Genomic DNA, 72,089 nt, shown 5'->3' on the forward strand with positions numbered 1-72,089 from the left:
GGCCCTGAGCCGCTTCATCTCGTGCCTCGACGAAAAAGGCTTGCCTCTGTACCGCCTCTTGAGAAAATCTGAACGCTTTTCTTGGACCCCCGAGGCCGAAGAAGCCCTCGATAGGCTCAAAGCACCGCTCACCAATCCACCCGTCCTGGTACCACCGGCCAGGGACGAGGCCCTCTTACTCTACGTCGCCGCAACAACCCAAGTGGTCAGCGCTGCCATAGTGGTAAAGAGGCAGGAGGAAGGGTACGCTCTGCCCATCCAACGACCTGTTTACTTCATCAGCGAAGTGCTCTCCGAGACCAAAACGTGCTACCCCCACATCCAGAAGCTGGTCTACGCCATAGTCCTGGCCCGGCGCAAGCTGCGTCACTACTTCGAGTCCCACCTAGTGACCGTGGTATCGTCTTTCCCCTTGGGAGAGATAGTCCATAACCGGGAGGCCTCGGGCAGGATAGCCAAGTGGGCCGTCGAGCTTATGGGGGAAGCCTTGACTTTTGCGCCTCGGAAGGCGATTAAGTCTTAGGTCTTGGCCGATTTTGTGGCTGAGTGGACCGACACCCAAGGCACGGGTCTGCTCTTCATCTCGCCCCTCGGAGTACACATGCGCTACATGGTGCGGCTCCACTTTGCCGCCTCCAACAACGCGGGCGAGTATGAGGCCCTCATCAATGGCTTGCAAGTCGCCATCGAACTTGGGGTATGGCGTCTCGACGTCCGGGGCGATTCGCAGCTCATCGTCGATCAAGTTATGAAGGAGGCGAACTGCCTCAACCCCAAAATGGAGGCATACTGCAAGTTGGTACGTCGCCTAGAAGACAAGTTCGACGGTCTCGAACTCAACCACATCGCATGGAAGTACAACGAGGCCGCCGACGAACTGGCAAAGATGGCCTCAGCGCGGGCTCCGGTCCCCCCGAACGTCTTTGCCAGGGACCTCCACAAACCTTCCATTGACTACACCTTGGCGGCAGAGGAGGGCCCACTGGTCGAACCCACGACGGGGCTTGATGCCCCCTTTGCCACCGAGACTCCTTCGGCCGAGCCTGAGGTCATGGAAGTCGACGTAGAGCCTTCCTAGACCAACCAGGACACAGACTGGCGAGTCCCGTTCCTTGATTGGCTTGCTCAGGGAAAGCTTCCTAGTGACAGGACCGAAGCCCGATGGCTTGCGCGGTGAGCCAAGGCTTACATCCTCTGCAATGGCAAATTGTACAGGCGAAGTCCCTCCGGTGTCCTCCAACGATGCATCACCACCGAGGCAGGGCGAGCCTTGCTTTGGGACTTGCACGCAGGGGCCTGTGGGCACCATGCGGCGCCTCGGACGCTCGTCGGAAATGCTTTCCGCCAAGGGTTCTACTGGCCGAGGCGGTTGCCGACGCCACCAAGCTAGTACGCTCCTGTGTGGGATGCCAGCACTATGCGCGGCAGACACATTTCCTGGCCTAGGCCCTCCAAACCATTCCCATTACATGGCCATTTGCCGTATGGGGGCTCGACATGGTCGGGCCTCTGCAAAAGGCCCCCGGGGGCTATACCCATCTACTGGTAGCAATCGATAAGTTCTCCAAATGGATCGAGGCTCGTCCAATCAATCGAATCAAATCCGAGCAAGCACTGTTGTTCTTCACTGACATCATCCACAGGTTCGAGGTCCCTAACACCATCATCACCGACAACGGGACACAGTTCACCGGCAAAAAATTCTTGACGTTCTGCGATGACCACCACATCCATGTGGCCTGGTCGGCCATAGGACACCCAAGGACCAACGGCCAAGTAGAACGTGCCAACGGCATGATCCTAAAAGGCCTCAAGCCAAGAATTTACAACCGGTTGAAGAAGTTTGGCAAGAAATGGCTCGCCGAACTCCCATCAGTCATCTGGAGCCTGAGGAACACTCCAAGCCGAGCCACGGGGTTCACGCCTTTCTTCCTAGTCTATGGAGCCGAGGCCATCCTCCCCACTGACTTGGAATATGGTTCCCCGAGGCTACATGCCTACAACGAGCAAAGCAACCGCACTACCCGCGAAGACGCCCTCGACCAACTGGAGGAAGCCCGAGACGTCGCGCTACTGCACTCGGCCAAATACCAGGAAAACCTACGGTGCTTTCAAGCCCAGTGCATTCGAAGCCGAGACTTGAAGGTAGGCGACCTAGTGTTGAGGCTGACACAGAGCAACAAGGGCCGCCACAAGTTGACCCCGCCATGGGAAGGGCCGTACATCGTCGCCCAAGTGCTGAAGCCCGGGACCTACAAGCTAGCCAACGAGAAGGGCGAAATCCTCACCAACGCTTGGAACATAGAACAACTACGTCGCTTTTCCCTTAAATTTCCAAGCATTGTATATATGGTTTCTCGGAATACAATTGAGAAGCGTTCTTTAGTTGTTCTAATTTTTCAAGAACCCCCCCCCCGAGCCCATCGTGGGTCTTAGCAATACGATAACACTGTAAGGGAGACTTAGCTCTGCCTCTGCAGAACCGAGCCTCCCTCGGGGGCTAGATGGGGGATTCCCCCCTAAGTCCCACGCACCACTTTTTAGTCGTTTTTCGAAAAAAATTCCTACGCCAAACCCTCTAGCACGCTCTGACAAATCGATTGCGAAAAACCCAAGGACCAAAAGCCCGTCTTAGGGCCAGAGGGCCGGTAGAGTCACGCGACAGCCTAAGCCTCCGGCTACGGTGCTCGCTCACCACCTTTCGCCCAAGGGACGGCTTAGGCTCCAAGGAAGTTTTTTGCGAAGAAATCTGATCAGAGACAACAAGAGGGCAGAGGCTCAGAAATATAAGACAAACGATTAAGAAACACGAGTACTTTAAAAGAAAGGCCTCGACGGCCACAAGCATTACGATGCAAAGTTAATTCCTATTCTATTTACATGGCCGCTTGGGCCCAGGTCAAGGCTCAAGACCTCCAACATCGGCAAACGGCAGGGGAGGGACCACCTCCTCTTCAAACAACATTGCCAGCGCCGTGCCAGGGCCTTCCACCACCTCTAATAGCTTCGTCACCGCCTCGTCGGTCTCCTCGTCATCATCGGGCAAGACGTAGCCATTGCTGATGGCTTGGAGGTCAACACCGACATAGTGCGAGGCGATGACGGCCAGTGCGTGCTTGACGCCCGTATGCAGCGCTCCTCGGAGCCGCTCACGCACTTGATGGCTCAGTGCAATCAGACGGCTCCCAAGGGAACTACCTGACTGAACCCCCTCGACCTCTAGGGCCTCGCAGGTGGTATGGGCGGCACCCTTCAGCACGTCGTGCTCCCTGATCTCGGTCTCGAGCACCGTCTCCACCGCGACGGAAGCCTCGGCTGCCCGGGTGACCTCCGCCTCCGACTCTGCGCCACAGGAAACGGAATGGGGTTGAGCGTGAGGGAAAAAAGCCAAATAGGGATGGAAGCCTATGGGACTCACCCTTGGCCTTCTACTCCCAGCGTCGGGCCTCGACCCGAGAGGCCTCGGCTTTCTCCTTCCAGCACAGGGCTTCGGCCCGGGAAACGTTGGCCTCCTCCTTCAGGCATTGGGCCTCGACCCGAGAAACCTCGGCCGCCTTGGAAGCTTCACTCCCCAGCTCTGCGTTACACCAGGGAGTTAGGGAGCGAACATAAGAAAAAGCGAATAACACGAGGGGAATAGGACTCACCCTCAGCCTTTCCCCTCCAAACCACAGCCTCGGTTCGTGAGGCCTCGGCCACCGTAAGGGCCTCATCCAAGGCGCCCTTTGTCAGCTGGTGTGCACTCTACTCCGCCCCTAGCTGTCCAGTAAGGACCTTGCCCGAGGCCATGGCCTCTCCAGCCCGGGACCTGAAGGCGTCCCGCTCACCGGCCACGCGGGTCAGCTCCTACTCCAACTCCTTGACCCGCGCCGCCAGAGGGGCGACCTGCTCCCGGGCTGTGACCGCCTCGACCTTCGCATCGGCACAACGAAGGCGGAGGTCCTCCACCTCTGCGTTCCGTGCCGATAGGAGCTCGTTGGCACCAGCAAGAAGGCCCTTTTGTCGCTGAAGCTGGTCCCAGACGTCCCTCTTCTGCCGAAGAAAGACCGACTTCCCAAGGGACCGGGTCTCGAGCTCCTAGAGGAAACAGAACAGGGGTCAATCCCTACAAAGAAAACTCGGAAAAAGACCACCGCATGTGAAAAGAAAGCACGAACCTGGGCGACTCCGGGCAGATCGTCGGCCACCACGGACAGCGCCGTCCGTAGTGACCGCTCCGCCAGCTGGCGATACTGCTTGAACGTGTCCTAGCGCCCGCCCTCGGCCGTGTCCTCGAGGGCGAACAGAGGCTCCACCTCAGGGTCATCCCGGCTCTGCCACAGGACACTCGGGTGATCCCACCCGCGGGGCTCGGGTCGTACCCGCGTGAGGGCCAAGCTTCCCTCGCCCGGGGTCAGAAACGACTGTTCCACGGCACCGGCCATCTCCAGCGCCCGAGAAGCATCGTCGGAGGAGATCGGAAGAACCTCCACCTCCCGGGCGCTCTCCCGCAACGACGGCGGGCCTTGAACCAAGGGGGCACCGAGACCTCCGCCGCCTTCATCTCCACTTCTTGGGCCGATAGCCTCGCCGCAATCACGTCGGCCTCAGTAGTCCCGGGGGCTCCGGCCCCCACCATCATGGCCTCAATGGTCCCGGGGGCTCTGGCCTCCGCTATCGTGGCCTCGGTGGTCGCGGGAGCTCCGGCCACCCCCGCTGCGGCCCTGGCGGTCCTAGGCGCCATGGCCTCCATCGCCCCGGCCTATGAAACCCCGGGGACCTCGATCCTGGTGGCTTCGGCAGCCAAGGGAACCTCGGCCCCATCTGACCCACGGGCCTTGTCATCGCGGGGCGGAGGTGCTCCCACCCCCGCCTATGTCAGGGCCGCCTCGGCAGCCCCTCCTTGGGTAGCTAGCTCCTTCGGGTCGGCCCTTGCCGATGCCGCGCCACGTTGTAGGGCGGCTTGCGCCTCTGCCACCCAGTGGGCGGTAGAGCCAAGGTTAACCTTGAGTGCTTTGAGGGGCGCCAAGGTAGGCACCTCCGCAGGTCGCTTCTAGCTAAGGACAAAACGTTTACAGGGTCGGCATGAGACAAAAGAACAAATGGAAAGCACTATGGCTCCACCAAAAATACACCTACCTCGAGCAGGGCTGCAACCCTTCGGCATGGTGACCCTTGTCTGCAAAGGCGATGGCGGCGGCGGAGGCATGGCCTCCATGTTCATCGGCGCCGGTTGGTCCTCGATGGACCCCGGGCCCCCTCAGTCCTCTGCGGGGGCAGTTGTGTCGCCCCTGCCGCCACCTGCTCCACCGCTGCCGCTGAGCCCACCAGGCAGACGGCATGCTTACCCAACACCCGCTCCTCGGGCGTGTCGGCCTCGGCCCCGAGGCGGGCAACCGCCGACCCCAAGGCGGCTCCTCCTCCTCCTCCTCGTGAGAGCGTCGGGCTACTTGCCGACGCCCTAGGCACCGTCTCCCCTATGTTAGGGAGATGGTCCAGGGGACCCCGCCCCATCTTGCCCTCGTCATCTCCGTCCGAGGCATCCGTCGATAGCGACGGCGATGGGGACTCCTCCAATGGAAGGCTGTCCTTCCTTTGCTACCGGCGGCGCTTATCCAGCTCCTCACGCGCAAGGATCTTCTTCGTGCGCTTCACCACCTTGGTGTCCTTCTGCCTTTTCTGCACCTCGGCGTGCGCCTAGTTAGCCGCCTGCCGCCTTGCGTCCTCAGGAACGGGCGGTGGGGAGGCTCGCACGTCCCTCATCCCCTACGGGTACGACGAACACAGATAAGGGAACAAGAAGCAATGAGAAATGTGGACGCCCCGGGGGTTACAGTGGTACGTGACTTACCAGCGAGAGGAACCCCCGCGACGGGCGCATCGCGAAGGGGGTCAGGTTTACTGCCCCTTAGCTTCACCTCCACCATCTCCCCCACCCAGCGAAGAATTTCCTCATCGGAAAGGGCAGAGGAGGACATCTGGATGCCCTCGTTTGGCTCATCTGGCCTCATCTTGAACAGCCGCCGTCGCCGAGCCATCAGCGGCAGCACCCTCCGGCGGTGGAAGGCGGCCACGACCATGGCCGCAGTAAGGCCACGGCCCCATAGCCTTTCTAGCCCCTCCAGGAGCGGCTACAGCTTGGGCTGATCCTCCCTCGGGACGCCGTACTTCCACCTCTCCGGGCAGCTCCCCATAATCTACCCAGTGTAGGGGGGAAGTCCGCCATCATCGTTGTGGAGATAGAACCAGCTCATGTACCATCAACGATTGGATGACGCGAGTTGGGCTGGGATGTAGAGGTGCTGGTGGTCCTGGCGCACTTGGAGAGTGCACCCGCCGGCCCTCACCGCTTTCCTTGTGGCCGATGTGCCCATCGGCTTTGTGGTATGGCCCGCCTGGAAGAGATGGAGCCACAACTCCCAATGGGGAGAAATCCCCAAATACCCCTCACAGACAGCGACGAAGATGGCTGCCTGCACGATGGAATTGGGGTTGAAGTTGTGGAGCTCCACACCATAGTAGTGTAGGAGCGCCCGCATGAACCGGTCTGCCGGAACGCCGAGACCACGCTCGTGAAAGGATATGAAGCTCATGACATAACCGTCGTGAGGCCTCGGCTCTAGCTCGCCCGACAGAGCGATCCACTCTGGCCTGTTGGGGTCAGTCACCAAACGAAGGAGTCCGCCGTCGACGAGCGACTGAAGCGTCTCCACGGTGACGTCAGATGGATCCCAGGGGTCTGCCTCGATGACAACGATGTCACCGGCCATAAGTGTGGTGGAGGGTTTGAATGCGGTGGTGAGTCTGTCTCTCTATCTCTCTCTCTCTCTGGCTCGCCCTTCTCCCTTCTTCTTCCCAGTACCCCGCTGCTCTAGTGATGGCTCAATGGGGACAGAGCTAACGCGGGCAAGGTAAGGTGGGGAGGGGCGAGGCTCGTTGTGTATTTATGTAGGGTAAAGGCGAAACAGACGGGCGACGAAATCGGGGAAGTTTCCCCCAGATACGGTGCGGTTAACCCCGATCCGATTTTACCGCCCATGTGCCCACCTTTCCCTCATTAATTGCGGGAATAGTTACGTCCCATCCGCTGACACCACGTCGCGCCCGGCCGCAGCAGCAGCAGGCGTCATTCCGTCTCCCTAGAAAATCACCTCAAAAGGCGCGCCAATCATTATCGAGCCGATGGGGGAGACATTGCCCCCACCCTATTCCTTTTGGATGAAGGAACTCGGCGCCGAGCCTGTTATGGTCCAGGGGTTTGGAGGCTGGGCCCCTAAGGGTTTTGACAGCCGCCCTAGGGCAACAGAGTCAGGGACGACCGCGGGCGAGCCCACACGGGGCCAAGGCCCAAGCAAGCGAAACGCTTGGGATGCCCTAAGTTGTGTCCGAGACCGGCAGGGAGGTCTCCAAATGGGATCCCACCGTAGGGAGGCACCGAGCCACCGGGGCCCAGCAAACGGCCTCGGCACCCACTAGAGAAACCCTCTGGTACTCTTGGAGTGCGTCTATGGACCACTAGCCGACCCCTAGCGAATGGGGCACGGGCCTCCACTCAGACACCCGATAACAGCTCACCGGAAATGCCACCGCTCGCGCCCATCGAGGGTAGCTTGGCATATTCCACCCCTCCTTTCGAGCGAAAAGGAAGCGCAAGGATCATACGAAAAGCCAGGGGAACCCCTGACGGCCCTCTTGCTCCATGTAGGGGCTAGGGGGCTCCTCCTGCAATCTTGCCGAGACCCAGCGACCCAGGCTCGCGCCCGAGGGGGCTCGGCAAAACAACCCCTCCTTCTGAACGAAAAGGACGCGCGAGGGTCGATACAAAAAGTCAGGGGATCTCCTGACAGCCCTCTCGCTCCGTGTAGAGGCTAGGGAACTCTTCCTGTAGATATGCCGAGACCCCACAACCCAGGCTCGCACCCAAGGGGGGCTCGGCAAACAAACCCTCACGCGCAAGGGGCATACAAAAAGCCAGGGAAACTCCCGACGGCCCTCTCACTCCGTGCAGAGGCTAGGGGCTCTTCCTGCAACCTTGCCAAGACCAAGTGGCCCAGGTTCGCACCCGAATGGGCTCGGCAAACAACCCCTCCGTCCGAGCGAAAAGGATGTGTGAGGGTCGAACAAAAAAGTCAAGGGGAACCCCGGCCGCCCTCTCGCTCCGTGTGGAGGCTTGGGGGCTCCTCCTGCACCCAAGACAAAGACAAGCGACCTAAGCCCGCACTAGAAGTTTCGTTACGATAAAGGGCATCGAGCCCGTTACGGTCCAGGGGTTCGAAGGTTGGGCCCCCTAGGGTTTCGACAGCCGCCCCAGGGCAACAGAGTCAGGGACGACTATGGGTGAGCCCGCGTATGGCCAAGGCCCGAGCAAACGATCGCTCAGGATGTCCTAAGTCGTGTCCGAGACCGGCAGGGAGGTCTTCGAATGGCATCCCACCGTAGGGAGGCACCGAGCCACCGGGGCCCAGTGAACGGCCTTAGCACCCACTAGAGAAATCCTCTGGTACTCTTGGAGTGCGTCTCTAGACCACTAGCCGACCCCTAGCGAACGGGGCGCGGGCCTCCACTCGGACTTACCCGATAACAGCTCACCGGAGATGTCATCGCTCGCACCCACCGAGGGTAGCCTGGCATATCTCCCCCTCCTTCTGAGCGAAAAGGAAGCATGAGGGTCACACAAAAAGTCAGGGGAACCCCTGATCGCTCTCTTGCTCCATGCAGAGGCTCGGGGGCTCTCCCTGCGACCTTGCCGAAACCCCGCGACCCAAACTCGCACTTGTGGGCTCGGCAAATATGATAAAAACTTCTCACTCAATACAAAAAAGCCTCTGGAGGAGTAAATCCACTCGTCCAGGGCCTCAGGGGCTACACCCAGTGGGTGCGCTCGTGTGCAGCCACCGAAACCTCAAAAAACAAAACACAATCCCTACAGGAGCGGCTGCAAGCCAAGACTCGACAAACCCTCAGGGAGAGTGCTCGCACTCCCCCTAAGGCTCGGGGGCTACTGTCGGGTACCATAAAATAGGGTACCCTGAGCATACACCAAAAGAGTCACTTAAACCCCATCAACAACAAAGCCAGAAGGTGAGTCGTGGGTAAACCACCGGCCCCGTCCGAGCCCATCGGCTCTCTGCCTCGCCTTAGGCCTCGCACGGGAGGTCTCGATGCCCTAACAAATCTTCGCCTCACACAAGACCTCTCGTGGGAGGCCTCGACAAGGAGCCCAATCTCCGTCTCGCCCGAGGCCCCATGCATACAGCCTCGAACGAGATAGCGATTCTCCATATCGCTCGAGGCTGGCTTGGCAACAACCCATCGCTCCCACCTCGAGCAGTCTTCCCAACAGTGCATCAAGTCCCATTAATGCGTCAACCACTCCCGCAATCTCAGCCGGACGACGGCTCGACACCACGGAGTGGCCGACGGGACAGGGAGTCGCATCAACGCCATACTGGCTAGGACAGGGCATGGCGGGGATTACCGACCACTGTGTTCGACATTGTGCCCATGATTAGTGCCTGCACTACACAGTGCCCCATAACCCCCGCCCCAAAGACAACACGGTGTGGGAAGTCTAGTCCGGGTCATCATCGCCTCAGAATCAGCGTACAAGATCAACCGCTCCCTCCGAGCCTCGGCACTCTACGTCAGGGCCTTGGCTATCTCGAGATTCACGTCTGCCGAGACCTCCCACCGCGGCTCGACCTAGGCAGCAACCGAGACTCGACTTCACGTGCGGTCAACCTACAGTGACCCGCGCGCCAACCGCCACGCCCGCTTCGAGGTAGCCCTGAAGCTCCCATGACGCACAGGATCGGATGTGACCAGCACGACGCCCAGTACTTCAAGGACGGACCACTCCATCAGCCACGCCGCCACAGGAACATGCTACAGGACTTGGACACACCGCCTCCGTTCGCACAACGCCGTGTAGTTGGCACACGTATTACCCTTGTCCCCCCTTCAACTATAAAAGGAAAGGACCTGGGCCATTTCTAGAGGACGAACACACGCGCACACAAGCAACACTTTGTAACACACAAGCTCCCCCGCTGCCTGAGAGCAACGTCTCAAGCAGCCCGCATCACTCCACGCCGAGACTTGGGACTAGCTCCCTCTCTCATCAGCTTGTAACTCCCTACTACAAGCACTTCGGTGCAAGGAATACAGGATCGATCTCTCAGACTAGACATAGGGCACCGATTGCCTGAACCAGTATAAGCCTTGTGTCTCTTTGCATCACCATCCAGGATCGGGGACACGCAGTACAAGTTTACTAGTTGGTTGAGGACCCCCCGGTCCGAAACACCGATAGGCGATCGGTGCCCTATGTCTAGTCCAAGAGATCGATCTTGTATTCCTTACACCGAAGTGCTTGTAGTAGGGGGTTACAAGCTAGGTGAGAGAGGGAGCTAGTCCCAGGTCTCGGCGTGGAGCGGTGCGGGCTACTTGAGGCGTTGCTCTCAGGCCGCGGGAGAGTATGAGTGAATTGAGTGAGTGTGTTTTCGTGAGTCTAGGTCTAATCGTCCCTGTGGCAGAACCTCCTAAGTTATAGGGCCCACATGCACCTGTCACTGTCCGACGACCTTTGACATTTTATGCATATGTTTCCATTAACTTAAAAAGACTGTCGGGTGTCCTCGGGGAACCCCGAATCATCCACGATTTCCAAGCAGGATCACGTTACAGAGTCATTGCAGTATTACAACATTTATTCAAGTATCAATACCAGAGTAAAAACAGCGGAAGTCTTACGATAGCATAGTTTACAAACCAGTTGTTTCAAACCTTACAAACTAAGTTCGATAATTATTACAAACCATAGTAGTAGTGGAGCGGCATAATTAATATATACATAACACACAAAATAAACATCCTGCCCAAGGATCACACATTTTACTTCTCATCGTCAGAACGAACGATAGTCATGCAGCACGATCCAAAACAGATCTGCTCATGAGGCTCACCTGCAACAAGGGGTCAACGAACCCTGAGTACAAAAGTACTCAACAAGACTTAACCGAAACAAAATTGAGAAGACTCAGGAATGCAGGCTCAGGGATTCAAGGTATAGCTTTAACAATAATCAAAGTTCTTTTGCGTAAAAGCTCTTTAACAAAATTCTTCATATAGAAAACTTCATAAAAACATATACAAAGCTGACATGATCCATGTTGAGATCATGAAACTTCATATCCAACACCTTCACAAGCCTTATTCGAGTTCCAGTTATTAATACTACGATGATGAACAGAGAAGTGAGTCTCCATAACCGAGGAGCAACGACGATTCGAACCGATTAAAACCCAGCTGGGAATTCCAGACCACACGACATATGCAGGTCCCCGACCTACATATATCAACCTACCCTCGGATCCTCTAAACAAGAACGGGTCCGCGCCACCCGAGAATACAGTACTCCACCAATCCAGCCCAATGCCACGTGGGTACACGCTATTCCCGCCATCTCTCCACTCCCAGTGCGCGAGTAGCCATTCTCGTAATAGAATCGCCAAGTTCAGGCTTACCAGAGTATGTGGTTAGTACTACAAAGTCTCACCGCACACAGTTCAACAACGGACGTGCCTTAATCAACCCAGGCGGAAAGAACCCGCTCACAAGACCTCCATGTCTTGTGGCTCACACACACCGAGTCCACCCGGTCTAGATTTATTACTCCACATGCTCATATTTCATGATAACATAAGTAACCAAAGATCCATTTAAAACCTGCAGGTGACAGGTAATCACCTGGCTAAGCATGACTAAGCATATCTAGTCATTTTCGAATTAAAACTGGTAACAAGGTAGATATGGAAAAACAAGGTTGGTAATGCACCAATTAGGTTTCCACTTAACTCCTAATCACTTAATGCAGTAACGGAAAGCAAAAGCGAATTTAATTTGTAAAACACAAGGTAGGGTTGTATGCATTCGGGGCTTGCCTTCGTTGATGGAAAAGTCCGGCTCCTGCGACGTTACACAAGTATTCGATCCCACCTCAACAGACGGATTAACCTCCTCCACAACTTGATTAACTACCACGTGCTCACCTTCGTTCACTACACGTAGTAACATTGCCATGTTTAACATGATGCGAGATACAAAATATGATGCTCGATGATGGATGCCAATTAACAACTAATTAAACATATTCATAAAACTTATTTCAATTGAACTCAAAATTTTTTTTGTAAAAGTTCATCACATGATAACTAAGTGGCAAAACAATTTTCATAATTTTTGGATAATTAATTAAGCCTAGAAAAATCATGAAAACTCATTTATTAATTAATTGAGCAATTTTTATCACATTAAAAAATGACTGAAAAGTAACATTTAATATTTTTTCCTAAATAATATACATCACAGAGAGGTCACACAAAAATTTTCATAATTTTTGGAGCTCTAAATAAATCTACACAAAAATAACAAATTACAGCACTATTCAATCATTTCTGAAAAAGGAAAAATTCCATTTTGAACTCACCCGTTCACACAAACAACTCGGAAAGAACCAGGAGTCACACAAACAACTCGGAAAAAAAACCTAGAGCTCACACAAACAACTCGGAAAAAGAACCTGGAGCTCACACAAACAACTCGGAAAAGAACCTGGAGCTCACAAAAACTACTCGGAAAAGAACCTGGAGCTCACACAAACAACTCGGAAAAAGAACCTAGAGCTCACACAAATAACTCGGAAAAGAACCTGGAGCTCACAAAAACTACTTGGAAAAGAACCTGGAGCTCACAAAAACTACTCGGAAAAGAACCTGGAGCTCACAAAAACAACTCGGAAAAGAACCTAGAGCTCACAAAAACAACTCGGAAAAGAACTTGGAGCTCACAAAAACTACTCGGAAAAGAACCTGGAGCTCACAAAAACTACTCGGAAAAGAACCTGGAGCTCACAAAAACAACTCGGAAAAGAACCTGGAGCTCACAAAAACTACTCGGAAAAGAACCTGGAGCTCACAAAAACAACTCGGAAAAGAACCTGGAGCTCACCCCGAACGCACTGGAGCATAAAGCTAGATCAAAAGAGCAATGGATGAGTGGTTCGACGTGCACAGGAAGCACCAGTAGCTCACCCTAAACTCGATGGAGCAAAGAACAGGGCTGGAGAAGCAACGGTGAAGCAGGTCGACGATCCGAGCAACCACGGCGGAGCAAAACATCGACGGTGGCGGTGCTCCGGCGACTACGGTGGACAAAACTACCAAGCAACAAGGTATTAAGCACCACGGCATCAAGGCAAAGCTGGAGCTACGCCGAGCAAGGACAAATACGCACCGGAGAGCTCTGGCCACGGCGACACGCTCACGACGGCGGTGCTGCCGGCCGCGAGGAAGAAGAGCAACGAACGGAGGTTCCCAGCGAAATCAAGTAACCAAAACTGGCTGGCTGGGTGCACAAGGATCAGGCGAAGCTAGGACAGGCTTTGTTGGGACAGCAACGGCGCTGAATCGACGGTGAAAGCTCGACAGAGCAGCGGCGATGGCGACGGGAGAAAACAGAGGAGAAGGGAAAACGAAGAACGACGACTGCACAGGCTTTATAGGACGGCCAGGAAGTAAAGAGAAGCCACGCAGGGGCCTTTCCCATGCCAGCGCAAAGCCAAGGATGGCCACAGTCCGCGTCTGGAAGCAGAAGGAAGATCGTAGACGGTGAGTTGGCTTCCGCGGTTACTGTTCATCAGAATTACCAAACTGCCATTCGATTTAAAAATCCAAATTACTCCCAAATTTATGTAACAACTCAAAAATCTCCAAAAATAAAAGTTGTTCCAAATTTAAAGTTCTACAACTTTGCTTTTATAACCATACCCAAATTCGGTCTATATTTTGAAATGCAAATTTGAATTCGAAAAGGGAACATTTAAAGAATCTCGCCTTTTCAAATTACTTCAAATTTTTCTAAACAACTTTGAAAACTCCAAAAACAAACTTTGTATAACTTGACAAGCTCTACACTTTTGCTTTTAGGCTCAACCCCAAAATATGCTTAGATTTTGAAATGAGTTTTTCAGGGTAGGCTTTAAATACTGAAAAATCAAGGTTTTCTTGAAAATTCAAAATCCAAACCAAATTTTTAACTCAATTCAAACCATACAAGGCAACACTCATAACATAAATGTAGACTTGTTTTAGTGAATGCATATCAAAGTTTTCCATATAACCAAATGCTTTGCAATGCATATGATGACATGTCCTGTTTTAGTATTTAAACACCCGAGGTGTTACAATCCTTCCCCCTAAAAGAAATCTCGTCCCGAGATTCAAAGTCATAGGGTAAGTAATGGAAAAGGAAATATGTCAGTCCAAAAATATCCAAAATCTGCTCATAAAACAGCTGAGGTTCCTTTACAAACTTGATTGGTAACAACATAGTACACTAACATTATTCTATATTGCCGCAAGAAACTCTGGAAATTTTTCTAACAAGTAATCTTCGGATTCCCAAGTAGCTTCTTCTTCTGAATGTTGATTCCATTGTATTTTGTAGAACTTGATTGTCCGTCTTCGAGTAACACGATCTTTCTGATCTAACACTCGGATAGGATATTCGGAATAAGTTAAATCTAGTTCTAGTTCCACTCCTTCAACTTCAACATTCTGTTCAGGCACTCGGAGACACTTTTTCAATTGAGAAACATGGAACACATCATGCACAGCTGCGAGATATTCAGGTAATTTCAAGCGATATGCCACTTTTCCATACCTCTCCAAAATTTGATATGGTCCAATGTATCGGGGTGCCAACTTTCCTTTAACACCAAAACGGTTAACTCCCTTCATTGGTGATACTTTCAGATATACAAAATCTCCTTTATTGAATACCAATGGTCTCCGTCTTCTATCAGCATAACTCTTTTGGCGGGACTGAGCTATCTTTAGATTACTCTGTATTTGCTTAACCTTGTCTTCTGTTTCTTTCACAAGGTCAACCCCAAAGAATCTTCTTTCTCCAGGCTCAGACCAACTCAGCGATGTTCTGCATCTACGACCATAGAGTGCTTCAAATGGAGCCATTCTAATGCTTTCCTGATAACTATTGTTGTATGAGAACTCAGCCAAAGGTAAGCACTCATCCCACTTATTGGAATAGTTAAGGACACAACACCTTAACATATCTTCAAGTACTTGATTGACTCTTTCAGTCTGTCCATCAGTCTGTGGATGATAAGCTGTACTATACAGAAGTTTGGTACCCAATAAAGAATGCAATTGTTTCCAAAAGTTGGAGACAAACTGTGTACCCCTATCTGACACAATAGTCTTGGGTACTCCATGGAGACTCACAATTCGCTCTAAATACATCTTGGCATACCGTATAGTGGGATATGTATTCTGGACTGGAAGAAAATGTGCTGATTTGGTTAGTCGATCTACAATAACCCATACTGAATCAAATCCCTTCGATGTCTTGGGTAGACCAACAATAAAATCCATACTTATGTCCTCCCATTTCCAAGATGGAATAGGTAATGGTTGTAATTCACCAGCAGACCTCAAATGTATTGCTTTCACCTTTTGACAAGTATCACACGTCGCTATATATCTAGCAATCTCTATTTTCATTTTAGTCCACCAAAATCTTTGCTTTAAGTCATGGTACATCTTGTTGCTTCCCGGATGGATAGATAACCTAGTAGCATGTGCCTCTTCTAGAATTGACTGCCGCAACTCAAGAACTTTTGGTACCACTAGGCGATCCTTGAACCATAACACATCTTCATCATCTATGCTGAAGCATTCTGCTTTTCCATTCTTGACTCTTTCCTTGATATGGGCTATACCCTTGTTTTCCTTCTGAGCAACAATAACTTGATCTCGAATAGTGGCTTCAACAATTATGTTGGTCAAACTACCTTGTTGAATTACCTCTACATTCAACTTCTCCATTTCTTGACATAGCGTCAAACCCATTGTTCTCACTGTTAGACAATTGCAATAACTTTTGCGACTAAGGGCATCTGCAACCACATTTGCTTTACCCGGGTGATAATGTACTTCCAAATCATAATCCTTAATCAGTTCTAACCATCTTCTTTGTCGCATGTTCAAATCCGATTGAGTAAAGATATACTTTAAACTCTTGTGATCTGTATAAATATGGCACGTATTACCAAGCAGGTAATGCCGCCAAATCTTCAGAGCATGGACAACTGCGGCTAACTCTAGATCATGAGTTGGATAGTGTTCTTCATGTTGCTTAAGTTGCCTAGATGCATAGGCAATGACTCGGCCTTCTTGCATCAACACACATCCAATACCAATACCTGAAGCATCACAATAAACATCAAATGGCTTCTCGATATCAGGTTGGGCTAATACTGGTGCAGTAGTCAACAGCCTCTTTAAAGTCTGGAAAGCCTCCTCACACTCTGATGACCAGACAAACTTGACTTGATTCTTCAACAACTCAGTTATGGGCTTTGATACTTTAGAGAATTCTGGAATAAACCGACGGTAATACCCCGCCAATCCAAGAAAACTCCGAACTTGATGAACTGTGGTTGGCGGTTTCCAATCAAGCACATCCTTCACTTTGCTAGGATCAACTGCAACTCCTTCGGCTGACAAGACATGTCCAAGAAATTGCACTTCCTTAAGCCAAAAATCACACTTGCTGAACTTGGCATATAGTTGATGTTCTCTCAAGCAGGGTCAGAACAATTCTGAGATGTTCCGCATGTTCTTTCTTATTCTTGGAATATACTAAAATATCATCAATAAACACCACTACAAACTTGTCTAGCTCAGGCATGAATACTGAGTTCATGAGATACATGAAATGAGCTGGAGCATTTGTCAAACCAAAAGACATTACCAAGTATTCATACAATCCATATCTTGTGGTAAATGCCGTTTTGGGAATATCCTCAGACTTAATCTTGATTTGGTGATAGCCTGACCTCAAATCTATCTTGGAGAAAACTTTGGCTCCGGCCAGTTGATCAAAAAGCAAATCTATCCGAGGTAAGGGATACTTATTCTTGATAGTCACTTCATTCAACGGGCGATAGTCAACACATAACCTCAGGGTCTCATCTTTCTTTTTCACAAATATTGCCGGACATCCCCAAGGTGAGGAACTAGGTTGGATAAACCCCTTCTCAATCAATTCTTGTAACTGAGTCTTCAACTCGGCCAATTCCTTAGGTGGCATCCTATAAGCCCTCCGAGAAATCGGAGCTGTTCCAGGTTGCAATTCTATGTTAAACTGGACATCCCTATCAGGTGGTAGACCGGGTAGATCTTCTGGAAACACATCCGGAAATTCACACACTACCGGAATATCTCTAATCTCTTTGACAACAGTTGCCCAAACCTTGCCCACTGATCTTCTTAGAGTTGGAAGTTGGATGAGAAGTTGAGAATTACTATCAGGCAAACTTACTCTTAAAGTCCTATTCAAAGCATCTATAACAGCCTTATGCTGATACATCCAATTCATTCCCAAAATTACATCTATATCCTGATCCTTAAGGATAATCATGGTAGTGGGAAAAATATACCCACCCAGGTTTACGGGTACCTGGTATACCATTTCCTTAGTACATAGACGTCCCCCGGGCGACTGTATAAAGAAACTTTCCTTTGTTGCCCCAATTGAAATTTCATGCTTCACGACAAATGTTCTATTGATGAATGAATGCGATGCGCCAGAATCAAAAAGTATAACTGCAGGGTGATTGGCAACAGGAAACATACCCATCATCACTGGCTCCCCTTCTGGAATTTCTCCAGCTTGAATATAGAACACCCGTCCTGTCTTCCTCTCATCTTTGCCCTTCTGAGCATTCTGATTGGGGTTCTTATTTGGTGCCTGACCCTGTTGTTGATTGGCAGGGGCCTTCTGATAATTTTGATTAGCCTGCCTAGGATATGGACATTCCCTGGAGAAATGACCAGTCCTTCCACAATTGTAGCACGGGTAGTTGTGACCCTGGGACGTTGGAGCATTGCCACCAGAAGCATTGGTTGACTGTGAATTCGGATAGGTTATAGCAGGACGGACATTTGACTGTTGCCCAGCTTGGAACTGCGGTGGATCGATAAGGAGGACGATTATGATGTACTGGATGATAAATCACCCTCTGCCTCTTCTGATTTCCCCCAAAAGATCCAGACGGCACACTCTTTTTCTTTTTGAGCTCCTTATGCTGCCGATACTTTGACTCTGAAGCAATTGCAATATTTACTGCCTCATGATAAGTGACATTGGTGCAAGTTGTCATCATTGTTTGCAGCTTGGTATTTAAACCTCTCATAAACCACCTCTTCTTCTTGGCATCAGTATTAACATGTTCGGATGCATATTGTGACAGGTGATTGAATCTTCCCACATACTGCATCACTGTTTGATCTCCTTGTTTCAAAGCAAGGAATTCATCTAGCTTCATTGCCATCACTCCTTCAGGGATATAATGGGCTCTGAAGGCAGTACGGAACTCAGCCCAAGTTATTGGAATGCCAGCTGGTTGCATAGCCACTAAGTTTGCCCACCAAGCACTTGCTGCTCCTCTAAGTTGCTGGGCGGCAAACGTAGGTTTCTGATACTCCGTGCATGGAATAAGGTCAAATTTCTGCTCCATGGTTCGAAGCCAGTCATCAGCCTCCAATGGTTCATCTGCCTTGGTGAACACCGGTGGTCTTGTGTCTGTAAAATCAACATATGTAGCCTCCTGTCTGTTATGGTGACGACCATGGTTTCCTTGCATCTGATTCTGATTACTTAGGGCGATCTCATGAAGCAAACGGGAATTTTCAGCCGTCACATTGACAAGTGCAGTTATAGCATCAGCTAGATTTGTTGGAACTGGTGGCGGATCTGGAATACCATCCTCATCTTGTGAAGTTCCAGGAACATATGAGCCCCGCGTACGACGCATCTGCTCATAACAATCCAAACTTTATTCACAAGCCTTTATTGAATTGCACAAAAGCTTACTCCAGACATATTACATAGGGTTTACTACTATAAACACCAGACCCTATAAGTACCAAAACAAGATACATAGCTTAACCATAATTAACTATTATACAACTCTACTCTTTTCTGTGATTACTTCAAACTTCAGGCTCGGTATCCATTCCGGAATTATTACCGCCTTCATCATCACTTTCATTGATCATTACTAATTCTTCAAGATCTTCTTCTTCTTCCTCTTCCGATTCGTTATCATCGGCAAGGATGACACCGGGGTCCATGGCATCAGCTTGAGGCTCATGATTCGGGTTTAGTAGATTGCTAAGCCTATGAACTTCCTCATGTAGATAGGTATTATGTTCTTCTAAATCTTCTACATAGAATTCTAGCTCATGAGTTCTAGCTCTAGCTACATTTTCCCTCTGCCAAGCTTCATTTCGCCCCTCCACCGTACGAACTAATATGCTTTCGCAGTTCCTGTGTGTGGTGGTGAGACGCCACAATTGATCCTGTAATTCTCCTACCTGTATAGCATCCACAGCCCTATCTCTAGTAGCTTGTGCTAATTCTGCAGAAATTCTCTGTATCTCCGCCTGGGGATCAGGCCTAGAGCTGCTACTACTAGCACCGTCATTCTTAGGGGCAAGTTGGTGACGAGGAACTCCTTTGGGTCCAGTGGACTTACGGGGCGTCATCTTGGTACGAGCCATACAGTAGGAAGCTAATTTAATCCAAGTAAGACCACTTGATCAAAGTCTAAAGAGCAGCTATGATGGATTACATTACTCAAACCAGACTCACTACTCAACTCTAGACTCAGAGGTGAAGGAAGTAACGAGTGAATTAATAATGATGCATGAATCGTTCTTACGAACAAAATCATCAAAGTTTATAATGCACATAAACAACATTTATTTTTATATAGGGCATAGTAATATTACTGCTCCACCACACAAAACCTTTTTAATCAAATACGGAATAGGGAGAAAGAAATAAGATAAGTCAGAAGTAATTTGAACCAAATTATCAAGTTAAATTTAGTCATCCCAAATCAATTTGAAGTTTTTGTAAAACAATACAACAAAAACCTTGTAACGATCGCTCTGATACCATTCTGTGGCAGAACCTCCTAAGTTATAGGGCCCACATGCACCTGTCACTGTCCGACGACCTTTGACATTTTATGCATATGTTTCCATTAACTTAAAAAGACTGTCGGGTGTCCTCGGGGAACCCCGAATCATCCACGATTTCCGAGCAGGATCACGTTACAGAGTCATTGCAGTATTACAACATTTATTCAAGTATCAATACCAGAGTAAAAACAGCGGAAGTCTTACGATAGCATAGTTTACAAACCAGTTGTTTCAAACCTTACAAACTAAGTTCGATAATTATTACAAACCATAGTAGTAGTGGAGCGGCATAATTAATATATACATAACACACAAAATAAACATCCTGCCCAAGGATCACACATTTTACTTCTCATCGTCAGAACGAACGATAGTCATGCAGCACGATCCAAAACAGATCTGCTCATGAGGCTCACCTGCAACAAGGGTTCAACGAACCCTGAGTACAAAAGTACTCAACAAGACTTAACCGAAACAAAATTGAGAAGACTCAGGAATGCAGGCTCAGGGATTCAAGGTATAGCTTTAACAATAATCAAAGTTCTTTTGCGTAAAAGCTCTTTAACAAAATTCTTCATATAGGAAAACTTCATAAAAACATATACAAAGCTGACATGATCCATGTTGAGATCATGAAACTTCATATCCAACACCTTCACAAGCCTTATTCGAGTTCCAGTTATTAATACTACGATGATGAACAGAGAAGTGAGTCTCCATAACCGAGGAGCAACGACGATTCGAACCGATTAAAACCCAGCTGGGAATTCCAGACCACACGACATATGCAGGTCCCCGACCTACATATATCAACCTACCCTCGGATCCTCTAAACAAGAATGGGTCCGCGCCACCCGAGAATACAGTACTCCACCAATCCAGCCCAATGCCACGTGGGTACACGCTATTCCCGCCATCTCTCCACTCCCAGTGCGCGAGTAGCCATTCTCGTAATAGAATCGCCAAGTTCAGGCTTACCAGAGTATGTGGTTAGTACTACAAAGTCTCACCGCACACAGTTCAACAACGGACGTGCCTTAATCAACCCAGGCGGAAAGAACCCGCTCACAAGACCTCCATGTCTTGTGGCTCACACACACCGAGTCCGCCCGGTCTAGATTTATTACTCCACATGCTCATATTTCATGATAACATAAGTAACCAAAGATCCATTTAAAACCTGCAGGTGACAGGTAATCACCTGGCTAAGCATGACTAAGCATATCTAGTCATTTTCGAATTAAAACTGGTAACAAGGTAGATATGGAAAAACAAGGTTGGTAATGCACCAATTAGGTTTCCACTTAACTCCTAATCACTTAATGCAGTAACGGAAAGCAAAAGCGAATTTAATTTGTAAAACACAAGGTAGGGTTGTATGCATCCGGGGCTTGCCTTCGTTGATGGAAAAGTCCGGCTCCTGCGACGTTACACAAGTATTCGATCCCACCTCAATAGACGGATTAACCTCCTCCACAACTTGATTAACTACCATGTGCTCACCTTCGTTCACTACACGTAGTAACATTGCCATGTTTAACATGATGCGAGATACAAAATATGATGCTCGATGATGGATGCTAATTAACAACTAATTAAACATATTCATAAAACTTATTTCAATTGAACTCAAAATTTTTTTTGTAAAAGTTCATCACATGATAACTAAGTGGCAAAACAATTTTCATAATTTTTGGATAATTAATTAAGCCTAGAAAAATCATGAAAACTCATTTATTAATTAATTGAGCAATTTTTATCACATTCAAAAATGACTGAAAAGTAACATTTAATATTTTTCCTAAATAATATACATCACAGAGAGGTCACACAAAAATTTTCATAATTTTTGGAGCTCTAAATAAATCTACACAAAAATAACAAATTATAGCACTATTCAATCATTTCTGAAAAAGGAAAAATTCCATTTTGAACTCACCCGCTCACACAAACAACTCGGAAAGAACCAGGAGTCACACAAACAACTCGGAAAAAAAACCTAGAGCTCACACAAACAACTCGGAAAAAGAACCTGGAGCTCACACAAACAACTCGAAAAGAACCTGGAGCTCACAAAAACTACTCGGAAAAGAACCTGGAGCTCACACAAACAACTCGGAAAAAGAACCTAGAGCTCACACAAACAACTCGGAAAAGAACCTGGAGCTCACAAAAACTACTCGGAAAAGAACCTGGAGCTCACAAAAACTACTCGGAAAAGAACCTGGAGCTCACAAAAACAACTCGGAAAAGAACATGGAGCTCACAAAAACAACTCGGAAAAGAACTTGGAGCTCACAAAAACTACTCGGAAAAGAACCTGGAGCTCACAAAAACAACTCGGAAAAGAACCTGGAGCTCACAAAAACTACTCGGAAAAGAACCTGGAGCTCACAAAAACAACTCGGAAAAGAACCTGGAGCTCACAAAAACTACTCGGAAAAGAACCTGGAGCTCACAAAAACAACTCGGAAAAGAACCTGGAGCTCACCCCGAACGCACTGGAGCATAAAGCTAGATCAAAAGAGCAATGGATGAGTGGTTCGACGTGCACAGGAAGCACCAGTAGCTCACCCTAAACTCGATGGAGCAAAGAACAGGGCTGGAGAAGCAACGGTGAAGCAGGTCGACGTTCCGAGCAACCACGGCGGAGCAAAACATCGACGGTGGCGGTGCTCCGGCGACTGCGGTGGACAAAACTACCAAGCAACAAGGTATTAAGCACCACGGCATCAAGGCAAAGCTGGAGCTACGCCGAGCAAGGACAAATACGCACCGGAGAGCTCTGGCCACGGCGACACGCTCACGACGGCGGTGCTGCCGGCCGCGAGGAAGAAGAGCAACGAACGGAGGTTCCCAGCGAAATCAAGTAACCAAAACTGGCTGGCTGGGTGCACAAGGATCAGGCGAAGCTAGGACAGGCTTTGTTGGGACAGCAACGGCGCTGAATCGACGGTGAAAGCTCGACAGAGCAGCGGCGATGGCGACGGGAGAAAACAGAGGAGAAGGGAAAACGAAGAACGACGACTGCACAGGCTTTATAGGACGGCCAGGAAGTAAAGAGAAGCCACGTAGGGGCCTTTCCCATGCCAGCGCAAAGCCAAGGACGGCCACAGTCGCGTCTGGAAGCAGAAGGAAGATCGTAGACGGTGAGTTGGCTTCCGCGGTTACTGTTCATCAGAATTACCAAACTGCCATTCGATTTAAAAATCCAAATTACTCCCAAATTTATGTAACAACTCAAAAATCTCCAAAAATAAAAGTTGTTCCAAATTTAAAGTTCTACAACTTTGCTTTTATAACCATACCCAAATTCGGTCTACATTTTGAAATGCAAATTTGAATTCGAAAAGGGAACATTTAAAGAATCTCGCCTTTTCAAATTACTTCAAATTTTTCTAAACAACTTTGAAAACTCCAAAAACAAACTTTGTATAACTTGACAAGCTCTACACTTTTGCTTTTAGGCTCAACCCCAAAATATGCTTAGATTTTGAAATGAGTTTTTCAGGGTAGGCTTTAAATACTGAAAAATCAAGGTTTTCTTGAAAATTCAAAATCCAAACCAAATTTTTAACTCAATTCAAACCATACAAGGCAACACTCATAACATAAATGTAGACTTGTTTTAGTGAATGCATATCAAAGTTTTCCATATAACCAAATGCTTTGCAATGCATATGATGACATGTCCTGTTTTAGTATTTAAACACCCGAGGTGTTACAGTCCCCCCTGAAACGATCTAGGTCCCTCCCTTTTATAGTTGATGGGGGGACAAGGGTAATACATTCGCTAGTTACACGGCGTCGTGCGGACGGAGGCGGCGTGTCTGAGCCCTGTAGCCTGTTCCTATGGCGGCGTGGCCGACGGTGTGGTCCGTCCTTGAAGTACTAGGGTGACATGCTGGTCACCTCCGATCCTGTGCGTTGTGGGAGCTCCAGTGTTGCCTTGAAGCGGGCGTGACAATTGGCGCGCTGGTCAATGCGTGTCGACGGTGCGAGAGGTCGAGGCTTAGTTGGTGCTGAGGCTGAGCAATCGTGGGAGGCTCGGCAGACGTGAATCCCGTGTTTGCCGAGACCCTACAGTAGATTGCCGAGGCTTTGGAGAGAGCGTTTAGGCTCGCATGCTGATTCTGGGGCTATAGTGACCCGGACGTGACTCCCCATGCCGCGCTATTCTAGAGGCAAGGATTGGGTGGCACAGTGTAGCTTGGGCATCGATCGTGGGTACAACACTAGTGCCCAGTGGCCGGTAACCCCTACCCCGTCCTACTCTGGACGGTATGGCGCCGATGTGACCTCCTGTCCCGTCGGCCACTCCGCGGTGTCAGCCGCCGTCTGGCTGAGATTGCGGGAGTGGTTGACGCATTAATGGGACGCGACGCGTTGTCGTTAAGGCTGGTCGAGGCGGGAACGACGGGTTATTGCCGAGCCTGCCTCGAGCGATGCAGAGAATCGCTGTCTCATTCGAGGCTGGACACGCGGGGCCTCGGGCGAGATGGAGAAGGGGTTCCTTGTCGAGTCCTCCCGTACGAGGCCTCGCACGAGGCGGAGATTCGTCAGGCCATCGAGACCTCCCGTGCGAGGCCTATGGCGAGGCGGGGAGCCAATGGGCTCGGATGGGGCCGGTGATTAGCCACTGGCTTACCTTCTGGCTTTGTTTTTTATGGGGTTGAAGTGGCTCTTTCGATATATGCTAGGGGTACCCTGTTTTATGGTACCTGACAGTAGCCCCCGAGCCTCAGGGAGAGCGTGAGCGCTCTTCTTGAAGTTTTGGCGAGGCTCGACTTGCGGTAGCTCCTGGCGGAATGATGTTTTTGTACTTCGAGGCCTCGGTGGGTGCGCGTGAGCGCACCCGCCGGGTGTAGCCCCCGAGGCCTTGGGGGAGTGGATTCATTCCCCCAGAGTCTTTTTTCTCACTTTGAGCGAGAGATTTTATTGCATTTGCCGAGCCCACAAGTGCGAGTTCGGGTCGCGGGGTTTAGGTAAGGTCGCAGGAAGAGCCCCTGAGCCTCTGCACGGAGCGAGAGGTCGATCGGGAGCTCCCCTGACTTTTTGTACGACCCTCGCGCTTCCTTTTCGCTCGGAAGGAGGGGTGGAATATGCCAGGCTACCCTCGGTGGGCGCGAGCAGTGACATTTCTGGTGAGCTGTTATCGGGTAGTCCGAGTGGAGGCCCGAGCCCCGGTCGCTAAGGGTCGGCTGGTGGTCCGGAGACGCACTCCAAGAGTACCAAAGGGTTTCTCTAGTGGGTGCCGGGGCTGTTTGCTTTGCCCCGGTGGCTCGGTGCCTCCCTATGGTGGGATCCCATTCGGAGACCTCCCTGCCGGTCTCAGACATGACTTGGGGCGTCTCGAGCAATCATTTGCTTGGGCCTTGGCCATACGTGGGCTCGCCCATAGTCGTCCCTGACTCTGTTGCCCTGGGGCGGCTGTCAAAACCCTAGGGGGCCCAGCCTTCGAACCCTTGGACCGTAACGGGCTCGATGCCCTTTATCGCATTTTTAATGAAACTTCCAGCGTAGGCTTTGGTCGTTTGTCTTTGTCTTGGGTGCAGGAGGAGCCCTTGAGCCTCTGCACGGAGCGAGAGGGCGGTCAGGGGTCCTCCTAACTTTTTTGTTCGACCCTCACACATCCTTTTCGTTAGGACGGAGGGGGTGTTTGCCAAGCCCATTCGGGTGCGAGCCTAGGTCGCTGGGTCTCGGCAAGGTTGCAGGAAGAACCCCCTAGCCTCTGCATGGAGCGAGAGGGCCGTCTAGAGTTCCCCTGGCTTTTTGTACGCCCCTCTCATGTGAGGGTTTGTTTGCTGAGGCCCGCTTGGGTGCGAGCCTGGGTCACGGGGTCTCGGCATATCTACAGGAAGAGCCCCCTAGCCTCTGCACGGAGCGAGAGGGCCATCAGGAGCTCCCCTAACTTTTTGTACGACCCTCGTGCTTCCTTTTCGCTTGGAAGGAGGGTTTGTTTTGCCGAGCCCCTTCGAGTGCGAGCCGGGGTCGCTGGGTCTCGGCAAGATTGCAAGAAGAGCCCCTTAGCCTCTGCACGGAGCAAGAGGGCCGTCAGGGGTTCCCCTGGCTTTTTGTATGACCCTCGCGCTTCCTTTTCGCTCGGAAGGAGGGGTGGAATGTGCCAGGCTACCCTCGGTGGGCGCGAGCGGTGGCACTTCCGGTGAGCTGTTATCGGGTAGTCCGAGTGGAGGCCCATACCCCGTTCGCTAGGGGTCGGCTAGCGGTCTAGAGATGCACTCCAAGAGTACTAGAGGGTTTCTCTAGTGGGTGCCGGGGCCGTTCACTGGGCCCTGGTGGCTCGGTGCCTCCCTACGGTGGGATCCCATTCGGAGACCTCCCTACCGGTCTCGGACACGACTTTGGGCGTCCCAAGCGTTTCGCTTGCTTGGGTCTCAGCCCTATATGGGCTCGCCCACGGTTGTCCCTGACTCTATTGCCCTAGGGCGGCTGTCGAAACCCCTCAGGGGCCCAGCCTTTGAAACCCTGGACCATAATGGGCTTGGTGCCTCGTTCCTTCGTCTGAAAGGAATAGGGTGGGGGGATATCTCCCCCATTGGCTTGACAACGGCTGGCGCGCCTTTTGAGGCAATTTTCTTGGGGAGGTGAAACAACGCCTGCCGCCGCAGCGGTCGGACGTGACATGGCGTCAGTGGATGGAGCGTAACTGTTCTCGCGATTAATGGGGAAAAGGTGGGCACGTGGGTGGCACAGTCGGATCAGGATTAACTATGCCAGATCTGGGGGAAACTTCCCCGATTTCATCGCCCGTCCGTTTCGCCTTCACCCTGCATAAATATGCAATGAGCCTCGCCCCTCCCCTCGTTACCTTGCCTGCATTAGCTCTGCCCTCATTGAGCTGTCGCTAGAGCAGTGAGCACCGGGGAGAAGAAGGGAGAAGGGCGAGGCAAAGAGGGAGAGAGAGAGATAGAGAGACAGACTCACCGCCGCATTCGAACCCTCCACCGCACTCATGGCCGGCGACATCGTTGTTATCAAGGCGGACCCTTGGGATCCATCTAATGTCACCGTGGAGATGCTTCAGTCGCTCATCGACGGCGGACTCCTTCGTCTGGTGACTGACCCCAACAGGCCGGAGTGGATCACCCCGTCGAGCGAGCCGGAGCTAAGGCCTCACGACAGTTATGTTGTGAGCTTCGTGTCCTTTCATGAGTGCGGCCTTAGTGTTCCGGTGGACCAGTTCATGCGAGCGCTCCCGCACTACTATGGCGTGGAGCTCCACAACTTCAACCCCAATTCCATCGCGCAGGCGGCCGTCTTTGTCGCTCTTTGCGAGGGGTATTTGGGGATTGCTCCCCATTGGGAGTTGTGGCTCCATCTCTTCCGGGCGGGGCACACCACCAAGCCGATGGGCACGTCGGGCACGAGGAAGGTAGTGAGGGCCGGCGGCTGCACTCTCCAAGTGCGCCAGGACCGCCAGCACCTCTACATCCCGGCCTAGCTCGCGTCATCCAATCATCGATGGTACACGAGCTAGTTCTATCTCCGCAACGATGACGGCGGACTTCCCCCCTACACTAGGCGAATTGTGGGGAGCTGCCCGGAGTGGTGGAAGTACGGCGTCCTGAGGGAGGATCAGCCCAAGCTGCAGCCACTCCTGGAGGGGCTATAGAGGCCGCGGGACCGCAGCCTTACCGTGGCTGTGGTCGTGGCCGCCTTCCACAGCCGGAGGGTGCTGCCGCTGATGGCTCGGCGGTGGCACCTGTTTGAGATGAGGCCGGATGAGCCAGTCGTGGGCATCCGGGTGTCTGCCTCCGCCCTCTCTGACGAGGAAATTCTTCACTAGGTGAGGGAGACGGTGGATGTGAAGCTAAGGAGCAATGGTTTGACCACCCTCGCGATGCATCTGTCATGGGGGTTCCTCTCGCTGGTAAGTCACACGCCGCTGCAGCCCCCGAGCCCTCTCCATTTCTCATTATTTCTCGTTCCCTCATGCGCGTTTGCTATTCCTACAGGGGATGAGGGACGTGCAGCCTCTCCGCCGCCCGTTCCCGAGGACGCGAGGTGGTGGGTGATCAACCGGGCGCACGCCGAGGCACAGAAAAAGCGAAAGGACACCAAGGCGGCGAAGCGCATGAAGCAGATCCTTGCGCGTGAGAAACTAGATGAGCGTCGCCGGCAGCAAAGGAAGGACGGCCTCCCATTGGAGGAGTCCCCGTCGCCGTCGCTATCGACGGATGCCTTGGACGGAGATGATGAGGGCAAGATGGGGCGGGGTCCCCTGGACCATCTCCCTGACATAGGGGAGACGGTGCCTAGGGCATCGACAAGTAGCCTGGTGCTCCTAGGGGGAGGAGGAGGAGCTATCCTGGGGTCGGCAATTGCCCACCCCAGGGCCAGGGCTAACATGCCCAAGGCGCGGGCACTGGGCAAGCGTGCCGTCAGCCCGGTGGGGGCAAGCGTGGCGGTAGGGGCAACGGAACCGCCCCAGCAGAGGACCGAGGGGGCGCCGTGGTCCATCGAGGGCTGGCCGGCACTAGTGGATACAAAGGTTGTGCCTCTGCCGCCGCCACCGCCTTTACTGACGAGGACTGCCATACCGAAGCAGTTGCAGTCTCGCTTGGGGTAAGCATATTTTTGGCAGGGCCGCAGCGTTTTTCTATTCGTTCTTCGGTCTCGCGCTGACCCTGCAAGTGTTTTTTCCTTAGCCGGAAGCGACCTACGGAGGTGCTTGCCTTGGCGCCTCTCAAGGCGCTCAAGGTGAACCCCGGCTCCACTGCCCACTAGGTGGTGGAGGCGTAGGCCGCCATTCAACATGGCGCGGCGTCGGGGAGGGCCGACCCGAAGGAGCCAGCCACCCAAGGAGGGGCTATCGAGGCGACCCCGACATAGACGGGGGCAGGGGCGCATCCGCCCCGTGAGGGCGAGGCTCGCGAGTCGGATGGGGCTAAGGTGCCATCAATTGCCGAGGCCACCGGGGTTGAGGCCCCTAGGGTCTCTGAGGCCAAGGCGACGGAGGTCGTGGCGCCCAAGACCGCCGAGGCCACAGCGGCCGAGGTCGGGGTCTCGACAGCCACCGAGGCCACGATGGCGGAGGCTGGAGCCCTCATGACCACTGAGGCTGACGTGATGGCGGTGAGGCCGTCGGCCCAAGAAGTGGAAATGAAGGCGGCGGAGGCCTCAGTGGCACCCTTGGTTCAAGGCCTGCCGTCATTGCGGGAGAGCGCCTGGGAGGTGGTCGTCCTTCTGATCTCCTCCGACGATACTTCCCGGGCATAGGAGATGGCTGACGCCGAGGTGGCCGGCGTCGTGGAACAGCCAATTCCGACCCCGGGTGAGGGAAGCTCGGCCCTCACGTGGGTACGACCCGAGCCCCGCGGGTGGGATCACCTGCGTGTCCTATGGTAGAGCCGGGATGACCCTGAGGCAGAGCCTCTATTCGCCCTTGAGGACATGGCTGAGGGTGGGCGTTGGGACACCTTTGAGCAGTACCGCCAGCTGGCGGAGCGGTCGCTACGGACGGTGCTGTCCGTGGTGGCCGACGATCTGCCCGGAGTCGCCCAGGTTCGTGCTTTCTTTTCTCACGCGGTGTTGTCTTTTTTTGAGTTTTCTTGTAGGGATTGACCTCTGTTCTGTTTTCCCTAGGAGCTCGAGACCTGGTCCCTTAGGAAGTCGGTCTTTCTCCGGTAGGAGAGGGACGTCTAGGACCAGCTTCAGTGGCAGAAAGGGCCTTCTTGCCGGCGCCAACGAGCTCCTATCGGCGCGGAGTGCAGAGGTGGAGGACCTCCATCTTCGTTGTGCCGATGCGCATGTCAAGGTAGCCACGGCCCAGGAGCAGGTCGCCCCTCTGGCGGCGCGGGTCAAGGAGTTGGAGGAGGAGCTCACCCGCGTGGCCGGTGATCGGGATGCCTTCAGGTCCCGAGCCGAAGAAGCCACGGCCTCGAGCAAGGCTCTTGCTGGGCAGCTAGGAGCGGAGCAGAGCGCGCACCAGCTGACGAAAGGCGCCTTGGATGAGGCCCTTATGGTGGTTGAGGCCTCTCGGACCGAGGCTGTGGTCTGGAGAGGAAAGGCCGAGGGTGAGCACTATTCTCCTTGTTTTATTCGCTTTTCTTGTATTCGCTCCCTAACTCCCTGGTGTAACGTAGAGCTGGGGAGAGAGACTTCCAGGGTGACCGAGGCTGCCCAGGTCGAGGCTCAGCACCTGAAGGAGGAGGCCGAGGCATCTCGGGTCGAGGGCCAGCGTTGGAAGGAGAAGGCTGAGGCCTCTCAGGTCGAGGCCCGATGCTGGGGCTAGAAGGCCGAGGGTGAGTTCCATAGGCTTCTGCCCTCGTTCTGGCTTGTACTCCTTTGCGCTCAACCTTGTTCTGTTGCCTTTGGTGCAGAGCTAGAGAAGGAGGTCATACGCGTGGCCGAGGCCTCCGACGCAGTGCAGGCGGTGCTTGAAACCGAGATCAGGGAGCACGATACGCTGAAGAGCGCCACCCGCATTGCCTGTGAGGCTCTGGAAGTTGAGGGGGTTCAGTCAACCAGCTCCCTTGGGAGCCATCTGATTGCGTTGAGCGGCCAAATGCACAAGCGGCTCCGACGAGCGCTGCACACGGGTGTCAAGCGTGCGCTGGCCATCATCGCCTCGCACTACATCGGCGTTGACCTCCCGGCCATCAGTGATGGCTATGTCCTACCCGACGATGACGAGGAGGCCGACACGACGGTCACAAAGCTGATGGAGGCGGCGGAAGGCCCCAGCACGGCGCTGGCAACGCTGTTCGAAGAGGAGGTGGTCCCTCCCCCGCCGTCTGTCGATGCTGGAGGCCCTAAGCCTTGACCTGGGCCCAAGAGGCCATGTAAATATAATATGGATTTAACTTTGTATCGTAATGCTTGTGGCCATCGAGGCCTCTCTTTAAAGAACTCATGTTTCTTAGTCGTTTTTCTTGTGTTTTCGAGCCTCTGCCCTCTGTTGTCTCTGATCAGATTTCTTTTGCAAAAAACCTCCTTGGATCCTAAGCCATCCTTTGGGCAAAAAAGTGGTGAGGGAGTGCCGTAGCCCAGGGGCATAGGCCGTCTCACGACTCTACCGACCTTTTGCCTAGGAAACAGACTTTTCGGTCCGTGGGTTTTTTACAACCGATTCGTCAGAGCGTGCTAGAGAGACTTGGAGTAGGAATTTTTTTCGAAAAATGACTGAAGAATGGTGCGTGGGACTTAGGGGGAGTCCCCCATCTAGCCCTCGAGGGAGGCTTGGTTCTGCAGAGGCAGAGCCGAGTCTTCCTTACAGTGCTATCGTATTGCCGAGACCCGTGATGGGTCTGGGGGGTCTCTCGAATAATTAGAACAACTAAAGAACGCTTCTTAATTGTATTTTGAGAAACAATGTATACAATGCTTGGAAATTTAAGGGTAAAAGCGACATAGCTGTTCTATGTTCCAAGCGTTGGTGAAAATTTCGCTCTTCTCGTTGGCTAGCTTGTAGGTCCTGGGCTTCAGCACTTGGGCGATGATGTACGGTCCTTCCCATGGTGGGGTCAGCTTGTGGCGGCCCTTGTTGCTCTATGTCAGCCTCAACACCAGGTTGCCTACCTTCAGTTCTCAGCTTCGAATGTGCCGGGCCTGATAGCGCCGTAGGCCTTGCTGGTACTTGGCCGAATGCAGCAGCGCAACGTCTCGGGCTTCCTCCAGTTGGTCGAGGGCGTCCTCGCTGGTGGTGCGGTTGCTTTGCTCGTTGTAGGCCTGTAGCCTCGAGGAACCATATTCCAAGTCAGTGGGGAGGATGTCCTCGGCACCATAGACCAGGAAGAAAGGTGTGAACCCTATGGCTCGGCTTGGAGTGTTCCTCGGGCTCCAGATGACCGACGGGAGTTCGGCGAGCCATTTCTTGACAAACTTCTTCAACCGGTTGTAAATTCTTGGCTTGAGGCCTTGTAGGATCATGCCGTTGGCACGTTCCACTTGGCCGTTGGTCCTTGGGTGTCCTACGGCCGACCAGGCCACATGGATGTGGTGGTCATCGCAGAACGTCAAGAATCTTTTGCCGATGAACTGTGTCCCATTGTCGGTAATGATGGTGTTAGGGACCCCGAACCTATGGATAATGTCAGTAAAGAATAGCACTGCTTGCTCGGATTTGATTTGATTGATTGGACGAGCCTCGATCCATTTGGAGAACTTATCGATTGCTACCAGTAGATGGGTGTAGCCCCTGGGGGGCTTCTGTAGAGGCCCGACCATGTCAAGCCCCCACATGACAAATGGCCATGTAATGGGGATGGTTTGGAGGGCCAGGGCTGGGAGGTGCATCTGCTGAGCATAGTACTGGCATCCCTCGCAGGAGCGTACTAGCTTGGTGGCGTCGGCAACCGCCGTTGGCCAGTAAAACCCTTGGCGGAAAGCATTTCCGACGAGCGTCCGAGGTGCCGCATGGTGCCCGCAGGCCCCTGTGTGCAAGTCCCAAAGCAGGGCTTGGCCTGCCTCAGTGGTGATGTATCATTGGAGGACGCCGGAGGGACTTTGCCTGAACAATTCGCCATTGCAGAGGACGTAAGTTTTGGCTTGTCGCGCTGAGTCTGACAAGAGCAAGGGGAGGTTGCGGATGATGAGCAGGTCATCGTCTGCGCCGCCTAGCTGACAAGCTAGGAGGTAATCGGCAAGCCAGAGCTCGGGGTTGGTCTCACCGCTATACTTTGTGAGGTTGGCTGGTTGGCGAAACTGAGCCCTGCTAAAGACTTGGGGGCCAGGCAGTTCGGGATAAGGACTGCTGTCCTCCTCACTGTCGTAGCGGCCGCCCCAAAGCGGATGGTAGCCTTGGGCGGGCCCCTCACTATCGTGGCGCTGACATCGGCCGACCACCTCGTGGTCACCCTGCGCCTCGCGTTGGTTGTCTAGGCGGTCATGGACCGAGGGGATCCTATTGATTGTCGGCGCTCGAGCGGGTTCGGGACGAACCGAGGCCTCCCTATTCTGCCGATGCGGTGCTGAGGGGAGGTCCGAGACGGCTCCGCGCCGCCGAGAGGCGGAACTCTCTGCCTGCTGCACCGTGGCGGTCTCGAGGAGATCCCAGAGCTCACCGCGAACCCATCGCCCTTCCGTGGTAGAGGGCTTGGGCATCGCGCACACTAGCATCGCTGTAGCCGCGACATTCTGGCTAGCATGATTGAAGATTGGGGGACGATCGTCCCCTTCGTCATCGTTGATGCGGTGGTGCACGTCGTGAGCCTGCCACCGGGCTCCTCCGCCATCACCGTGGCCCTGCTGCTCCTGCTCAAGAGTGCTTCGGAGCTGTTGCAGAAGGAGTCGATCTTGCTCGACCTTGGCCTGAAGCTCTTGGAGCTGCTCCAGGTCCGGGCATCGAAGTTGTCCGAGGGCAAGGTCCTCGTTCTGTGCTGCCGGTAGGATGATGCGTGAGGGCATGCCACCGCCAGTTCCCTGATGACGCGGAGTACGGTCGCCTACCCCCTCGTCCTCATCGCTCGTGCTTGGCATCCCAAGTCCGACGTGGAAGCACTCACGAGTGGGATCGTAAGTACCTTCGTCATCAGAGTCGGAGTAGCCAAAGTGTCGGTGTTTTGGACTGGGGGATCCTCAACCAACTAGTGAATTTGTGCTGTGTGTTCCCAATCCCGGATGGTGATGCAAAGAGACACAAGGCTTATACTGGTTCAGGCAATTGGTGCCCTATGTCCAGTCTGAGAGATCAATCTTTCATTCCTTGCACCGAAGTGCTTGTAGTAGGGGGTTACAAGCCAGGTGAGAGAGGGAGCTAGTCCCAGGTCTTGGCGGGGAGTGATGTGGGCTGCTTGAGACGTTGCTCTCAGGTAGCAGGGAAGTGTGCGTGTTATAGGGTGTTGTTCTTCATGAGTGCCTGCCTCCCCCCTAGAAATGGCCCAAGTCCTTTCCTTTTATAGTTTGAAGGGAGGACAAGGGTAGTACATGTGCTAACTATACGGCATCGTGCGAATAGAGGTGGCGTGTCCGAGCCCTATAGCCTATTCCTATGGCGGTGTGGTCGTCGGAGTGGTCCGTCCTTGGAGCGCTGGGGCAACGTGCTGGTCACATCCGATCCTGTGCGTCATGGGAGCCCTAGGGCTGCCTCGAAGCGGGCGCGGCGGTCAGCGTGTGATTGCTGTGGGTTGACTGCGTGCGAGACCGAGGCTCGGTCATTGCCGAGGCCGAACCGCGATGGGGGGTCTCGGCAGATGTGAATCCCGAGATAGCCGAGACCCTGGCGTAGAGTGCCGAGGCCCAGAGGGAGCGGTCGATCTGGTACGCTGGTTCAGAGGCGATGATGACCCGGGCCAGATTTCCCATGATGCATTGTCTTTGGGGCAGGAGTTTCGGGGCACAGTGCAGTTCAGGCGTCGATCGTGGGCACAGCGCCAGAACACAGTGGTCGGTAATCCCCGCTGCGCCTTATCCTAGCCGGTATGGCGTTGATGTGACTCCTTGTCTTGTTGGCCGCTCTGCGATGTCGAGCCATCATCTAGCTGAGATTGCGGGAGTGGTTGACGCATTATTGGTACGTGACATGCTATCGGGAAGGCTGGTCGAGGCGAGAGCGACGGGTTATTGTCAGGCTAGCCTCGAGCGATACGGAGAATAGTTGTCTTGCTTGAGGCTGGACGCACGAGGCCTCAGGCGAGACGGAGATTGGGTTCCTTGCCGAGGCCTCTTGCGAGAGGCCTCGCGTGAGGCGGAGATTTTGTTAGGGCGTCGAGACCTCCCATGCGAGGCCTCAGGCGAGGCGGAGAGCCGACAGGCTCGGACGGGGCCAGTGATGAACCCATGGCTTACCTTCTGGCTTCGTTGTTGATGGGATTTAAGTGACTCTTTTGGTGTACGCTTGGGGTACCCCATTCTATGGTACCCGATAGTAGCCCCCGAGCCTCAGGTGGAGTGCGTGCACTCTCCCTGAGGTTTTGTCGAGACTTGGCTTGCAGCCGCTCCTATAGGGATTGTGTTTTGCTTCTTAAGGTTTCGGTGGGTGCACGCGAGCGCACCCGCCGAGTGTAGCCCCCGAGGCCCTGGAGGAGTGGATTTACTCCTCCAGGGGCTTTTTCCATGTTTGAGTGAGGAGCTTTTATCGTATTTGCCGAGCCCACAAGTGCAAGTTCGGGTCGCGGGGTTTCGGCAAGGTTGTAGGGAGAGCCCCCGAGCCTCTGCATGAAGCAAGAGGGCGATTAGGGGTGCCCCTGACTTTTTTGTGCGACCCTCACGCTTCCTTTTCGTTTGGAAGGAGGGGTGGAATGTGCCAGGATACCCTCGGTGGGCACGAGCGGTGGCACTTCTGGTGAGCTGTTATCGGGTAAGTCCGAGTGGAGGCCCGCGCCCTGTTCGCTAGGGGACAGCTAGTGGTCCGGAGACGCACTCCAAGGGTACCAAAGGGTTTCTCTAGTGGGTGCCGAGGCCATTCGCTGGGCCTCGGTGCCTCCCTACGGTGGGATCCCATTCGGAGACCTCCCTGCCGGTCTCGGACATGACTTAGGATGCCCCGAGCGATTGTTTGCTCGGGCCTCGGCCATTCGTGGGCTCGCCCATAGTCGTTCCTGATTCTGTTGCCCTGGGGCAGCTGTCGAAACCTCAGGGGGGCCAGCCTTCGAACCCCTGGACCATAACAGGCTCGGTGCCCTTTATCGTATTTGTAACGAAACTTCTAGCGCGGGCTTAGGTCGTTTGTCTTTGTCTTGGGTGCAGGAGGAGCCCCCGAGCCTCTGCCCAGAGCGAGAGGGTGGTCAGGGGTCCCCTAGCTTTTTTGTTTGACCCTCACATATCCTTTTCGTTTAGACGGAGGGGTTATTTGCTGAGCCCATTCGGGTGCGAGCCGGAGCCGCTGGGTCTCGGCAAGGTTGCAGGAAGAGCCCCCTAGCCTCTGCACGGAGCGAGAGGGCCGTCGGGAGTTCCCCTGGCTTTTTGTACGCCCCTCACGCGTGAGGGTTTGTCTGCCGAGGCCCCTTTGGGTGCGAGCCTAGGTCGCAGGGTCTCGGCATATCTGCAGGAAGGGCTCCCTAGCCTCTGCACGGAGCGAGAGGGCCGTTAGGACCTCCCTTGGCTTTTTGTACGACCCTCGCGCTTCCTTTTCGCTCGGAAGGAGGGGTTGTTTTGCCAAGCCCCCTCGAGTGCGAGCCGGGGTCGCTAGGTCTCGGCAAGGTTGCAGGAAGAGCCCCCTAGCCTCTGCATGGAGCAAGAGGTCCGTCAGGGGTTCTCCTGGCTTTTTGTACGACCCTCATGCTTCCTTTTTGCTCGGAAGGAGGAGTGGAATGTGCCAGGCTACCCTCAGTGGGCACGAGCGTTGGCACTTCCGATGAGCTATTATCGGGTAAGTCCGAGTGGAGGCCCATGCCTTGTTCGCTAGGGGATGGCTAGCGGTCTAGAGACACACTCCAAGAGTACCGGAGGGTTCCTCTAGTGGGTGCCGAGGCTGTTCACTGGGCCTCAGTGGCTCAGCGCCTCCATACGGTGGGATCCCATTCGGAGACCTCCCTGCCGGTCTCGGACATGACTTAGGGCGTCCCAAGCATTTCACTTGCTTGGGCCTCGGCCCTGTGTGGGCTCGCCCGCGGTCGTCCCTGACTCTATTGTCCTAGGGCGGCTGTCGAAACCCCTAGGGGCCCAGCCTTCGAACCCCTGGACCGTAATAGGCTCAGAGCCTGGTTCCTTCATCTGAAAGGAATGGGGCAGGGGGGGGTATCTTCCCCATTGGCTCAGCAACGGCTGGCGCACCTTTTGAGGCAGTTTTCTAGGGAGACGGAACGACTCCTGCTGCCACAGCGGTCGAGCGCGACGTGGTGTCAGCGGATGGGATGCAACTGTTCCCGCAATTAATGAGAAAAAGGTGGGCGCGTGGGCGGTAAAATTGGATCGGGGTTAACCGCGCCGGATCCAGGGGAAACTTCCCCGATTTCATCGCCCATCCGTTTCGCCTTCACCATGCATAAATACGCGAAGAGCCTCGCCCCTCCTCACCTTACCTTGCCTGCGCTAGCTCCGCCCCCATCGAGCCATCGCTAGAGCAGCGGGCGCTGGGAAAAAGAAGGGAGAAGTGCAAGCCAGGGAGAGGGTGAGAGAGACTCACCGCCGCATTCGATCCCTCCATCGCACCCATGGCCGGCGACATCGTTGTCATCGAGGCGGACCCTTGGGATCCATCTGACGTCACCGTGGAGATGCTTCAGTCGCTCATCGACGGCGGACTCCTTCGTCCGGTGACGGACCCCAATAGGCCAGAGTGGATCGCTCCGTCGGGCGAGCCGGAGCCGAGGCCTCGCGATGGTTACGTCGTGAGCTTCGTCTCCTTTCACGAGCGCGGCCTCGGCGTCCTGGCGGATCGGTTCATGCGAGCGCTCCCACACTACTATGGCGTGGAGCTCCACAACTTCAACCTAACTCCATCGCATAGGCGGCCATCTTCATCGCTGTCTGCGAGGGGTACTTGGGGATTGCTCCCCATTGGGAGTTGTGGCTCCATCTCTTCCGGGCAGGGCATACCACTAAGCCAACAGGCACGTCGGGCACGAGGAAAGCGACGAGGGCCAGCGGCTGCACTCTCCAAGTGCGCTAGGACCGCCAGCACCTCTACATCCCAGCCCAGCTCGCGTCATCCAATCATCGATGGTACACGAGCTGGTTCTATCTTCGCAATGACGATGGAGGACTTCCCCCCTACACTAGGTGGATTGTGGGGAGCTGCCCGGAGAGGTGGAAGTATGGCGTCCCGAGGGAGGACCAGCTCAAGCTGTAGCCGCTTCTGGAGGGGCTAGAGAGGCTACAGGGCCGTGGCCTTACCGTAGCTGTGGTCGTGGCTACCTTCCACCGTCAGAGGGTGCTGCCGCAGATGGCTCGACAGCGGCGCCTGTTCGAGATGAGGCTGGGTGAGCCCAATGAGGGCATCCGGATGTCCTCCTCTGCCCTTTCCGACGAGGAAATTCTTCGTCGGGTGGGGGAGATGGTGTAGGCGAAGCTGAGGGGCGGCAACCTGACCCCCATCGCTATGCTCCTGTCGCGGGGGTTCCTCTCGCTGGTAAGTCGTGCACCGCTGTAGCCCCCGAGCCTCCTATGTTTCTCCTTACTTCTCATTCCCTTATGCGCGTTCACCGTTCCTACAGGGGATGAGGGACGTGCACGCCTCTCCGCCGCCCATTCCCGAGGACGCGAGGCAGTGGGCGATCAACTGGGCGCACGCTGAGGCACAGAAAAAGCGGAAGGATGCCAAGGCGGCAAAGTGCACGAAGAAGATCCTCGCGCGCGAGGCACTGGATAAGCGTCGTCGGTAGCAAAGGAAGGATGGCATCCTGTTGGAGGAATCCCCGTCGCCGTCGCTATCGACGGAGGCCTCGAACGGGGATGACGAGGGCAAGATTGGGCGGGGTCCCTTGGACCATCTCCCTGACGTAGGGGAGACGGTGCCCGGGGCATCGGCCAGCAGCCCGACGCTCCTAGGAAGAGGAGGAGGAGCAGACCCAGGGTCGGCAATTGCCCGCTCCGGGGCCGAGGCCGACATGCCCGAGGCGCGGGCGTTAGGCAAACGCGCCGTCAGCCCGGTGGGCTCGGCGGCAGTGGGGAGCAGGTGGCAGCGGAGGCGATGCAACTGCCCCCACAAAGGACTGAGGGGGCGCCGGGGTCCTTTGAGGACCAACCGGCGCCGATGGACATGGAGGTCGTGCCTCTGCCATCGCCACCGCCCTTGCGGACAAGGGTCGCCCTGCCGAAGCGGTTGCCACCCCGCTCGAGGTAGGTGTATTTTTGGTGGGGTCACAGTGCCTTCCGTTCGTTCTTTTGTCTTGTGCTGACCCTGTGAACGTCTTGTCCTTAGCCAGAAGCGACCTGCAGAGGTGCCTACCTTGGCGCCCCTTAAAGTGCTCAAGGTTAACCCCGGCTCCACCGCCCACTGGGTGGCAGAGGCGCAAGCCGCCCTACAACATGGCGCGGTGTCGGCGAGGGTCGACCCGAAGGAGCCAGCCACCCAAGGAGGGGCTGCCGAGGCGGCCCTGACATAGGAGGGGGAGGGAGCGCCTCCGCCCCGCGATGGCGAGGCCCGTGGGTCGGATGCGGTCGAGGTTCCTTTGGCTACTGAGGCCACCGAGATTGAGGTCCCTGGGGTTCCATATGTCGGGGCGACAGAGGCCGCGGCGCCTAGGACCATCGAGGCCGCTGCAGCGGGTACCAGGGCCCTCACGACCACCGAGGCCATGATGGCAGAGGCCAGAGCCCCCGAGACCACCAAGGCCACGATGGCGGAGGCCGGAGCCCCTAGGACCACTGACGCTGACGTGATCGTGGTGGGGCTGTCGACCTAGGAAGTGGAGATGAAGGCGGCGGAGGCCTCGGTGGCCCCTTGGTTCAAGGCCCGCCATTATTGCGGGAAAGCGCTCGGGAGGTGGAGGTCCTTCCGATCTCCTCTGACGATACTTCCCGGGCGCAGGAGATGGCCGGCGCCGAGGTGGTTCAAGGCCCGCCATTATTGCAGGGAAGCTTGGCCCTTGCGCGAGTACGACCTGAGCCCCGCGGGTGGGATCACCCACGTGTCCTGTGGTAGAGCTGGGATGACCCTAGGGTGGAGCCTTTGTTTGCCCTTGAGGACATGGTCGAGGGTGATCACTGGGACACGTTCGAGCAGTACCGCCAGGTGGCAGAGCGGTCATTACAGACGGCGCTGTCCGTGGTGGCCAATGATCTGCCCGGAGTTGCCCAGGTTTGTGTTTTCCTCTCATGTGGTGGTCTTTTTCAAGTTTTCTTTGTAGGGATTGACCCCTGCTCTGTTTCCCCCAAGGAGCTCGAGACCTGGTCTCTTGGGAAGTCGGTCTTTCTCCAGTGGGAGAGGGACATCTGGGACCATCTTCAGCGGTAGAAGGGCCTTCTTGCAGGCGCCAACGAGCTCCTGTCGGCGCGGAGCGCAGAGGTGGACGACCTCCACCTTCGTTGTGCCGACACGAAGGTCGAGGCGGCCACGGCTCAGGAGCAGCTCGCCCCTCTAGCGGCATGGGTCAAGGAGTTGGAGGAGGAGCTCACCCGCATGGCCAATGATTGGGATGCCTTCAGGTCTTGAGCCAAAGAAGCCACGGCCTTGGGCAAGGCTCTTGCTGGGCAGCTAGGAGCGGAACAGAGTGCGCACCAGCTGACAAAAGGCGCTTTGGATGAGGCCCTTGCAGCGGCTGAGGCCTCGCGATCCGAGGCTGTGGTTTGGAGGGGAAGGGTCGAGGGTGAGTCCTAGTCCCCTCGTTTTATTTTCTTTTCCTTATGTTCGCTCCCTAACTTCCTGGTGTGATGCAGAGCTAGGGAGTGAAGCTTCCAGGGTGGCCGAGGCTTCTAGAGTCGAGGCTCAGCGCCTGAAGGAGAAAGCCAAGGCCTTTCGGGTCGAGGCCCGACACTGGGAGCTTAAGGCCAAGGGAGAGTTCCGTAGGCTTCCGTCCCTATTTAGCTTGTTTTTCCCCTCGCTCAACCCCATTCCGTTTTCTATGGTGCAGAGTCAGAGGCGGAGGTCACCCAGGCAGCCGAGGCTTCCGTCGTGGTGCAGATGGTGCTCGAGACCGAGATCAAGGAGCATGACGCGCTGAAGGGTGCCGCTCGTGCCGCCTATGAGGCCCTGGTGGTCGAGGGGGTTCAGTTAGGCAGCTCCCTTGGGAGCCATCTGATTGCTTTGAGCGGTCAAGTGCGTGAGCGGCTCCGAGGAGCACTACATACGGGTGTCAAGCGCGCACTGGCAGTCATCGCCTCGCACTACGTCGGTGTTGACCTCCAAGCTATCAGCGATGGCTACGTCTTGCCCGATGATGACGATGAGGCCGACGAGGTGGTGACGAAGCTGTTGGAGGTGGCGGAAGGCCCTGGCACGACGCTGGCAACGTTGTTTGAAGAGGAGGTGGTCCCTCCCCCACTGTCTGCCGATGCCGGAGGTCCTGAGCCTTGACCTAGGCCCAAGTGGCCATGTAAATAGGATAGGAATTAACTATGTATCGTAACATTTGTGGCCCTAGAGGCCTTTCTTTTTGAAGTACTCGTGTTTCTTTAATCATTTGTCTTGTGTTTCCGAGCCTCTGCCCTCTTGTTGTCTCTGGTCTGATTTCTTTGCAAAAAACCTCTTTGGCGCCTAAGCCGTCCCCTGGGCATAAGGTGGTGAGGGAGCGCCATAGCCCGGAGGCTTAGGCTGTCTCGTGACTCTACCGGACTTCTGGCCCTGAGACGGGCTTTTGGTCCTTGGGTTTTCCACAACCGATTCGTCAGAGCGTGCTAGAGGGTTTGGCGTAAGAATTTTTTTCAAAAAACGACTAAAAATGGCGCGTGGGACTTAGGGGGAATCCCCCATCTAGCCCCCGAGGGAGATTCGGTTCTGTGGAGGCAGAGCCGAGTTTCCCTTACAGTGTCATCGTATTGCCGAGACCTACGATGGGCTCGGGGGGGGGGGGGGGTTCTCGAAAAATTAGAACTAAAGAATGCTTTTCAATTGTATTCCGAGAAACAATATATGCAATGCTTGAAGTTTTAAGGGTAAAAGCGATGTAGCTGTTCTATATTCCAAGCGTTGGTGAAGATTTCGCCCTTCTCGTTGGCTAGCTTGTAGGTCCCGGACTTCAGCACTTGGGCGATGATGTACGGTCCTTCCCATGGTGGGGTCAGCTTGTGGCGACCCTTGTTGCTCTGCGCCAGCCTCAACACCAGGTCGCCTACCTTCAAGTCCCGGCTTCGGATGCGCCGGGCCTGATAGCGTCGTAGGGTTTGCTGGTATTTAGCCGAGTGCAGCAGCGTGACGTCTCGGGCTTCCTCCAGTTGGTCGAGGGTGTCCTCTCGGGTGGTGCGGTTGCTTTGTTCATTATAGGCCTATAGCCTTGCGGAACCATATTCCAAGTCAGTGGGGAGGATGGCCTCGGCCCCATAGACCAGGAGGAAAGGCGTGAATCCTTCATCGTCGTTGATGCGGTGGTGCACGTTGCGAGCCCGTCGCCGGGCTCCTCCGCCGTCACTGCGGCCCTGCTGCTCCTGCTCGAGAGTGTTTCAGAGCTACTGTAGAAGGAGTCGATCTTGCTCAACCTTGGCCTGAAGCTCACGGAGCTGCTCCAGGTCTGGGCGTCAAAATTGTCCGAGGGCAAGGTTCTTGTTCCGTGCTACCGGTGGGACAATGTGTGAAGGCGTGGCATCGCCTATTCCCTAATGAAGCGGAGTGCGGTTGCCTACCCCCTCGTCCTCATCGCTCGTGCTTGGCATCCCAAGTCCGACGTGGAAGCACTCTCGGGTGGCATCGTAGGTACCTTCGTCGTTAGAATCGGAGTAGCCAAAGCAATAATCACTTGTGGCCAAGAAGCGGCGCATGGTTTCGCGGTCATGGAGGTCGGAGAAATCCACTCCGGCCCATGCCTCGTCCTCCTCCGTGGAGTCGGTGTGGGTTTGGGCCGACGTGGTGGTGTCGAAGTCGAAAGCGAAGTGCTGGCGGCGCTCCGAGAGATCCGCGTGAGCGGAAGCGTAGGCGTAAGCATAAGAGGCGGCGGCATTTCTCAACCCGAAGGGGTATGGAGACGGTGCCGTCGCCTGGCTCTGCTTCGCCGAAGTTGGCTCCTCAGAGAGTGGTGGAGCGGAGCTTGATGTCGGGGCGTCACCAGGTGCCACCGGCGCTTTTCCCTTGTCCAGGCTTAGGCTAGACAGGTTCCCAACCAGGGACCTTGCGCCAATAGCTGGTCATGGGATACCATCGGAGAGCGGCGAGTCGCCCTGGGTTCGCGTGGCATCGGGGTGATCCTGCTCGCATCGTGCCTGGCGAGCGCGGCGAGAGCGGCCGCCCGGGCGCTGCCTGCGCCTGGGCTACTGGTGCGTGACGTCGTCGTCGACAGGCGGGGTTCGGGGTGTGAGGAGTACCATGTCGTACTCGTGTCCTAGAGACATGAACTCTAGGTTCCCAAACCAGACCACCATGCCGAGACGCAGTGGTCGTACGGGGTCTGCCATCCAGAACTTGTTGGGATGACGAAGCTGACATGTAGAGGCCCCTACCTGGCGCGCCAACTATTGGTGTTTTGGACTGGGGGATCCTCAACCAACTAGTGAATTTGTGCTGCGTGTTCCCAATCTCAGATGGTGATGCAAAGAGACACAAGGCTTATACTAGTTCAGGCAATTGGTGCCCTACGTCCAGTCTGAGAGATCGATCTTGCATTCCTTGCACCAAAGTGCTTGTAGTAGGGGGTTACAAGCCAAGTGAGAGAGGGAGCTAGTCCCAGGTCTCGGCGGGGAGTGATGTGGGCTACTTGAGACGTTGCTCTCAGGCAGCAGGGAATTGTGCATGTTACAGGGTGTTGTTCTTCGTGAGTGCCTGCCTCCCCCTAGAAATGGCCCAAGTCCTTTCCTTTTATAGTTTGAAGGGAGGAAAAGGGTAGTACATGTGCTAACTATATGGCGTCATGCGAATAGAGGCGGCATGTCCGAGCCCTGTAGCCTGTTCCTGTGGCGGTGTGGTCGTCGGAGTGGTCCATCCTTGGAGCGCTGGGGCGACATGCTGGTCACATCCGATCCTGTGCGTCATGGGAGCCCTAGGGCTGCCTCAAAGCGGGCACAGCGGTCAGCATGCGATCGCTGTGGGTTGACTATGTGCGAGGCCGAGGCTCAGTCGTTGCCGAGGCTGAACCGCAGTGGGGGTCTCGGCAGACGTGAATCCCGAGATAGCCGAGACCCTGGCGTAGAGTGCCGAGGCCCAGAGGGAGCGGTTGATCTGGTACACTGGTTCGGAGGCGATGATGACCCAGGCCAGATTTCCCATGCTGTGTTGTCTTTGGGGTGGGAGTTATGGGGCACAGTGCAGTTTAGGCGCCGATCGTGGGCACAGCGCCAGAACACAGTGGTCAGTAATCCCCACTGCGCCTTATCCTAGCCGGTATGGCATTGATGTGACTCCTTGTCTTGTCGGCCGCTCCGCGATGTCGAGCCGTCATCCGGCTGAGATTGCGGGAGTGGTTGACACATTAATGGGACGTGACATGCTGTCGGGAAGGCTGGTCGAGGCGAGAGCGATGGGTTATTGTCAGGCCAACCTCGAGTGATACGGAGAATAGTTGTCTTGCTCGAGGCTAGACGCACAAGGCCTCGGGCGAGACAGAGATTGGGTTCCTTGCCGAGGCCTCGTGCGAGGCGGAGATTTCGTCAGGGTGTCGAGACGTCCCGTGCGGGGCCTCAGGCGAGGCGGAGAGCCAGCGGGCTCGGACGGGGCCGGTGATGAACCCATGGCTTACCTTCTAGCTTCGTTGTTGATGGGATTTAAGTGACTCTTTTGGTGTACGCTCGGGGTACCCCGTTCTATGGTACCTGACACAAAGCAATAGTCACTCGTGGCCAGGAAACAGCGCATGGCTTCAGGGTCGTGGAGTTCGAAGAAATCCGCTCCGGCCCACGCCTCGTCCCCCTTCGAGGAGTTAGCGTGGGTGTGGGTCGACACGGTGGTGTTGAAATCGAGGGCGAAGTGATGGCGGTGTCCTGAGGGCTCCTCATGAATGGAAGCATAGGCATAAGCATAGGAGGCGGCGGCATTTCTCAACCCGAAGGGGTACGGGGATGGTGCCATCGCCAGGCTCTGCTCCGCCGGAGCTGGCTCCTCAGGGAGTGGTGGAGCGGAGCTTGATGACAGGGCATCGCCATGCGCCGCCAGCGTTTTTCCCTTGTCCAGGCTTAGGCTAGACAGGTCCCCAACCAGGGACCTTGTGCTAACAGCTGGGCATGGGATACCGGCAGGGCGTGGCACGTCGCCCTAGGTCTACACAGTGTCGTGGTGGTACTGCCCGTGTCGTGCTTGGCGAGCGCAACGAGAGCGGCCGCTCGGGCGCCGCCTACGCCTTGGCTACCGGTGCATGGCGTCATCTACGGCCAGTGGGGCTCAGGGTGTGAGGAGCACCATGTCGTACTCAGATCCTAGAGACATGAACTCTAGGCTCTCAAACCAGATCACCGTGCCGAGCTAGAGTGATCGTACGGGGTTTGCCATCCAGAACTTGGTGCGATGACGAAGCTGACATGCAGAGTGCCCCTACCCCTAGCGTATATCGAAAGAGCCACTTCAACCCCATGAAAAACAAAGCTAGAAGGTAAGCCATTGGCTAATCACCGGCCCCGTCTGAGCTCATCAGCTCCCTGCCTCGCCTTAGGCCTCACACGGGAGGTCTCGACGGCCTGACGAATCTCCGCCTCGTGCGAGGCCTCGTACGGGAGGCCTCAACAAGGAACCCCTTCTCCATCTCGCCCGAGGCCCCGCATGTCCAGCCACGAACGAGACAGTGATTCTCCGCATCGCTCGAGGCAGGCTCGTCAATAACCCGTCGCTCCCGCCTCGACCAGCCTTCATGACAACACGTCACGTCCCAATAATGCGTCAACCACTCCCGCAATCTCAGCCGGACGGCAGCTGACACCGCGGAGTGGCCGATGGGATGGGAGGTCACATCGGCGCCATACCGTCCAGAGTAGGATGGGGTAGGGGTTACCGGCCACTACGCACTAGTGCTGTACCCACGATCGGCGCCCAAGCTACACTGTGCCACCCAATCCTTGCCCCTAGAATAGCGTGGCATGGGGTGTCACGTCCGGGTCACTATAGCCTCGGAATCAGCATGTGAGCCCGACCGCTCTCTCTAAAGCCTCGGCAATCTACTGCAGGGTCTCAGCAAACACAAGATTCATGTCTGCTGAGCCTCCCACGATGGCTCGGCCTCGGCACCAACTAAGCCTCGACCTCTCGCACCATCGACACACATTGACCAGCGCGCCAATTGCCGCGCTCGCTTCGAGGCAACACTAGAGCTCCCACAATGCACAGGATCGGAGGTGACCAGCACGTCGCCCCAGTACTTCAAGGACGGACCACACCGTCGGCCATGCCACCACAGGAACAGGCTATAGGGCTTGGACACTCCGCCTCCGTCCGCATGACGCCGTGTAACTAGTGAATGTATTACCCTTGTCCCCCCTTCAACTATAAAAGGGAGGGACCTAGACCATTTCAGGGGGGATGATTAGACCTACCTCAACCAACTAGAGGAAGCCCGAGACATTGCGCTGCTGCACTCAGCCAAGTACCAGCAAGGCCTACAGCGCTATCAGGCCCAGCGCATTCAAAGCCGAGAACTAAAGGTAGGCGACCTGGTGTTGAGGCCGACACAGAGCAACAAGGGCCGCCACAAGCTGACCCCACCATGGGAAGGACCGTACATCGTCACTCAAGTGCTGAAGCTCGGGACCTACAAGCTAGCCAACGAGAAGGGCAAAATTTTCACCAACGCTTGGAACATAGAACAGCTACGTCGCTTTTACCCTTAAATTTCCAAGCATTGTATACATTGTTTCTCGAAATACAATTAAGAAGCATTCTTTAGTTGTTCTAATTATTCGAGAGACCCCCCGGACCCATCACGGGTCTTGGCAATACGATAGCACTGTAAGGAAGACTCGGCTTTGCCTCTGCAGAACCAAGCCTCCCTCGGGGGCTAGATGGGGGACTCCCCCCTAAGTCCCACGCATCATTCTTCAGTCGTTTTTCAAAAAAAATCCTACGCCAAGTCTCTCTAGCACGCTCTGACTAATCGGTTGTAAAAAACCCACGGACCGAAACGTCTGTTTCCTAAGCAAAAGGCTGGTAGAGTCGTGAGACGGCCTACGCCCCCGGGCTATGGCACTCCCTCACCACCTTTTTGCCCAAAGGACGGCTTAGGATCCAAGGAGATTTTTTGCAAAAGAAATCTGATCAGAGACAACAGAGGGCAGAGGCTCGGAAACACAAGAAAAACGACTAAGAAACACGAGTACTTTAAAGAGAGGCCTCGACGGCCACAAGCATTACGATACAAAGTTAAATCCCTATTCTATTTACATGGCCTCTTGGGCCCAGGTCAAGGCTCAGGGCCTCCAGCATCGACATACGGCGAGGGAGGGACCACCTCCTCTTCGAACAGCGTTGCCAGCGCCGTGCCGGGGCCTTTTGCCGCCTCCATCAGCTTTGTGACCGCCGCGTTGGCCTCCTCGTCATCGTCGGGCAGGACATAGCCATCACTGATGGCCGGGAGGTCAATGCCGATGTAGTGCGAGGCGATGACGGCCAGCGCGCGCTTGACACCCGTGTGCAGCGCTCCTCGGAGCCGCTCGTGCATTTGGCCGCTCAACGCAATCAGACGGCTCCCAAGGGAGCTGCCTGACTGAACCCCCTCGACTTCTAGGGCCTCGCAGGCAATGCAGGTGGCGCTCTTCAGCGTATCATGCTCCCCAATCTCGGTTTCAAGCACCGCCTGCACTACGCCGAAGGCCTCGGCCACGCATATGACCTCCTTCTCCAGCTCTACGACAAAGGCAACGGAACAAGGTTGAGCGCAAAGGAGTACAAGCCAGAACGAGGGCGGAAGCCTATGGAACTCACCCTTGGCCTTCTGCCCCCAGCGTCGAGTCTCGACCTGAGAGGCCTCAGCCTTCTCCTTCCAACGCTGGGCCTCGACCCGAGATGCCTTGGCCTCCTCCTTTAGGCGCTGAACCTCGACCCGGGCAGCCTCGGCTGCCCTGGAAGTCTCTCTCCCTAGCTCTGCGTTACACCAGGGAGTTAGGGAGCGAACAGAAGAAAAGCGAATAAAACGAGGAGAATAGTGCTCACCCTCGGCCTTTCCTCTCCAGACCACAGCCTCGGTCCGAGAGGCCTCAACCACCGTAAGGGCCTCATCCAAGGCGCCTTTTGTCAGCTGGTGCATGCTCTGCTCCGCTCCTAGCTGCCCAGCAAGAGCCTTGCCCAAGGCCATGGCTTCTTCGGCTTGGGACCTGAAGGCATCCCGATCACCGGCCACGCGGGTGAGCTCCTCCTCCAACTTCTTGACCCACGCCGCCAGAGGGGCGACCAGCTCCTGTGCCATGGCCACCTCAACATGCGCATCGGCACAACGAAGATGGAGGTCCTCCACCTCTGCACTCCGCGCTGACAGGAGCTCGTTGGCGCTGGCAAGAAGGCCCTTTCTGCCGCTGAAGCTGGTCCTAGACGTCCCTCTCCTATCGGAGAAAGACCGACTTCCCAAGGGACCGGGTCTCAAGCTCCTGGGGAAAACAGAACATAGGTCAATCCCTACAAGAAAACTCAAAAAAAGACAACACCATGTGAGAAAAGAAAGCACGAACCTGGGCGACTCCGGGCAGATCGTCGGCCACCACGGACAGCGCTGTCCATAGCGATCGCACCGCCAGCTAGCGGTACTGCTCGAAGGTGTCCCAACGCCTGCCCTCGGCCGCGTCCTCAAGGGCGAATAGAGGCTCCGCCTCAGGGTCGACCCGGCTCTACCATAGGACACGCGGGTGATCCCACCCGCGGGGCTCGGGTTGTACCCGCACAGGGGCCAAGCTTCCCTCGCCCGGGGTCGGAACTGGCTGTTCCACGGCACCGGCCACCTCGGCGTCAGCCATCTCCCACGCCCAGGAAGTATCATCGGAGGAGATCGGAAGGACGACCACCTCCCGGGCGCTCTCCCGCAATGACGGCAGGCCTTGAACCAAGGGTGCCACCGAGGCCTCCGCCGCCTTCATTTCCACTTCCTGGGTCGACGGCCTCGCCGCCATCACGTCGACCTCGGTGGTCGCGAGGGCTCCGGCCTCCGCCATCGTGGCCTCTGTGGCTACCGAGACCCCGACCACGGCCGCTGCAGCCTCGGCGGTCTTGGGTGCCACGACCTCCGTCGCCTTGGCCTCAGAGACCCTGGGGGCCTCAACCCCGGTGGCCTTGGCAACTGACGGCACCTCGCCCCCATCTGACTTGCGAGCCTCGCCCTCATGGGGCGGATGCGCCCCCGCCCCTATCTGTGTCGGGGTCGCCTCGACAGCCCCTCCTTGGGTGGCCGGCTCCTTCGGGTCGGCCCTCCTCGACGCTGCGCCGCATTGAATGGCGGCCTATGCCTTCGCCACCCAGTGGGCGGTGGAGCCGGGGTTCACCTTGAGCGCCTTGAGAGGTGCCAAGGCAAGCACCTCCGCAGGTCACTTCCGGCTAAGGAAAAAACACTTGCAGGGTCAGCGTGAGACCGAAGAACGAACAGAAAAATGCTGCGGCCCTACCAAAAATATGCTTACCCCGAGCGAGGTTGCAACCGCTTCGGTACGGCAGTCCTCGTCAGCAAAGGCGGTGGCAGCGGCAAAGGCACAACCTCTGTATCCACCAGCACCGGTCGGCCCTCGACAGACCACGGCGCCCCGCCGCCACCTGCTTCGCTACTGCCATCGAGCCCACCGGGCTGATGGCACGCTTGCCCAGCGCCCGCGCCTCGGGCATGTCGGCCTCGGCCCCGGGACGGGCAATTGCCAACCCCAGGACAGCTCCTCCTCCTCCCCCTATTAGTGCCGGGCTGCTTGCCGATGCCCCGGGCACCGTCTCCCCTATGTCAGGGAGATGGTCTAGGGGACCCTGCCCCATCTCGCCCTCGTCATCTCTGTCCGAGGCATCCATCGATAGCGACGGCAACGGGGACTCCTCCAACGGGAGGCCGTCCTTCCTTTGCTGCCGGCGACGCTCATCTAGTTTCTCGCACACAAGGATCTGCTTCGTGCGCTTCACCGCCTTGGCATCCTTCCGCTTTTTCAGCGCCTTGGCATGCGCCCGGTTGATCGCCCGCCACCTCGCGTCCTCGGGAACGAGCGGCGGAGAGGCTCGCACGTCCCTCATCCCCTACAGGAATGGCGAATGCGCATGAGGGAACAAGAAATAATGAGAAACAGAGAGGGCTCGGGGGCTGCAGCGGCGCGTGACTTACCAGCGAGACGAACCCCCGCGACGGACACATTGTGAGGGTGGTCAAACCACTGCTCCTCAGCTTCGCATCCACCGTCTCCCTCACCCGGTGAAGAATTTCCTCGTTGGAGAGGGCAGAGGTAGCTATCCAGATGCCCACGACTGGCTCATCTGGCCTCATCTCAAACAAGCACCGCCGCCGAGCCATCAGCGGCAGCACCCTCCGGGTGTGGAAGGTGGCCACGACCACAGCCGCGGTAAGGCTGCGGTCCCGTAGCCTCTGCAGCCCCTCCAGGAGCGGCTACAGCTTGGGCTGATCCTCCCTCAGGACGCCGTACTTCCACCGCTCCGGGCAGCTCCCCACAATCCGCCCAGTGTAGGGGGGAAGTCTGCCGTCGTCGTTGCGGAGATAGAACCAGCTCGTGTACCATCGATGATTGGATGACGCGAGCTAGGCTGGGATGTAGAGGTGCTAGCGGTCCTGGCGCACTTGGAGAGTGTAGCCACTGGCCCTCACTGCCTTCCTCGTGCCCGACGTGCCCGTCGGCTTGGTGGTGTGCCCTGCCCAGAAGAGATGGAGCCACAACTCCCAATGGGGAGCAATCCCCAAATACCCCTCACAGATAGCGACGAAGACGGCCACCTGCGCGATGGAATTGGGGTTGAAGTTGTGGAGCTCCACGCCATAGTAGTGCGGGAGCGCCCACATGAACTGGTCCGCCAGAACGCTGAGGCCACGCTCGTGAAAGGACACGAAGCTCACGACGAAACCGTCGTGAGGCCTTGGCTCCGGCTCGCTCGACGGGGCGATCCACTCTGGCCTGTTGGGGTCAGTCACCGGATGAAGGAGTCCACCGTCGACGAGCGACTGAAGCATCTCCACGGTGACATCAGATGGATCCCAAGGGTCCACCTCAATAACAGCGATGTCGTCGGCCATGAGTGCGGTGGAGGGTTCGAATGCGGCGGTGAGTCTGTCTCTCTGTCTCTCTCTCTCCCTCTCTGCCTCCCCCTTCTCCCTTCTTCTCCCCGGTGCTCGCTGCTCTAGCGATGGCTCAATGAGGGCAGAGCTAATGCAGGCAAGGTAACGAGGGGAGGGGCGAGGCTCGTTGCGTATTTATGTAGGGTGAAGGCGAAACGGATGGGCGACGAAATAGGGGAAGTTTCCCCTAGATCTGGCACAGTTAATCCTGATCCGACTGTGCCGCCCACGTGCCCACCTTTTCCCCATTAATCGTGAGAACAATTACGCTCCATCCACTGACGCCACGTCACGTCCGACCGTTGCGGCGGCAGGCGTTGTTTCGCCTCCCCGAGAAAATCACCTCAAAAGGCGCACCAGCCGTTGTCAAGCCGATGGGGGAGATATCCCCCCACCCTATTCCTTTCAGACGAAGGAACGAGGCGTCGAGCCCATTACAGTCTAGGGGTTCGAAGGCTAGGCCCCCGAGGGGTTTTGACAGCCACCCCAGGGCAACAGAGTCAGGGACGACCGTGGGCGAGCCCATACGGGGCCGAGACCCAAGCAAGCGAAACGCTTGGGATGCCCAAAGTTGTGTTCGAGACCGGTAGGGAGGTCTCCGAATGGGATCCCACCGTAGAGAGGCACCGAGCCACCGGGGCCCAGCAAATGGCCCCGACACCCACTAGAGAAACCCTCTGGTACTCTTGGAGTGCGTCTCTAGACCGCTAGCCGACCCCTAGCGAATGGGGTACGGGCCTCTGTAACACCCCGGGTGTTTAAATATTAAAAACATGACATGTCATCATATGCATTGCAAGGCATTTGGTCAAATTGCAAACTTTAATATGCATTCACTAAAACAAGTTTACATTGGTGTTATGAGTGTTGAATTGAATTGTTTGAATCACGTCAAAATTTGGTTTGGATTTGAATTTTTCCAGAAAACCCTGATTTTCAGTATTTAAACTCTACCCTAAAAATCCATTTCAAAATCTAAGCATATTTTGGGGTTGAGCCCAAAAGCAAAAGTGTAGAGCTTGACAAGTTAAGCAAAGTTTGTTTTTGGAGTTTTTCAAGTTGTTTAGTAAAATTTGGAGTAATTCAAAAAGGCGTAATTCATTAAATTTCCCCATTTGAATTCAAAAGTTCATTTCAAAATCTAGACCGAAATAGGAGTTCGTTATAAAAGCAAAGTTGTAGAACTTTTGGTTTTGAACAACTTTTATATTTGGAGATTTTTGAGTTGTTATGAAAATTTGAGAGTAATTTGTGAATTTTGGCGAATGGCAAACTTGTAATTATTGTGAACAGTGTTCACCGCCGTAGCTACACCGCCGGCGACTTTCGGTTCGCTTCTAGACGCGCGCGTGGACATCCTCGGCTTCGCGCTGGCATGGGAAAGGCTCATGCATGGCTTCCTTGCGCTTCTGGCCGCTCCTTAAGGCCTGAGCCGTCGCCGTTCTTCGCCGTTTCCCTTCCTCTATTTTCCCGGCGCCGTTGCCATAACTCCGTTGAGCTTTTGCCGTCGAACCAGCGCCCGCACCATCGCAGCAAAGCATGTCCCAGCTCCACTAGTTCCTTGCGTGTCCAGCAAACCAGTCCTTGTGGCTTGTCTTCACCGGAAACTCGTGGTGCGCGCTCTTCTTCCTCGCGGCCGGCAGCGTCCCCGTCACGAGCGCTTCGCCGTGGCCAGCGTGTTACAGTGATCCTCTGCCCCTGCTGAGTCTTGTTTCAGCTTTGCCACTATGTTGTAGTCCTCCATGACCCATTGATTTCTCATTTTGACCACCACAGCTCTCGGAACATCGCCACCGACGATGATCTGCTCCGCCGTGCTTGCTTGGGACGTCGACCCACCTCTCTGTTGCTCCTCCGGCCTTGTGCTCTACTCAGTCGCGTTTGGGGTGAGCTGCTGATGCTTCCTAGGCCTTCTATTTAAGCTGTATGGGTCTCACGTCGCCGGCGTAGCGCTGCCGTGCCACCGCGTCCGCCATGGCCGATGACGAGCTAGTATAGGGCCGTAATCAGTGCTGATAGGGACGTCAATCGATGCGCCTAGTGTTGGTGATCATTTTGGTACTTTAGCCGTCGCCGTTGGACTCACCGTCGACGAGTTTACGTCGGTCAGCGCTGTCGCCGTCGTGGTCAAACGCGTGAGGTTAGGGATGACAGGTGGGACCCGTTGTCAGTGACTCAACGTTCAAATGGATTTTTCTATTTTCAGATTTGAATGAATAGTGATGTAATTTGTTATTTTTCTGTAGATTTATTTAGACCTCCAAAAATTATGAAAATTTTTGTGTGACTTCTCTATGATGTATATTATTTAATAAAAATATGAAATAATGTTTTCAGTAATTTTTAAATGTGATAAAAATTGCTCAATTTATTAATAAATGGATTTCCATGATTTTTCTAGGCTTATTTATTTATCCAAAAATTATGAAATTTGTTTTGCCACTTAGTTATCATGTAATGAACATTTACTAAAATTTTGAGCTCAATTAGAATAAGTTGATTTATTTCATAATTTTGAATTAAATAATTAATTCATAAAAGCAAATAGTAACCTTTGATGATTTAGGTTTTGTTTGAAATTTTGATTGAGTGATGACCTTGGGTCATTTGTTGATAATGATCCTTGGCCATTGATGTATGTGTTACGAAAAAAATTTAGTTTGTTTAACTTGCAACTTTACCGCGAAGGAAAGTTGTATTCAAATTGTTAATTTTTGCATCCATCGTCGAGCATCATGTTTCGTATCCCGCATCATGTTAAACATGTTATTGTTATTACGTGTAGTGAACGAAGGTGAACACGTGGTAGTTAATCAAGTTGTTGAGGAGGTTAATCCGTCTGTTGAGGTCGGATCGAATATTTGTGAAACGACGCAGGAACCGGACTTTTCCATCAACGAAGGCAAGCCCTGGATGCATACAACCCTACCTTGTATTTTACAAATTGATTTTGCTTTTGCTTATTTTTACTGCATTAAGTGATTAGGAGTCAAGTACAAGTCAAATTGGTACATTACCCATCTTGTTATTCCATAATTACCATATTACCAGTTTTAAATTCGTATATGCCTAGTTATGCTTAGCTTTGCGTAGAACGATGAAAGTCAGGTGATTACCTGTCACCTGCAAACTTTAAACGGGATTTGATTAACTTATGTTATCATGTGATATGGGAATGTGGAGTAATAAATCTATACCGGGCGGACTCGGTGTGTGTGAGCCACAAGACATGGAGGTCTTGTGAGCGGGTTCTTTCCGCCTAGGTCGATTAAGGCATGTCCGTTGTTGAACTGTGTGCGGTGAGACTTTGTAGTACTAACCACATACTCTGGTAAGCCTGAACTTGGCGATTCTATTACGAGAATGGCTACTTGCACACTGGGAGTGGAGAGATGGCAGGAATAGCGTGTACCCACGTGGCAATGGGCTGGATTGGTGGAGTACTGTGTTCTCGAGTGGCGCGGACTTGTTCTTGCCTTAGAGGATCTGAGAGTAGGTTGATATATGTAGGTCGGGGACCTGCATATGTCGTGTGGTCTGGAATCCCCAGCTGGGTTTAATTGGTTCGAATCGTCGTTGCTCCTCGGTTATGGAGACTCACTTCTCTGTTCATCATCGTAGTATTAATAACCGGAACTCGAATAAGGTCTGTGAAGGTGTTGGTTATGAAGTTTCATGATCTCATTATGGATTGTGTCAGCTTGGTATATGATCTTATGAAGTTTTAAATGTTGACATAAAGAATTTCGTTAAAGAGCTTTTACGCAAAAGAACTTTGATTATTGCTAAAGCCATACCTTGAATCCCTGAGCTTGCATTCCTGAGTTCTATCAGTTTTATTTCGGTTAAGTCTTGTTGAGTACTTTTGTCATCAGGGTTCGTTGACCCCTTGTTGCAGGTGAGCCTCATGAGCAGATCTATTTTGGATCATGCTGCATGATAGTTGTACCTTGTGATGACGATGAGAAGTAAATGTGTGGCCCTTGGGCAGGGCAGTTTCATTGTGTGTTTTGTATTATATTATAATGCCACTCCACTATTTCGTTTTGTAATAAACATCGAACCTAGCTGCGAGGTTTGAAACTACTGTTTTGTAAATTATGTTATTGTAAGACTTCCGCTGTTTTTACTCTGGTATTGATATTTGAATAAATGTTGTAATACTGCAATGACTCTGTAGCGTGATCCTGCTCGGAAATCATGGATGATTTGGGGTTCCCTGAGGACACCCGACAGTCTTTTTAAGTTAATGGAAACATATGCATAAATGTCAAAGGTCGTCAAACAGTGACAGGTGCATGTGGGCCCTATAACTTAGGAGGTTCTGCCACAGAATGGTATCAGAGCGATCGTTACAAAGTTTTTGTTGTATTGTTTTACAAAAACTTCAAATTGATTTGGGATGACTAAATTTAACTTGTTAATTTGGTCCAAATTGCTTTTGACTTATCTTATTTCTTTCTCCCTATTCCGTATTTGATTAAAAAGGTTTTGTGTGGTGGAGTAGTAATATTACTATGCCCTATATAAAAATAAATGTTGTTTATGTGCATTATAAACTTTGATATTTTTGGTTCGTAAGAACGATTCATGCATCATTATTAATTCACTCGTTACTTCCTTCATCTCTTAGTCTGGAGCTGAGTAGTGAGACTGGTTTGAGTAATGTAATCCATCATAGCTGCTCTTTAGACTTTGATCAAATGGTCTTACTTGGATTAAATTGGTTTCCTATAGTATGGCTCGTGCCAAGATGACGCCCCGTAAGTCCACTGGACCCAAAGGAGTTCCTCGTCACCAACTTGCCCCTAGAAACGATGGTGCTAGCAATAGCAGTTCTAGGCCTGATCCCCAAGCAGAGATACAAAGGATTTCTGCAGAGTTAGCACAAGCTACTAGAGATGGGGCTTTGGATGCTATACAGGTAGGAGAATTGTAGGGTCAATTGAGGTGTCTCACCACCACGCATAGGAACTACGAAAGTATGTTAGTTCGTACAGTGGAGGGACGAAATGAAGCTTGGCATAGGGAAAATGTAGCTAGAGCTAGAACTCATGAGCTAGAATTCTATGTAGAAGATTTAGAAGAACATAATACCTATCTACATGAGGAAGTTCATAGGCTTAGCAATCTACTAAATCCGAATCATGAGCCTCAAGCTGATGCCATGGACCCCGGTGTCATCCTTGCCGATGATAATGAATCGGAAGAAGAAGAAGAAGAAGAAGAAGAAGAAGATCCTGAAGAATTAGTAATGATCAATGAAAGTGATAATGAAGGCGACAATATTTCCAGAATGGATACCGAGCCTGAAGTTTGAAGTAATCAAGGAAAGGAGTAGAGTTGTATAATAGTTAGTTCTAGTTAAGATGCGTCGTACGCGGGGTTCGTATGTTCCTAGAACTTCGCAAGATGAGGATGGTATTCCAGATCCGCCACCAGTTCCAACAAATCTAGCTGATGCTATAACTGCACTTGTCAATGTGATGGCTGAAAATTCCCGTTTGCTTCATGAGATCGCTCTAAGTAATCAGAATCAGATGCAAGGAAACCGTGGTCGCCACCATAACAGACAGGAGGATACATATGTTGATTTTACAGACACAAGACCACCAGTGTTCACCAAGGTAGATGAACCATTGGAGGCTAATGACTGGCTTTGAACCATGGAGCAAAAATTTGACCTTATTCCATGCATGGAGTATCAGAAACCTGCGTTTGCCGCCCAACAACTTAGAGGTGCAGCAAGTGCTTGGTGGGCGAACTTAGTGGCTATGCAACCAGCTAGCATTCCAATAACTTGGGCTGAGTTCCGTACTGCCTTCAGAGCCCATTATATCCCTGAAGGAGTGATGGCAATGAAGTTAGATGAATTCCTTGCTTTGAAGCAAGGAGATCAAACCGTGATGCAGTATGTGGGAAGATTCAATCACCTGTCACAATATGCATTAGAACATGTCAATACTGATACCAAGAAGAAGAGATGGTTTATGAGAGGTTTGAATACCAAGCTGTAGACAATGATGACAACTTGTACTAATGTTACTTATCATGAGGCAGTAAATATTGCAATTGCTTCAGAGTCAAAGTATCGGCGGCATAAGGAGCTCAAAAAGAAGAAAAGTATGCCGTCTGGATCCTTTGGGGGAAATCAGAAGAGGCAGAGGGTGATTTATCATCCAGCACATCATAATCGTCCTCCTTATCGTCCGCCACAGTCTCAAGCCGGGCAACAGTCAAATGTCCGTCCTGCTATAACCTACCCGAGTTCACAGTCGACCAATGCTCCTAGTGGTAATGCTCCAATGTCCTAGGGTCACAATTATCCGTGTTACAATTGTGGAAGGACTGGTCATTTCTCCAGGGAATGTCCGTATCCTAGGCAGGCTAATCAAAATTATCAGAAGGCCCCTGCCAATCAACAACAGGGTCAGGTACCAAACAAGAACCCCAATCAGAATAATCAGAAGGGCAAAGATGAGAGGAAGACAGGACGGGTGTTCTATATTCAAGCTGGAGAAATTCTGGAAGGGGAGCCAGTGATGATGGGTATGTTTCCTGTTGCCAATCACCCTGCAGTTATACTTTTTGATTCTGGCGCATCGCATTCATTCATCAATAGAACATTTGTCGTGAAGCATGAAATTTCAATTGGGGCAACAAAGGAAAGTTTCTTTATACAGTCGCCCGGGGGACGTCTGTGTACTAAGGAGATGGTATACTAGGTACCCATAAACCTGGGTGGGTATATTTTTCCCACTACCATGATTATCCTTAAGGATCAGGATATAGATGTAATCTTGGGAATGAATTGGATGTATCAGCATAAGGCTGTTATAGATGCTTTGAATAGGACATTAAGAGTAAGTTTGCCTGATAGTAATTCTCAACTTCTCATCCAACTTCCAACCCTAAGAAGATCAGTGGGCAAGGTTTGTGCAACTGCTGTTAAAGAGATTAGAGATATTCCGGTAGTGTGTGAATTTCTGGATGTGTTTCCAAAAGATCTACCCGGTCTACCACCTGATAGGGATGTCCAGTTTAACATAGAGTTACAACCTGGAACAGCTCCGATTTCTCGGAGAGCTTATAGGATGCCACCTAAGAAATTGGCCGAGTTGAAGACTCAGTTACAAGAATTGATTGAGAAGGGGTTTATCCAACCTAGTTCCTCACCTTGGGGATGTCCGGCAATATTTGTGAAAAAGAAAGATGAGACCCTAAGGTTATGTGTTGACTATCGTCCGTTGAATGAAGTGACCATCAAGAATAAATATCCCTTACCTCGGATAGATTTGCTTTTTGATCAATTGGCCGGAGCCAAAGTTTTCCCCAAGATAGATTTGAGATCAGGGTATCATCAAATTAAGATAAAGCCTGAAGATATTCCCAAAATGGCATTTACCACAAGATATGGATTATATGAATACTTGGTAATGTCTTTTGGTTTTACAAATGCTCCCGCTCATTTCATGTATCTGATGAATTCAGTATTCATGCCTGAGCTAGACAAGTTTGTAGTAGTGTTTATTGATGACATTTTAGTATATTCCAAGAATAAGAAAGAACATGCGGAACATCTTAGGATTGTTCTGACTCATTTGAGAGAACATCAATTATATGCCAAGTTCAGCAAGTGTGATTTTTGGCTTAAGGAAGTGCAATTTCTTGGACATGTCTTGTCAGCCGAAGGAGTTGCAGTTGATCCTAGCAAAGTGAAGGATGTGCTTGATTGGAAACCACCAGCCACAGTTCATCAAGTTCGGAGTTTTCTGGGTTTGGCGGGGTATTACCGTCGGCTTATTCCAGATTTCTCTAAAGTATCAAAGTCCATAACTGAGTTGTTGAAGAATCAAGTCAAGTTTGTCTGGTCATTAGAGTGTGAGGAGGCTTTCCAGACTTTGAAGAGGCTGTTGACCACTGCACCAGTGTTAGCCCAACCTGATATCGAGAAGCCATTTGACATTTATTATGATGCTTCAGGTATTGGTATTGGATGTGTGTTGATGCAAGAAGGCCGAGTCATTGCCTATGCGTCTAGGCAACTTAAGCAACATGAAGAACACTATCCGACTCACGATCTGGAGTTAGCAGTTGTGGTTCATGCTCTAAAGATTTGGCGGCATTACCTGCTCGGTAATACGTGCCATATGTATACAGACCACAAGAGCTTAAAGTATATCTTTACTTAGTCAGAATTGAACATGCAACAAAGAAGATGGTTAGAACTAATTAAGGATTATGATTTGGAAGTACATTATCACCCGGGTAAAGCAAATGTGGTTGCAGATGCCCTCAGTCGCAAAAGTATTGCAATTATCTAGCAGTGAGAACAATGGGTTTGACGCTATGTCAAGAAATGGAGAAGTTGAATGTAGAAGTAATTCAACAACGTAGTTTGACTAACATAATTGTTGAAGCCACTATTCGAGATCAAGTTATTGTTGCTCAGAAGGAAAACAAGGGTATAGTACATATCAAGGAAAGAGTCAAGAATGGAAAAGCAGAATGCTTCAGCATAGATGATGAAGATGTGTTATGGTTCAAGGATCGTCTGGTGGTACCAAAGGTTCCTGAGTTGCGGCAGTCAATTCTAGAAGAGACACATGCTACTAGGTTATCTATCCATCCGGGAAGTAACAAGATGTACCATGACTTGAAGCAAAGGTTCTGGTGGACTAAAATGAAAATAGAGATTGCTAGATATATAGCAAAGTGTGATACTTGTCAAAAGGTGAAAGCTATACATTTGAGGTCTGCTGGTGAATTACAACCATTACCTATTCCATCTTGGAAATGGGAGGACATAAGTATGGATTTTATTGTTGGTCTACCCAAGACATCAAAGGGATTTGATTCAGTATGGGTTATTGTAGATCGACTAACTAAATCAGCATATTTTCTTCCAGTTCAGAATACATATCCCACTATACGGTATGCCAAGATGTATTTAGAGCGAATTGTGAGTCTCCATGGAGTACTCAAGACTATTATGTCAGATAGGGGTACACAGTTTGTCTCTAACTTTTGGAAACAATTGCATTCTTCATTGGGTACCAAACTTCTGTATAGTACAGCTTATCATCCACAGACTGATGGACAGACTGAAAGAGTCAATCAAGTACTTGAAGATATGTTAAGGTGTTGTGTCCTTAACTATTCCAATAAGTGGGATGAGTGCTTACCTTTGGCCAAGTTCTCATACAACAATAGTTATCAGGAAAGCATTAGAATAGCTCCATTTGAAGCACTCTATGGTCGTAGATGCAGAACATCGTTGAGTTGGTCTGAGCCTAGAGAAAGAAGATTCTTTGGAGTTGACCTTGTGAAAGAAATAGAAGACAAGGTTAGGCAAATACAGAGTAATTTGAAAATAGCTTAGTCCCGCCAAAAGAGTTATGCGGATAGAAGACGGAGACCATTGGTATTTAACAAAGGAGATTTTGTATATCTAAAAGTATCACCAATGAAGGGAGTTAACCGTTTTGGTGTTAAAGGAAAGTTGGCAACCCGATACATTGGACCATATCAAATTTTGGACAGGTATGGAAAAGTGGCATATCGCTTGAAATTACTTGAACATCTCACAGCTATGCATGATGTGTTCCATGTTTCTCAATTGAAGAAGTGTCTCCGAGTGCCTGAACAGAATGTTGAAGTTGAAGGAGTGGAACTAGAACCAGATTTAACTTACTCTGAATATCCTATCCGAGTGTTAGATCAGAAAGATCGTGTTACTCGAAGATGGACAACCAAGTTCTATAAAATACAATGGAATCAACATTCAGAAGAGGAAGCTACCTAGGAATCATAAGATTACTTGTTAGAAAAGTTTCCAGAGTTTCTAGCGTCAATATAGAATAGAGTAATGTTAGTTGAGCTCGGTTGCTACAAATTGTGTTTTGTAAAGGAACCTCAGTTGTTTTATGGACAAGTTCTGGATGTTTTTGGACTGACACATTTCCTTTTCCATTACTTACTCTATGGCTTTGAATCTCGGGGCGAGATTTCTTTTAGGGGGAAGGATTGTAACACCCCGGGTGTTTAAATATTAAAAACATGACATGTCATCATATGCATTGCAAGGCATTTGGTCAAATTGCAAACTTTGATATGCATTCACTAAAACAAGTTTACATTGGTGTTATGAGTGTTGAATTGAATTGTTGGAATCATGTCAAAATTTGGTTTGGATTTGAATTTTTCCAGAAAACCCTGATTTTCAGTATTTAAACTCTACCCTAAAAATCCATTTCAAAATCTAAGCATATTTTGGGGTTGAGCCCAAAAGAAAAAGTGTAGAGCTTGACAAGTTAAGCAAAGTTTGTTTTTGGAGTTTTTCAAGTTGTTTAGTAAAATTTGGAGTAATTCAAAAAGGCGTAATTCGTTAAATTTCCCCATTTGAATTCAAAAGTTCATTTCAAAATCTAGACCGAATTAGGAGTTGGTTATAAAAGCAAAGTTGTAGAACTTTTGATTTTGAACAACTTTTATTTTTGGAGATTTTTGAGTTGTTATGAAAATTTGAGAGTAATTTGTGAATTTTGGCGAATGGCAAACTTGTAATTACTGTGAACAGTGTTCACCGCCGTAGCTACACCGCCGGCGACCTTCGGTTCGCTTCCAGATGCGCGCGTGGACGTCCTCGGCTTCGCGCTGGCGTGGGAAAGGCTCTTGCATGGCTTCCTTGCGCTTCTGGCCGCTCCTTAAGGCCTGAGCCGTCGCCGTTCTTCGCCGTTTCCCTTCCTCTGTTTTCCCGGCGCCGTTGCCATAACTCCGTTGAGCTTTTGCCGTCGAACCAGCGCCCGCACCATCGCAACAAAGCGTGTCCCAGCTCCACTAGTTCCTTGCGCGTCCAGCAAACCAGTCCTTGTGGCTTGTCTTCACCGGAAACTCGCGGTGCGCGCTCTTCTTCCTCGCGGCCGGCAGCGTCCCCGTCGCGAGCGCTTCGCCGTGGCCAGCATGTTACAGTGATCCTCTGCCCCTGCTGAGTCTTGTTTCAGCTTTGCCACTATGCTGTAGTCCTCCATGACCCATTGATTTCTCATTTTGACCACCACAGCTCTCGAAACATCGCCACCAACGACGATCTGCTCCGCCGTGCTTGCTCGGGACGTCGACCCACCTCTCCGTTGCTCCTCCGGCCTTGTGCTCTACTCAGTCGTGTTTGGGGTGAGCTGCTGATGCTTCCTAGGCCTTCTGTTTAAGCTGTATAGGTCTCACGTCGCCGGCGTAGCGCTGCCGTGCCACTGCGTCCGCCATGGCCGACGACGAGCTAGTATAGGGTCGTAATCAGTGCTGATAGGGACGTCAATCGATGCGCCTAGTGTTGGTGATCATTTTTGTACTTTAGCCGTCGCCGTTGGACTCACCGTCGACGAGTTTACGTCGGTCAGCGCCGTCGCCGTTGTGGTCAAACGCGTGAGGTTAGGGATGATAGGTGGGACCCGTTGTCAGTGACTCAGTGTTCAAATGGATTTTTCTATTTTCATATTTGAATGAATAGTGATGTAATTTGTTATTTTTGTGTAGATTTATTTAGAGCTCCAAAAATTATGAAATTTTTTGTGTGACTTCTCTGTGATGTATATTATTTAAGAAAAATATGAAATAATGTTTTCAGTAATTTTTAAATGTGATAAAAATTGCTCAATTTATTAATAAATGGATTTCCATGATTTTTCTAGGCTTATTTATTTATCCAAAAATTATGAAATTTGTTTTGCCACTTAGTTATCATGTAATGAACATTTAATAAAATTTTGAGCTCAATTAGAATAAGTTGATTTATTTCATAATTTTGAATTAAATAATTAATTCATAAAAGCAAATAGTAACCTTTGATGATTTAGGTTTTGTTTGAAATTTTGATTGAGTGATGACCTTGGGTCATTTGTTGATAATGATCCTTGGCCATTGATGTATGTGTTACGAAAAAATTTAGTTTGTTTAACTTGCAACTTTACCGCGAAGGAAAGTTGTATTCAAATTATTAATTTTTGCATCCATCATCGAGCATCATGTTTCGTATCCCGCATCATGTTAAACATGTTATTGTTATTACGTGTAGTGAACGAAGGTGAACACATGGTAGTTAATCAAGTTGTTGAGGAGGTTAATCCGTCTGTTGAGGTCGGATCGAATATTTATGAAACGACGCAGGAACCGGACTTTTCCGTCAACGAAGGCAAGCCCCGGATGCATACAACCCTACCTTGTATTTTACAAATTGATTTTGCTTTTGCTTCTTTTTACTGCATTAAGTGATTAGGAGTCAAGTACAAGTCAAATTGGTACATTACCCATCTTGTTATTCCATAATTACCATATTACCAGTTTTAAATTCGTATATGCCTAGTTATGCTTAGCTATGCGTAGAACGATGAAAGTCAGGTGATTACCTATCACCTACGAACTTTAAACGGGATTTGATTAACTTATGTTATCATGTGATATGGGAATGTGGAGTAATAAATCTAGACCGGGCGGACTCGATGTGTGTGAGCCACAAAACATGGAGGTCTTGTGAGCGGGTTCTTTCCGCCTGGGTCGATTAAGGCATGTCCATTGTTGAACTGTGTGCGGTGAGACTTTGTAGTACTAACCACATACTCTGGTAAGCCTGAACTTGGCGATTCTATTACGAGAATGGCTACTCGCGCACTAGGAGTGGAGAGATGGCGGGAATAGCGTGTACCCACATGGCAATGGGCTGGATTGGTGGAGTACTGTGTTCTCGGGTGGCGCGGACCCGTTCTTGCCTTAGAGGATCCGAGAGTAGGTTGATATATGTAGGTCGGGGACCTGCATATGTCGTGTGGTCTGGAATCCCCAGCTAGGTTTAATCGGTTCGAATTGTCGTTGCTCCTCGGTTATGGAGACTCACTTCTCTGTTCATCATCGTAGTATTAATAACCGGAACTCGAATAAGGTCTGTGAAGGTGTTGGTTATGAAGTTTCATGATCTCATTATGGATCGTGTCAGCTTGGTATATGATCTTATGAAGTTTTAAATGTTGATATAAAGAATTTCGTTAAAGAGCTTTTACGCAAAAGAACTTTGATTATTGCTAAAGCCATACCTTGAATCCCTGAGCCTACATTCCTGAGTTCTATCAGTTTTATTTCGGTTAAGTCTTGTTGAGTACTTTTGTACTCAGGGTTCGTTGACCCCTTGTTGCTGGTGAGCCTCATGAGCAGATCTGTTTTGGATCGTGCTGCATGATAGTTGTACCTTGTGATGACGATGAGAAGTAAATGTGTGGCCCTTGGGCAGGGCAGTTTCATTGTGTGTTTTGTATTATATTATACTGCCACTCCACTATTTCGTTTTGTAATAAACATCGAACCTAGCTGCGAGGTTTGAAACTACTATTTTGTAAATTATGTTATTGTAAGACTTCCGCTGTTTTTACTCTGGTATTGATATTTGAATAAATGTTGTAATACTGCAATGACTCTGTAACGTGATCCTGCTCGGAAATCGTGGATGATTCGGGGTTCCCCGAGGACACCCAACAGTCTTTTTAAGTTAATGGAAACATATGCATAAATGTCAAAGGTCGTTGGACAGTGACAGGTGCATGTGGGCCCTATAACTTAGGAGGTTCTGCCACAGCCTCCACTCGGACTACCCAATAACAGCTCACCGAAAGTGCCACCGCTCGCGCCCACCGAGGGTAGCCTGGCACATTCCACCCCTCCTTCTGAGTGAAAAGGAAGCACGAGGGTCATACAAAAATCCAGGGGAACCCCTGACGGTCCTCTTGCTCCGTAAAGAGGCTAAGGGGCTCTTCCTGCAACCTTGCCGAGACCCAGCGACCCCGGCTCACACTCGAAGGGGCTCAGCAAAACAAACCCTCCTTCCGAGCGAAAAGGAAGTGCAAGGGTTGTACAAAAAGTTAGGGGAGCTCCTGACGGCCCTCTCGCTCTGTGCAAAGGCTAGGGGGCTCTTCCTGCAGATATGCCGAGACCCCGCGACCTAGGCTCGCACCCAAGCGGGCCTCAGCAAACAAACCCTCACACGAGAGGGGCATACAAAAAGCCAGGGGAACTCCTGATGGCCCTCTCGCTCCATGCAGAGGCTAGGGGGTTCTTCCTGCAACCTTGCCAAGACCCAGCGACCCAGGCTCGTACCCGAATGGGCTCAGCAAACACCCCCTCCGTCTGAACAAAAAGGATGTGTGAGGGTCGAACAAAAAAGTTAGGAGGACCCCTGACCGCCCTCTCGCTCCACGCGGAGGCTCAGGGGCTCCTCCTGCACCCAAGACAAAGACAAACGACCAAAGCCCGCGTTGGAAGTTTTGTTAAAAACGCAATAAAGGGCATTGAGCCCGTTACGGTCCAGGGGTTCGAAGGCTGGGCCCCCTAGGGTTTCGACAGCCACCCCAGGGCAACAGAGTCAGGGACGACTATGGGCAAGCCCACGTATGGCCAAGGCCCAAGCAAACGATCGCTCGGGATGCCTCAAGTTGTGTCCGAGACCGGCAGGGAGGTCTCCGAATGGGATCCCACCGTAGGGAGGCACCGAGCCACCGGGGCCCAGCGAACGGCCCCAGCACCCACTAGAGAAACCCTCTGGTACTCTTGGACTGCGTCTCCGAACCACCAGCCGACCCTTAGCGAACGGGGCTCGGGCCTCCACTCGGACTACCCGATAACAACTCACCGGAAATGTCACCGCTCGCGCCCACCGAGGGTAGCCTAGCATATTCCACCCCTCCTTCTGAGCGAAAAGGAAGCACGAGGATCATACAAAAAGTTAGGGGAGCTCCTGATCGACCTCTCGCTCCGTGCAGAGGCTCAGGGGCTCTTCCTGCGACCTTGCCTAAACCCCGTGACCTGAACTCTCTCGCTCAAAGTGAGAAAAAAGACCCTAGGGGAATGAATCCACTCCCCCAGGGCCTCGGGGGCTACACCCGGTGGGTGCGCTCGCGCGCACCCACCAAGGCCTCGAAGTACAAAAACACCGTTCCGCCAGGAGCTACCGCAAGTCGAGCCTCGCCAAAACCTCAAGAAGAGCGCTCACGCTCTCCCTAAGGCTCGGGGGCTACTATCGGGTACCATAAAACGGGGTACCCCTAGCGTATATTGAAAGAGCCACTTCAACCCCATAAAAAACAAAGCCAGAAGGTAAGCCAGTGGCTAATCACCGGCCCCGTCCGAGCCCACCGGCTCCTCGCCTCGCCTTAGGCCTCGCACGGGAGGTCTCGATGGCCTGACGAATCTCTGCCTCGCGTGAGGCCTCGTACGGGAGGCCTAGACAAGGAACCCCTTCTTCGTCTCGCCCGAGGCCCCGCGTGTCCAGCCTCGAACAAGACAACGATTCTCCACATCGCTCGAGGCAGGCTCGGTAATAACCCATCGCTCCCGCCTCGACCAGCCTTCACGACAATGCGTCGCGTCCCATTAATGCGTCAACCACTCCCGCAATCTCAGCCGGATGGCGGCTAACACCGCGGAGTGGCCGATAGGATGGGAGGTCACATCGGCGCCATATCGTCCAGAGCAGGACAGGGTAGGGGTTACCGGCCACTGCGCACTAGTGTTGTACCCACGATCGGAGCCCAAGCTACACTATGCCACCCAGTCCTTGCCCCTGGAACAGCGCGGCATGGGGAGTCACGTCCGGGTCACTATAGCCCTAGAATCAGCATGCGAGCCCGACCGCTCTCTCCAAAGCCTCGGCAATCTACTGCAGGGTCTCGGCAAACATGGGATTCACGTCTGCCGAGCCTCCCACGATGGCTCAGCCTCAGCACCAACTAAGCCTCGACCTCTCGCGCTGTTGACACGCATTGACCAGTGCGCCAATTGCTGCGCCCCGCTTCGAGGCAACACTGGAGCTCTCACAACGCATAGGATCGGAGGTGACCAGCACGTCGCCCCAGTACTTCAAGGACGGACCACACCGTTGGCCATGCCGCCATAGGAACAGGCTACAGGGCTCGGACACGCCGCCTCCATCCGCACGATGCTATGTAACTAGCGAATGTATTACCCTTGTCCCCCCTTCAACTATAAAAGGGAGGGACCTGGACCATTTCAGGGGGGACGATTAGACCTAGACTCACAAAAACACACTCACTCAATTCACTCATACTCTCCCATGGCCTGAGAGCAATGCCTCAAGCAGCCCGCACCGCTCCACGCCGAGACCTGGGACTAGCTCCCTCTCTCACCCAGCTTGTAACCCCCTACTACAAGCACTTCGGTGTAAGGAATACAAGATCGATCTCTTGGACTGGACGTAGGGCACCGATCGCCTAAACTAGTATAAACCTTGTGTCTCTTTGCATCACCATCCGAGACTAGGAACACGCAGTTCAAATTCACTAGTTGGTTGAGGACCCCCTGGTCCGAAACATCGACACAATGTGTACCGTTTTACCCTTGGAGCTGCTGGGGTCTATGAGGACCTCTTGGAGCCCTCTGCTGATTCAAACGACCTGGTCAATTTCTTTGCGTCGGGCACTTCTTCGACGACCTCCTCTCTAAGGGCAGCGAGTTCCCCGGAGGCGACGATTGCCGTGGCGTGGCCGCAACACTCGACTTCGCACTCGTAAGCCCACTGGACGGAGGTGCCGATGGTGATGACCCCGTGTGGGCCTGGCATCTTCAGCTTGAGGTATGTGTAGTTGGGGACGGCCATGAACTTCGCATAGCATGGTCATCCCAAGATGGCATGGAAAGTTTCGAGGAACCCTACCATGTCGAAGGTGAGGGTCTCAGTCCTGTAATTGGACTGATCCCCAAAGGTAATGGGCAGATTGATCTGTCCGAGTGGCGTGGCCTGCTTTCCGGGGATGATGCCGTGAAAGGCGCTTGGATTGGGCAGAGGTGCGTTCGATCGACGCCCATTACGTCGAGCATCTTTGCGTACATGATGTTAAGGCCGCTGCCTCCATCCATCAGAACTTTGGTGAGGCGCTTTGGGCCGATGATCGGGTCAACGACGAGCAGATACCTTCTCGGATGTGGGATGGCATTCGGATGGTCGGTCTGATCGAAGGTTATGCTGGAATCCGACCATCAGAGGAAGAGAGGTGTGGCGGGTTGGGGCCGTGTAGACTTGGTGGCATGTGATCTTCTGACGATGTTTGGAGTCATGGACCGTTGATCCTCTAAAGATCTTGAGGTAGCCGTCCGGCGTTGGAAAGCCATCATCCTTCTCCTCGGCGTCGTCGGCGGTGGGGCAGGTTCCTTCCCCTGCTCCCCCTTGTTGGTGCTTCCAGCAAAGAACTTCCGCATGAGGTCGCAGTCCTTGAGTAGATGCTTTACGGGGAAGGCGTGGTTCGGGCATGACCCCTCGAGCATTTTCTCGAAGTGGTTCGGAGTGCCCTCCATGGGCTTCCGGCCAGCCTTGCGGTCAGCAGCAGCCACGAGTGGGTCCTCGCGCCGTTGCTTCTTGTTTTTCCTTTTGGTGGAATGATTGGAGGTGCCTTCGTCGGCACCCTCATCCCGCCTTGCCTTGCTGTTGGAGCGGTCGAAGATTGCTCTGACCGCCTCCTCTCCTGAGGCGTGGCTAGTGCCGATGTCCAGGAGCTCCTTGGTGGTCCGCAGGCCCTTGCGTCCCAGCTTGTGAACCAAAGACTCATAGGTTGTCTCGGACAGGAAGGCTCCTATCACATCGGCGTTGGCGACGTTTGGGAGCTCATTGCACTGTCAGGAGAAGTGCTGGATGTACCCGCGGAGGGTTCTGCCGGCCTTCTGGCGACAGTTCTTGAGGTCCTAGGGGTTCCTAGGACGTTTGTACGTGCCCTGGAAGTTCCCCACAAAGATCTCTCTTAGGTCCACCCAACCCTAGATGGCGTCGGACAGAAGGTGCTCCAACCACGCTCGTGCCGAATCGGCAAAGAATAGTGGAAGGTTACGGATAATGAAGTCATCATTATCCGCACCACCGGCTTGATAGGCAAGCCGATAGTCTTCTAGCCAAAGTCCGGGGTTTGTTTCCCCGGAGTACTTAGGGATGTTGGCAGGTGGTTGATACCTTGGCGGGAACGCGGCGTTGAGGATGTGATGGCCAAAGGCCTAAGGGCCCGACAGGCCAGGGCTCAGGCTCCGGTCCTCGCCGCTATCGTAGCGTCTGCCGCGTCGAGGATGATAGCCATGGTGGGCCCCTTCCCTTAGGTCGTTGTGGGCGCATCTATGGGTGTTGAGGGTGCTGCGTGCATCGCGGTTGTGGCCGAGACGTTGATGCACCGGGATTGCGGCACGCTGCCCGTCGCCTTGCGGCGCTTGGTGGACCGATGCGTCCTTAGCGGGGCACACCGAGGGGGTACGCTGGCTGGCGTTGGGCTCGTGTCACCGAGACATCGAGCTCTCTGCCTGCTGTGCTGCCGCATGCTCAAGCAGCGTGCGAATCTCGCGGTGGACCCTACGATCCTCGGGCGTCGCGGCCTCTGGAAGGCCATGAAGCATGGCCATCGCGGCGACGATGTTCTGGCTCGCACGAGCAAAGTGGGGAAGGGTTTCATCATCGGCGATGATCCTTTGGTTCACGTTGTGGGCCCACATACTCTGGTAAGCCTGAACTTGGCGATTCTATTACGAGAATGGCTACTCGCGCACTAGGAGTGGAGAGATGGCGGGAATAGCGTGTACCCACATGGCAATGGGCTGGATTGGTGGAGTACTGTGTTCTCGGGTGGCGCGGACCCGTTCTTGCCTTAGAGGATCCGAGAGTAGGTTGATATATGTAGGTCGGGGACCTGCATATGTCGTGTGGTCTGGAATCCCCAGCTAGGTTTAATCGGTTCGAATTGTCGTTGCTCCTCGGTTATGGAGACTCACTTCTCTGTTCATCATCGTAGTATTAATAACCGGAACTCGAATAAGGTCTGTGAAGGTGTTGGTTATGAAGTTTCATGATCTCATTATGGATCGTGTCAGCTTGGTATATGATCTTATGAAGTTTTAAATGTTGATATAAAGAATTTCGTTAAAGAGCTTTTACGCAAAAGAACTTTGATTATTGCTAAAGCCATACCTTGAATCCCTGAGCCTACATTCCTGAGTTCTATCAGTTTTATTTCGGTTAAGTCTTGTTGAGTACTTTTGTACTCAGGGTTCGTTGACCCCTTGTTGCTGGTGAGCCTCATGAGCAGATCTGTTTTGGATCGTGCTGCATGATAGTTGTACCTTGTGATGACGATGAGAAGTAAATGTGTGGCCCTTGGGCAGGGCAGTTTCATTGTGTGTTTTGTATTATATTATACTGCCACTCCACTATTTCGTTTTGTAATAAACATCGAACCTAGCTGCGAGGTTTGAAACTACTATTTTGTAAATTATGTTATTGTAAGACTTCCGCTGTTTTTACTCTGGTATTGATATTTGAATAAATGTTGTAATACTGCAATGACTCTGTAACGTGATCCTGCTCGGAAATCGTGGATGATTCGGGGTTCCCCGAGGACACCCAACAGTCTTTTTAAGTTAATGGAAACATATGCATAAATGTCAAAGGTCGTTGGACAGTGACAGGTGCATGTGGGCCCTATAACTTAGGAGGTTCTGCCACAGCCTCCACTCGGACTACCCAATAACAGCTCACCGAAAGTGCCACCGCTCGCGCCCACCGAGGGTAGCCTGGCACATTCCACCCCTCCTTCTGAGTGAAAAGGAAGCACGAGGGTCATACAAAAATCCAGGGGAACCCCTGACGGTCCTCTTGCTCCGTAAAGAGGCTAAGGGGCTCTTCCTGCAACCTTGCCGAGACCCAGCGACCCCGGCTCACACTCGAAGGGGCTCAGCAAAACAAACCCTCCTTCCGAGCGAAAAGGAAGTGCAAGGGTTGTACAAAAAGTTAGGGGAGCTCCTGACGGCCCTCTCGCTCTGTGCAAAGGCTAGGGGGCTCTTCCTGCAGATATGCCGAGACCCCGCGACCTAGGCTCGCACCCAAGCGGGCCTCAGCAAACAAACCCTCACACGAGAGGGGCATACAAAAAGCCAGGGGAACTCCTGATGGCCCTCTCGCTCCATGCAGAGGCTAGGGGGTTCTTCCTGCAACCTTGCCAAGACCCAGCGACCCAGGCTCGTACCCGAATGGGCTCAGCAAACACCCCCTCCGTCTGAACAAAAAGGATGTGTGAGGGTCGAACAAAAAAGTTAGGAGGACCCCTGACCGCCCTCTCGCTCCACGCGGAGGCTCAGGGGCTCCTCCTGCACCCAAGACAAAGACAAACGACCAAAGCCCGCGTTGGAAGTTTTGTTAAAACGCAATAAAGGGCATTGAGCCCGTTACGGTCCAGGGTTCGAAGGCTGGGCCCCCTAGGGTTTCGACAGCCACCCCAGGGCAACAGAGTCAGGGACGACTATGGGCAAGCCCACGTATGGCCAAGGCCCAAGCAAACGATCGCTCGGGATGCCTCAAGTTGTGTCCGAGACCGGCAGGGAGGTCTCCGAATGGGATCCCACCGTAGGGAGGCACCGAGCCACCGGGGCCCAGCGAACGGCCCCAGCACCCACTAGAGAAACCCTCTGGTACTCTTGGACTGCGTCTCCGAACCACCAGCCGACCCTTAGCGAACGGGGCTCGGGCCTCCACTCGGACTACCCGATAACAACTCACCGGAAATGTCACCGCTCGCGCCCACCGAGGGTAGCCTAGCATATTCCACCCCTCCTTCTGAGCGAAAAGGAAGCACGAGGATCATACAAAAAGTTAGGGGAGCTCCTGATCGACCTCTCGCTCCGTGCAGAGGCTCAGGGGCTCTTCCTGCGACCTTGCCTAAACCCCGTGACCTGAACTCTCTCGCTCAAAGTGAGAAAAAAGACCCTAGGGGAATGAATCCACTCCCCCAGGGCCTCGGGGGCTACACCCGGTGGGTGCGCTCGCGCGCACCCACCAAGGCCTCGAAGTACAAAAACACCGTTCCGCCAGGAGCTACCGCAAGTCGAGCCTCGCCAAAACCTCAAGAAGAGCGCTCACGCTCTCCCTAAGGCTCGGGGGCTACTATCGGGTACCATAAAACGGGGTACCCCTAGCGTATATTGAAAGAGCCACTTCAACCCCATAAAAAACAAAGCCAGAAGGTAAGCCAGTGGCTAATCACCGGCCCCGTCCGAGCCCACCGGCTCCTCGCCTCGCCTTAGGCCTCGCACGGGAGGTCTCGATGGCCTGACGAATCTCTGCCTCGCGTGAGGCCTCGTACGGGAGGCCTAGACAAGGAACCCCTTCTTCGTCTCGCCCGAGGCCCCGCGTGTCCAGCCTCGAACAAGACAACGATTCTCCACATCGCTCGAGGCAGGCTCGGTAATAACCCATCGCTCCCGCCTCGACCAGCCTTCACGACAATGCGTCGCGTCCCATTAATGCGTCAACCACTCCCGCAATCTCAGCCGGATGGCGGCTAACACCGCGGAGTGGCCGATAGGATGGGAGGTCACATCG

This window comes from Miscanthus floridulus, chromosome 16 (genome assembly GCF_019320115.1).
Source record: "Miscanthus floridulus cultivar M001 chromosome 16, ASM1932011v1, whole genome shotgun sequence".
Lineage (NCBI taxonomy): Eukaryota > Viridiplantae > Streptophyta > Magnoliopsida > Poales > Poaceae > Miscanthus > Miscanthus floridulus.